Source organism: Primulina huaijiensis, chromosome 18 (assembly GCF_012295235.1).
Source record: "Primulina huaijiensis isolate GDHJ02 chromosome 18, ASM1229523v2, whole genome shotgun sequence".
NCBI lineage: Eukaryota > Viridiplantae > Streptophyta > Magnoliopsida > Lamiales > Gesneriaceae > Primulina > Primulina huaijiensis.
The window spans coordinates 9518098-9580712 of NC_133323.1; the positions used below are offsets into that span (position 1 = coordinate 9518098).

Here is a 62615-nt window from a genome sequence, read left to right on the forward strand (position 1 = left end):
TGGAGTAGAAATAGATAATGTAGATGATAATGGCATAGAATGCAGTGAATGCAATGAGACAAAGTGCTCAGCTATGAAAGTATGTGATGCACCAGTATCCATCAAAACATAAGCAGGATAACCTGAGAGAAAACAATTACCTGCAATGACATTATCTGGAGCATTATGTGCCTCATCCTCCGTGAGTGCAAAAACTCGACCCTGTTGTCTAGGTGGCTGTCCTACCCTGTGGCTACCACTCTGTTTGTTCTGATCTGATCGGTTTGACTGCTGATAGGAATGAACTGTAGGGTTCTGACGATTCTGGTGAGGTGTCTGTCTCGATGATCCCCCACTCTGAGACATATCACTGCCACGGTTAGGACACACTCGAGCATAGTGTCCCACCTGGTTACACAAGTGGCAAGCTCCCGAGATTCCTCTACACTGATCGGTATAATGTCTACCACCACACTGACCACAAGTCGGACTTGAATAACCAGTGCTCTGAACTGAACCAGACTGTCTCGATCCACTAAAACTCAAAAAATTACTGCCATGCCTCTTAAATTGCTTGCCTCTAGCCCGAAACTGCTCTCTTATGTTTCCACTGTTACCGCCATTATTACCCTGTCTGAATTGCTGTCTATACTGTGGCTATTGGGGTCGTTGCATCTGAGAACCTCTCTGCCTAATGATTCCGGTTTCAGCTCCCTTTGCTGGATCAAGAGCCTCAGCAAAAGTGTTAGGCCTTCCGGTATTAACCAAGGTAAAGATATCAGGGTTAAGATCATTTATGAAGTGATCGGCCTTAGCTTCTTCATCGGATGCTACATGAGGAGCAAATCTCAGTAAATTCGAGAACTTAGCAACATAGTCCTCAATATTCAAATTTCCCTGCTTTAAATTTGCAAACTCGGCTCCCCTATCTTTCCTGTAAGAGGTAGGAAAGAAACGCTAAAAATTCAGATTTAAAAATATCCCAGGTAACAATCGTATCTCAACCCTCTAAAGCTTTCTTGGTCATGAGCCACCAGCTCTTAGAAACATCCAATAACTGATGGAAAACTAATTTGATTCTACGGTCATCTGGATACTCAAGAGATTCAAATAACTGATCCATATTCTCCAACCAGTTCTCACACTCTAATGTATTCTATGTACCCTTCAACATTGGTGGGTGCAAAGACTGAAATCTTGCTAACAGTATCTCCATCGGAGTCGGAGTTATATCCATCTGAGTATGAGTAGCACTACCCTGATCTTGTGCCATTAATATGTTCTGCCTAGGTCTACCACGACCTCTACCTCGAGTAGCCATTTCTGATATAAAATAGATCAAACACAGATAAAATCACAATATCATAATCATCTCAATCTCGTATCAATCATCTTTGGCTCTCGAGACTCAACAATCTCAAAATCTCGAATAAAGCTCAACAATATAATATCTCAATTATAATCATGCATTTCACATTATGGCACAATGAAAATGCTAGCAAATATATCACATGATCAAGCAATTCGAACTGACTCAATCTACCCTGTTCCCAAATATCTTACGCTCTGATACCACCTAATGTGGGGCCCCGAGTCCGATATCTAATACTAATAATTATAATAGTAACAAACCAAATGATCGAGTAAAATACATAATTTGTGGTTCACAAATCCACATAAACATCGTAAAAATAATTTAATTGTCTCAAATGTTTGAAATATAATTTTCAACATGCCAAAATAAAGAAATCCAAACATCATAAAATAGCTCCTAAGACCCGAGAATCCCACTCTAACTCGTATCTCCTCGCCTTGAGCTGGACTTTGGCATCCCAAGCCTCGCCTCACCTACTGTCAAGCACATGAAAACAAGAGGTACCGGACATGCCGATGAGTATAAACCCAGTATGATACAATCAATAACATATGAGAATTAAAGTGACAAATATTTCATATTAAATTCATAAAGATGCAATATAATGCAATGCATGATCAGAAGCTGTTGGCTATCAATAAATCTCAAGATCAAGTGAATCATCTGGTCATAGGGTACCCAAGTAAAGAGAATCCCCCAGCAACATCCACCGACTCATCCGCTCGAGGTGGGGTGCTGTGTTCTATAATCCCATGACTATGGTGCGCATATAGAGAGTGTTCAGGCCATAGCAGCGACCTCCGCATACACTATGCCAACTCAACTATAGCCCCATACGTCCAACAAATCAATAAATCAAGGCGACCTCCGCCATATCAAATCTGAATCAACAAGTGGCTCAATATACAATGTAATGATGCAAATCAATATCATCATTTCGATATTATAATAAACTCATCTCAAGGCCACAATCATCATCAAATCACAAGTAATTCATCGAGCCATAGAATTTTCAATTTAAAATAAAAATGATACTTTTACCTCGTATGTTACCGACCGTAACATGCCTTTTAAATATTACCAAAAGAAGATTGAAATGTGTAGGTGAGAAGTCTTGAACCTTCGAAGTTCACTTTAACTCAAGAACTCGGATCATTTATCAAAACAGAGCAATTTCTGTACAAAATTCATAATTAATTCAATAATGCTTCGAATCAAGATCCGCAATTTTGATATTCAAGAAAACTCAAATCCCAACAATTGTGTAAAGAAGGAATCCATATCATTTCTTAACCGTAATATGACATAAAAACATTCATTGAATCATTTTGTCAAACACGTGACGTGCGTGCTAAAGAGTTAGCTCCTCTACAATTCCATTTCTTTTCCAAAATATCAATACATACAATACCATCAATCATTATATTAACAACTTTACCTCAACACTCAAACCAAACAACCCATTGTTTTCCCTTCAATCACTAACCCAAGGAAATAAGCTTTCTTACCTTGCTTCTAAACTCTTGAGGAGAAGAACTTCTAATCTCCAAGCAAAGATTAAGGCTTCAATAAAAGATTAATGTCTTGGAAGAAATTGGATTGAAGGAGAAATGAGGAACCCTAGCTCTAAACAGACGGAGAGAAATGAGGATGAGAAGAAATGATACAAAAATCATTCCCCAATCTATTATATACCATCCAAACCTCAAAACACGTTTTTTGTATAAGTGCTGGGCGCCATGGCGCGTGTTTTGGCGCAGGGGCGCGCACCATACTGCCCAACACCCAAAATTCCAGCAACCCGCGCGCTAGGGCGCCGGATCCTGCGCAATGGCGCGCAGTATTCTGCCCAAAATGTATTTTTAACTTCCGAATTTGTGAAAGTGGTAAACTACAAAGTTGTTGCTCTATGTCTTGGCTTGCATCTCCAATTAGCCTCATATCATTTGGAGGTATGAGTAAAAAGTTATACTCAATCTCCCAACATGTGTCATTGTAGGAACGAAGATACGCACGACACACTTCGGGGCGCTTTTGGCTTGTCTTCCCTAATGATTTGACCAAAACTCAAAATAAAAAAGTTATAGCCTTATGTCTTATCTTTCTAATAAAAGTGGCCTCACATCAATTGGATCAATATACAAAACATTATGCTAAAAAACACAACTACTGCCACATTTTTCATACCGTTTCTGCACTTCCATTATCTATTTAGCTCAAATTCAACATTTGATTCTACCCATCCATTATCTATTCTATTCTATAACATTCATTACCATTCATACCATAACGTAAATCCATAAACCATTACAACTGCTGCCACAATTTTATTTTTTTCAATATTCGGGCATTACATCTTTAAACATATATTCATCATGAATGAAGCAATTATCATATCCAACCATCAATATCTCAAAACCATCCCCACACAAATATAAATCATGCAAATAGAACACATGTAATCATTTAACTCATCACAAAAGTTTAATTCTAATGCATATAATTCACTGTCACGACAAATTCTCATCAATTTGAAAACTTTTGAAAATTCAAAATCAATAACATTTGAACTTAAATCAGGCAATGTTTCACCCTTCTCAACTCTGTGACTCCTCGACAAAAATATTAATTCACTGTTAAACCCTGTGGACATCAAACTTTCAACACTCACTCCAAATTCTTGAATACAACACAACAATGAATTAATATAACGACGAAAGTCATACCTTATAGTTGTTGCGTTGGCAACTAACTTTACCTCACCTTGATTGCCTCCAACGTCATGTTGATCAATACATGGCCTTCCTCCACCATCAGTTCTTGCTTGTCTCCTCATCATGACATCTCCATAATCCTGCAAGGGTGGAATAACAATGCTCGGGATTGAACCGGCGATATCATCACAGTGATAATAAACCTCTTTGTACAAAGGTACTTTAAGGGATTTATACAAAAGTAAATAACACTCAACCTCAATTTTTTGGGCCTTCAAATTATTTTTCTTTTTCTTTTCTTTGACCTCTTTTTCTTTTTCTTTTTCTCTCATCTCTATGTCCACCTCACTTTTTTGTTCACTATTTCTTTCGACCATATCACATTTTTTTCCACTCATTTCAATTAATTTCAATTGATAAAAAGAAATATGTTTTTTCTCAAATGATGTGAGCAACAAAGTTTCTTCTTGCCTACTCTCCTCCTCCATAGTAGACAAATTAGGCACTTCTTCCCCACCTAATGATTCATTCTCCGTTGTATATCGTTCAACAACATCCAACTCACCAACTAGCGGAATACCATCATCATCAACTCTATTGACCACAACCTCAAATTCAGGTTCCACTACAACCTCAACTTCATGTTCAAGTTCAACAACAACCTCAACCTCCACTTGAGATTCAAGCTCAAACGCAACATCAACCTCCATTTGAGATTTAAGCTCAACCGCAACATCAACCTCCATTTGAGATTTAAGCTCAACTGGCGATTTTATTACTGTCATCTCACCACGTGTACATTGGCTAATACTATGACCAACTTCTAGACACTGACAACATTTAATATCAACAGTATGAGGACTAGAAGTTTTAGATGTACCTCGATGTTCATGCCTCGACTCAACCATTGGCCTTTCCACGATTTTCTCGTTTCTGTTAGACCACGAGGTGGATGCCAATGAATCATCATACAAGCCATGCTCATCACATTGCTTATCATCATATCGATCCATGTGCAATGCTCTATCCCCTTAAAATCTACTACCTCGCCTTTTCTCATCATCATTTCTATTATATGTCTCCTTTTCTTTACACTGCCTATACCTTTGACGTAAGGGCTTAAACTCCTTCTTCACATTCTATCCAACTCCTCTAACATTGTTTGAAATTGGCGGTCGTTAGACATTATACCTGCAAGAAAAGGTTAGTAGAAAATAATAAAGAATAAAGTTTCTTCACCACAAATCCTCACCAGTCACTCCAATGAAAATTCACTCGACTCTCTTTTTTTTTTCTTTTTTTTTTCCCTCACTACAAATACCTTGCACGTCACTCCAAGAAATAAACGCTCACCTTAAAGTATTGCACTCGATTTTTGAGAGTTCTCTCGTAGGGTACACTTAAGGCTTTGTAGCTTGTGTGCATCAAACTCACAAGTTCAAACTTCACAACATTTGCAAACTGACTTACACGGACAGCGTTAAACAAGAAATTTGAATTTTTTTTTGGATTGTGAGAGTCACTTGAATATGACTCACAAAAGATAGTGGAATAAAATACCCAAACAAATTTATTGCAAATTTTCGGAATTTTTGTATTTTTTTTGGATTGCACAAGGATTCTTTGTGCACTTAGGAAAAAAAGAAAAAAAATCACAACTCAAAAATTTCGAGAATCGCAAGATTCACGAAAGACGAAGAAAAATAGGATAAAACAGATCTGATAACAAACGAAGGATTAACTTAGATCTGCTAATAAAAGCGATAATATTACTTGAATCAAAGGAAACCAAAATCTCTGATACCAAATGATGAAATTCTTCGACTTCGAAAAGCAAACGCACTCAAAAACGAAGTCACGCCCTCGATTCAATGAAACAAATAAAAGGCTTTGTTGTCCCATTCTTTTTGAAACAAGTAATTGTTGTAATATTCACCTCTAAGCTACAAAAATCATATCAACAAATATTCATGAAGATAACAATCGATCTCAAGGGAATCTTCAAAGAACTCGTATTTGACAATCTGATCGAAAAACATTCAACAAACGCCACAAAGTGTTAAAATTTGATAAGTTTGACTTGAGAAACACACAAATGTGTATATAAAGCCAAGTTTTGAAATTGGGAAAAAACTCACAAGTTTATTTCATTCAAAAAGTTAATTCAAAAGTTCTTTAGAATGATCAATTTTCGTGTATATATTGTTTACAAAACTAAAAGATACTCAAAATAAGTTACCAAATAATCTAGGATTCTTAATTAGGTCAAAGTCTAAATTTCTCGAATGGCGACGCACTCAGGCGCGAGATTCTGCCGCTCGGGCGCGAAGGATTTTGGACTGGGCGCGCTCGAGCATTAAGATGTTACCGCTCGAGCGCGGAGTGTTCTGGAAATCATCGCCTTGGACAGTAAGTATGGCGCTCGGCCGGTAGGATTTGACCGCTCGGACGCGGAGGCTTCTGTCTTCATCTTCGTTTTACACTTGCACTTCCTCTTTTGCCTAATCAAAATCTATTCTAAAATTACGGCTTTGATATTGATTCTTGCTTTGGTCGAAGGGTCCACCATGCTTAGAGTGTAGCCTCACTCTAGATCACACTGCAATTGACATGTTCGAAAGCAGAGGATTTAACCGAGTGAAAATTTGAAAAAAATTGCAAGAAAGAAACTAAAAAAAGGCAACAACTTCATCGCAAAAGGCTACAGAAACTTTCTCTGCAACTTTTGAGAATTTCTAGCGACCATTTTGTTTTAGTTTTATTTATTTCAAAATATGTTCAGTAGTTTTTCACTTTTTCGTAAATTCCGACCACTTTAGTATTCGTCAATTTTTGTTTTTTCATTTTCATTTTTTAAATGTGTTATTGTTGTTAAAAGTGACTTAATTAAATTTCATTTTGTCTGTGCTTTAAACTGTTAGTTTACAACATCTAAATCTAAAGAGGCTAAAACCAACAGTCGAGTCCAGGATTCGCATCGTTTGGATTATGAGTTAGATATTTTTTCCTTGTTATTTGCAAATTGGTGTTGTTTTTTCTTGTAAGACGGTATCGATGATCTATTTTCGTGATACAGGTCAACCTGATTTATACTTAAAGTGAAAAATAATACATTTAGCATAAAAAATAATATTTTTCATGAATCATATCGAGTTGGAGTCCGTCTCACATAAATTTTTGTGATCTGTGTATAATGATTTGTCATTCTTATATCATACATTTTAAATTTACGGAAAAAACTCATATGAGTTCGTTTCACGAGTCAATTTTGTGAGACAGATATCCAATTCGACCATATCCATTAAAAAGTATTACTTTTTTCAAATATGAATTTTTCCAATCCGTGTCATAGATTTATGTCTCACAATAAACTTACTTAATTATCTTATATTTGTGAGACATATTACAAGAAACTTACTTAAATTATCTTGTTTCACGAGTAAAACAGATTTTTATAGTTTTAGTGTTCTATCTATTATTAATACGAAGTATAACTTCTAAAAAAATTTCTTATATTTTGATTTAATTGTTATAAATAAATGCAAAACACTAATAAGAGATAATACCAAGCAAAAACACTAATAAGAGATAATACCAAGCAAAATCAAGCAAAACAAGCCAATTCAATATATCAAATGAGTTACATGAATGACATATTTATAGGTACAAGAAATCCTTAGATAAGGTAACTATAATATCAAAAGGAATTAATATGATTACGATTCTCTACCATCCTCAAAAGATATGATTAATCAATCTTTGATTATCTTGACATCCATAATATTGCAACACTCCCCCTTGGATGTCCTTCGATGAATGCGTCTAGTTAAAACCTTACCAGAAAAACCCAATGAGATAAAACCAGGTGAAAGAAAAAGAGTACAACAGTCTCCGTGGGTGTTAACTGTCTCGTTAAAAATCTTGTCATGAAAAACCACGTGGGAAAAATCACGGGCAAAGAAAAATAGTACAATTTGGATTAACTCCCCCCGTTGAAAATATCACTTGACATCTTTAAGCTGCCACATCCCAATCTTGTATACTAGTTTCTCAAAAGTTGATGTGGGCAATGATTTTGTAAAAAGATCGGCCATATTATCTTTCGAACGAATTTGTTGAATTTTGATATCACCTCTTTTCCGCAATCATGAGTGGAAAAAAAAACTTTGGGGATATTTGCGTTGTTCTATCACCTTTGATGTATCCATCCTTTAGTTGCGCGATACATGCCCCGTTTTTTTCGTAGATAGTTGTCACTGCTTGTTCACTTGAAGACAAGCCACGTTGCTCTTTTATGTGATGAATCACAGATCTCAACCAGAAACATTCTCGACTAGCTTCATGAATTGCAATAATTTCCGCATGATTAGATGAAGTGGCAGTAAGAGTTTGTTTTGTAGATTTCCAAGATATAACTGATCCACCATAAGTAAATAGATACCTCGTTTGTGATCTTTCTTTGTACGGGTCAGATAAGTATCCAGCATCTGCATAACCAATCAATTGCAAATCACAATCATTAGAGTAAAATAAACCCAAATCCTTGGTGCCTCGAAGATATGTAAATATATGTTTAACTTCATTCCAATGCCTTCGTGTTGGATAAGAACTGTATCTTGCAAATAAATTTACAGCAAATGCTATGTCTGGTCTTGTGCTATTTGTGAGGTACATCAATGCACCAATGGCACTAAGATATGGTATTTTTGGACCAAGCAATTCTTCTTGCTCCTCACGAGGTCGAAAAATTTCTTTTACCACATCAAGAGATCGAACAACCATGGGTGAACTTAATGGATGAGCTTTATCCATATAAAATCGTTTTAATACTTTTTCTGTATAAATCTATTGATGGAAAAAAAATTCCATTTACAAGATGCTCAATTTGGAAGCCAAGACAAAATTTTGTTTTGCCTAAATATTTCATCTCAAATTTCCTTTTCAAGATATCAACGACCTTTTCAAGTTCTTCGGAACTTCCAATGATAATTAAATCATCAACATATACAACAATAATAACAAATTTTGATCCATTCCTTTGAATAAAAACACATGAACATATTGGATAATTTTGTAGCCTTCTTCAACAAATAATCGCTAAGTCCCTTATACCACATGCGTCCAGATTGTTTTAACCCATACAATTATCTTTGCAGTTCAATGGAGTAAATATTTTTACAATTTGAATCAAATGCTTCTGGCATCTTAAATCATTCAGGGATTTTCATGTAAATATCATTATCAAGTTTCCGTATAAGTATGCTGTAACAACATCCATAAGACGCATTTCAAGTTTTTCTTGTACATCCATTCAAATAATATACCGGAACGTAATTGCATCCATCACTGGAAAGTATGTTTCTTCATAATCAATACTGGGTCTTTGAGAAAAACTTTGTGTTACCAATCGAGCTTTATATCGAGTCACTTCATTTTTCTCATTTGTTTTTCATACAAATACCCATTTGTCACCAAGAGGAATTATTAATCTTGGTGTTTGGACCACAGGTCCCAACACCTCACGTTTTGCTAATGAGTTTAACTCTTCTAGTATTGCGCTTTTCAACTTGGTCAATCATGTCTATTGCGACATTTATTAATAGATTTAGGATCTAGATCATCATTTTCATTAACAACATCAAATGATGCATTATAGGCAAACTTATTGTCGACGATAATTTCTGTTCGATTTAATGTTTTCTCTGTTTTGACATAATTTATCGAGATCTCTTTATTGTCAAGTACTTGAACCTCTCCGGGGGTTTGATCAACATTTTTCGAGTCAACAATCAATGAACCAGATATCTCAATATCTGTATTATTTGCTCTTTTTCTTCTCCGTGGATTTTTGTCCTTGGACCCAATTGGTCTGTCACGTTTGAGTCGGGCCGTTGACTCATTATTTGGCGGTTCTTTGGGAACATCAATATGTGTTGGAGCATTTAGCAGCCGGTAGGTATGATTTAGTTACCCTTTTCACATCATTAAATGCATCAGGTAATTTATTTGCAATATTTTGCAAATGGATTATTCTTTGGACTTCAAGTTCACATTCATTTGTTCGACGATCAAATTGATGTAGTGATGCATTCCAAGTCAATTCCCTTGATGGGTTTAAATTTTCTCCCCCTAATGTTGGAAATCTAGTTTCATCTAAATGACAATCGGAAAATCGTGCCATGAAAACATCTCATGTAGTTGGTTCTAAATATTTGATAATTGAAGTAGAATTATATTCAGCATATATTCTCAATCTCTTTTGTGGACCCATTTTAGTGCATTGTGGTGGACTAATTGGATCATACACTGCACATCCAAAAATTATTATATGGAAAATATTAGGCTCTTAGCCGAAAGCTAATTGTAAAATGGAGAATTCATGTTAACTAGTCGGTCTGATGCGTATAAGTGATGTTGCATGCAAAATAGCATGTCCCCAAACAGATATGGGAGTTTTATTCATAATTAATGGTCTAGCTGTTAATTATAGACACTTAATCAAAGACTCCGCTAAACCATTTTGTGTATGAATATGAGCAACATAATGTTCAACAATTATCCCAATTGACATACAATATTCATTAAAATCTTATTTTTATTGACTCGAGCCTATCCCAAATCATCATATAAGCTTAAATTTGACTTCTCACATTTTTCTTAGACGTAAACTTGAGCATTTCAATTTATTGACTTATTAACTAAACCGTGAAGCGTTTTAATCCTGAATTAATTTCAAACTTAACATTTTCTTCACAAACTTTAAACATAAACTTTTCATACCTAAACTATCTCCGTGAGCCACGAACCACACCCCGTCAACCATGGTTCTATCCACCTCCTTTATTCCTAGCAATTTCGAACCCTAACCCTTCCTAGTCCACGTTTTCCCCAAACACTCGAGCCACGCTCGAGCCATCACGGACCAGACCATTTATAGACCCTCCTAGACCACCATGGACTCGCCCTGACCAATGCACCTATCCCCTAGTTCCTGCAGCTAGCCGCGCACCTTTATCCATCACCCTAAAATCTTGGCTTCTCTATTCCTCCGATCCATCTTGTTCCAGCCGCCTAGGAACCTACCTAGGACTCTACTAGACCCTATTGGACCAGCCCTAACCGAGCCACGCCTCCCCTTTCAGGATCAAGCCGCGCGCGAGCCCTAGGTTATCCTAGGGTTTGCGCATGGCTTCTCCTCACCAAGCCACGAGTCTGTCCTTCCATGGACTCCTCCTAGCATATAAATCCAGCCGCACTCGGGGCCTGAACCAAGCCCTGAGTGCTGTCTCCCCTAGCCGAGCCATCATAGCCCCAAACTCCATGGGTAGCCCTAGAAAACCCTAGGTTCATCCTCCCTTAGCCATGAACGTTACAGCCTATGTTCCAACCTTAAACGATCATTTTTCCATCCCTTAAACATCTTATATTGGCAGCATACCAGTTGGAAATCATCACATGTTCATTTACGCATAGAATCATCAAAACTTTGAAAATAATCATCAAAACGTTAAGCGATTTGTAGTCAAATATTTTTCATGCTAAAAACATAAATCATGCATAATATGATTTGAATGGTGCCAAAGAAAGATTAGTAGCGTGTCTTTGCGTTAAAAACGCTCGAATATTCGATCGTTGACGTGCGTTGCGAAAAAGGACGAACGAGCGACGAAAAATCCTTGAATTTTGCTCTTGAAATTTTCGAAAATTTAGTGTGTGGTGTGTGCAAGATTTCGGCTGAGTGGAAACCTTAGGACCCTAGGTTTCTTTTTATTTTTTTTTTGAAAATTATGTGTTAATGGGTTAGGGTGTGGGCTTTTAAGTTTTGGAGTAATTAGACCCACTAATCTTATGTAAATTAGACCCATTAAGACCTATTTAATTGTAAAATTAAAGTTTACAAAAATTTGTTCTCAAAAATAATACTTTTTGTGCCTTTAAAAGTCCTTCGTTTGACTAAAACCGGCTTCCCAAATAAAATCGAGCTCGTCTCGTAAAATAATTTGGACTCCAACATTTTTAGAAATTTTAATCATATTTGATCATATTATCGAGCCTCAAAAACATTTATTGAAAATTATTTTTATCTTGGTAGTCGGTATCTTTCCCCAGCCTATTATCGAATGTTCAGATAAAATCTTTAATTTTCATGAAATCATGCAATTAAATCTTCACTCATATAATATGTATCATTTAAGCATTTAAAATCAATTAAATAAAGCAATTTAAATAATTTGCATGCACGTGGTTTACGAGAACTGATTTTTTGGACGTTAAAAATATCCTTTTCGACGAATATCTTGAAAACTTAATAAATTTATTTGAGACTTAGGAGAGAATAATGCATTATTGATTATAAAATTTGTCCCTCCATGTAATTTAATATTTGTCATTCCAAAGCCTTCAATAATACTTGTACTACCAGAAATTGTGTTGACATTACATTTCCAAATATGAGAAATATTGATTCCTTTTAAATATGGAATGCGTTGTCACGCTATCAACAAGACATAAATCTTTATTATTGACTTCATGTCCAAAATCCATATTCTATTAACAATAATAAAATTAATAAGAAAGAAATGATTTTATTCATAACAAAACGAAATAACAACTTTTATTCATCATAATTAAAGGTAAATCAAATCAAAAGAGCATGAAAATTTGAATAAAATCGCGTCCTAAACAAATAATCTAAATAACACATAAATATGATACTACCAAATAAATATTCAATAATTTTGCTTGCTTCCATCTCCAATCAAATTATAGATTTTCCCTTCCGGATCTTCAAAGAAATCAGAAATATCAAAATGTGCTGAAAGAGGTGGGACTTGATTTGAATCTTCACCTTGATGAATAAAATTAGTCTCAACATTCTTTGTTTTCTCTTTTGATAGATCAACAAGGTGTTTGGGCGTACCACAAGTATGATACCAGTGCCTTTTTACTCCACACCTATAACACTCATTTTCTGATATCATTGGATTATTATTTCGACCACTTTCAACTTTCTTCTCTTGGTCATTACCCCACTTTTGGTAGTTTGTATTCTTTCGATCGCTTTGATTATAACTATCATTGTAGCTATGAGGTTTTCCACGTCCACGACCATATAGATGAAAATTCCTCCACGGCGCCCATGACCATGTCCACGACCATGACCATATTCGGTCTTATTTTTTTTCCCTTTTCATCATGCATTGTCACATTCACTTCAGGGAAAGGCTTGGCACCAGTGGGACGGATTTCATGATTTTTCATCAATAACTCATTATTTTTCTCAGCCACAAGCAAACATGAAATCAATTCAGTATATTTTTTGAAACCTCTTTCTCGATATTGCTGCTGAAGAAGCACATTAGAGGCATGAAAAGTGGAGTATGTTTTTTCCAACAAATCATCATCAATTATTTTTTCTCCACACAGTTTCAATTGTGAACTGATACAAAATTATATTCACTTACAGATTTAAAGTCTTGTAAGCGCAAGTGTATCCAATCATAACGTGCTTTTGGGAGAATCGCCGTCTTTTGATGGCTATATATTTCTTTCAAGTTTTGCCAAAGATCGATGGGATATTTTATCGTCAAATACTCATTCTTCAAACTATCATGAAGACGGTGACGAAGGAATATCATAGCCTTCGAGCTATTTTGCGGTGATTCACTATTTTCCTCTTTGATGGTATTTCCAATTTCCATAACATCTAGATGTATTTCAGCATCTACTATCCAAAAAGAGATAATTGTTTCCAGATATATCAAGAGCGGCAAATTCAAGCTTTGAGATATTTGACATGATCAAATCTATATAAAACAATCCATGTTAACAATTATATAAAATCCATCAATAAACGTTTAAACATAATTACAATATTTCATATCAACTTGTATTCATCAAATAACAAACAAACATGTCATAATTAAAATAAAAATATTGAAGAGTTGAACATGAATGATGTATATACGTGAAATCTCGATCTTCTTGTAAACATTAATTATGTGTTCGAAAAGCGATATCGATATTCTGTTTTGATTTTAAATATTCCGAAAAGTAATGCATATTAATTAAACAAAATAAATATGCATCGGATTAGATACAAAAAAATCTTTTTAAATCTGTGATGGTGAGAGACGTAACGTTTTCAATAAAAACAAAAGAAAAATAGTGCTAATACCATATTATAAATAAATGCAAAATACTAACCAGAGAGAATACAAAGCAAAAGCAAGCAAAACAAGCCAATTCAATATATCAAGAATAGGTCTCTTGTGAGACGATTTCACGAATCTTTATCTGTGAGACGGGTCAACCCTACCGATATTTACAATAAAAAGTAATACTCTTAACATAAAAATTAATATTTTGTCATGGATGACCCAAATTAGAGATATGTCTCACAAAATACGACCCGTCAGACCGTCTCACACAAGTTTTTGTCATATATCAAATGAATTACATGATGACATATTTATAGGTACAAGAAATCCTTAGATAAGATAATTATAATATCAAAAGAAATTGATATGATTACGATTCTCTGCCATCTTCAAAAATATGATTACTCAATCTTTAATTATCTTGACATCCATAATATTGCAACATTAATAATGGATTTTTATTAAAATAGGAGAATTTCAATGATTTAGGTAAAACAAAATTATTTATTTTATTAATTAATTATATAAATTGTAATCATAGTGAAAAAGAGCCAATTAAAAAAATGGGATTAAAACATAAAGGATTTAAAAAAAGGACTCTGACCTTTTTTTTAAAAAAAAGACTCTGACTTTTTTTTAAAAAAAAGAAGGAGTTGATTCTTGATTATTACATTAAACCTTAATTAAACTTCTAACTTAATAAATTAATTGTTATCTTCTCTTTCTTCTCACACATCTTCCCCAATTAAAAAATGGATTGGGTTACCACTTCCCAAATTTAAAGACCTCATCTACCACATATACTGCTTGGACATTACATTAAATCGAAATTGACCACCTGTTGTTGCTATGCTCACCTTTGCTCATTCCTCAGATCTAGATCTACTCCTGCTCGTCTGTATTTGAAGAAAAATCACAGTAAGTTTTCTCAATTTTCATTTTCATTGAACCCCATTCGTTCATTGTTTTGTTCATGCAGCGATCGACCAAAATTAATAATAAAGAATTTGTTTTGACCAAAACTATCGATCAAGAAGAATTCTTCTTGGTCTACCAAACTTTTATTGGTCGACCACGTTTGATTGATCAAGAAGATTTCTCGGTCGACCGAAATTAAGTCGGTCGACCGAGATGTATTCTTTTTGGTCGACCGACTTAATTTTGGTCGATCAAGAAATTTTTCTTGGTCGACCAGTAAATGTTTGGTCGACCTTGTGTGGCCACGCTTTTTTTTATTATTAAAAAATTTTGCCCATTCTAATTATCATATTTTGTATATTTTGGTGAATTTTGTAGATATGCCAACAGTTATTGTTGTTCATTTCGATGGAAAATGGGACGTGACGGAGCAACTGGTATATAAATGGAATCCAGGGTCCAATGCAAAGTTTGTTGAAAATTTAAAAAGTGAAGTATATAGAGCTGGGAAAGTAGAAGATACTGCCAACTTGAGGTTGAGTTATCTTCTAGATTTTCCGTGCAATATTCAACCGATTTATATAGAGAATGACCATGATTTGAAAGCATATTTGTATCTTGGTTGTCCGAGAAGTAGGCCAGTGCTTTAAGTTGAAATAGAACGTGTTGCTTCTTTTGATGTTTTTGATAATGTGCACAGATATGGTATTGATGAAAACAATTGCAATTATAACGAACAGAGACATTTTGATGATTATTTTCACTTGAATATTGTTTCTGTGGATCGTAATAATAGCAGTGACTTTTTCGACGAAGCACATAATGTGGATGCCATGCATGTTGATCTTGGTAACACAGACGAGTTATATGATGAAGCACGTAATGACGCAAATGAGGTCGAGGCAAATGTGGTTGCAAGTAATGACACAAATTTGTTTGTGGATGTGGATATTGATAATGACACATTTTCAGTCACGGATAGTTCAAACTTGTTTGTTGGTCAAGAGTTTCCAAACCGAGAAGCGGTGAAAAAAGAGCTGATTAGAATAAGTTTGGAAGCTCGCTTTGAATTTGAAACGAGACGGTTAAAAGTAGCCAAAAAGTGTACGCCGCAAAATGTGTAGTGTCTGATTGTAAGTGGCGAATCTGGACCTCCAAGATTAAGAATGATTCACGTGCATTCTCCGTTCGAACATATTTCAATACACACACATGTGGTTTGACTGGGAGACGAAAGAGAATTCGTGGAGCGAGTTCTGCTGTTGTTTGTAATATGTTGGTGGATAATTTCCAAGGTCATCCAGTGCCAATTGTACCAAAAGCGGTGATGGCGATGATGCACAATAGTATGAATGCTGATATATCATACTACAAGGCTTGGAAAGGGAAAGAACTAGCAGACAATATGTTGAAAGGTGATCCTACGAAGAGTTTTACTAAATTGACTTGTTATTTTCACATGGTTGAGCAGATGAATCGAGGAAGCATAACAGACATATTTGTTGACGAGGAAAATCGATTCAAGTATACGTTTCTTGCCTTTGGTGCATGTGTCAGAGGATATCGAAGCATGCGGAAAGTTGTATCAATTGATGGTACGCAGTTGAAAGGCAAATATAATGGTGTTTTACTGGTGGCATCGGCACAAGATGGAAATTATCACCAATATCCTTTGGCATGGGAAATCGTAGATGTCGAGTGTACTTCTTCGCGGAGTTGGTTTTTAACGAAGTTGTTAGAAGCAGTACCAGACGAGGATGAATTGGTGATAATTTCAGACAGGCATTAAGGAATCATTAATGCGGTTACTATTTTCTATAGATATGCGCATCATGGTCATTGTACGTGGCATTTATCCCAAAACATGAAAACTAGAAGCAAAAAAAAGGGTGCAACCGAAATGTTTTTGCACATTGCAAAAATTTATAAGCCTTTAGAGTTTGATATTGCATACAATGAATTTAGGAATAGATATCCTGAGGCAGCGCAATATTTGGATGAAAGAGACTCACTTGATAGATGGACTCGAGCATATTGTCTGAAGACCCGTTACAATATCATGACGACAAACGGANGAATATAAGATTTGTTTTAAGGTTATCTAAGTTGTGTAGATAATTTTATCGTGTACAGAATTATAAAGCTCGAGATTAAGATAATATTATCTATTTTAAACTTGAAAATTTGGTAGTNGCAAGTAACACTAATCTGACCCCTACCATTGAGGGGCTTCTTCGTATCAGGTTCACTGATGCCCAAGGAATGAAAGTTTTTGAATTAAGACGTTTGGAGTTTGATGTTAGGAGCCGTGGACATTCAGCCATAGTGGACCAGGAATAAAAAAGATGCACATGTCGAGTTTTTGATATTGATAGAATCCCATGTGCTCATGCCATCGCAGCCAGTTGGTTAGCCAAGATTGATTTATATGATATGTGTTCAGAGTACTATTCTACAATGTCATGGTGCATGACTTACTCAGANTAGATTTGATTCACAGTTCAAACGCACTATCACGATAGCAGCCAATNAATTTTCCATTGGTGTTGCCTCCTTTGTTGGAGAAGAGAGTTGGCATAAGAAAACAAAACAGAATTCCTTCAATCGGTGAATTTAGCAAAAGATAGATAGGCTGGAAGTTATGGTCGACTTGTAACATTATTTTGAAATTACGGCCCAAATTGCAAGTTTGCTCAAGTTAAATATATGTTTTTTTTTAAAATTGATATTATTAATTGTCGAAAAAATGTAACATTATTTTGAAATTACGATTAAAATTTTTTAAAATGTAACATAATTATGAGATTGTGATAAATGTCAAACAAAAGATATAACATAATTATGAAACTAATCCCTAAACCCAAAGCAACATTGGTCGACCAAAAAGCTCATTGATCGACCAAAAAGCACAGTGGTCGACCAAAAAACACAATGGTCGACCAAAAAAGCATAGGAGTCAACCATAAAGCACAATGGTCGACCAAAAAACTTAGTGGTCGACCATAAATTACAATGGTCGAAAAAATTTTAACATAATTTTAAAATCACGATTAATATTTTTTAAAATGTTCATACTTAAATTAAACATATAACATAAAGGTGAAATTACGATTCATATTTTTTGAAATATAACATAATTGTGATTCTATGATTCAAATGTAATTATGACATATAACGTAAATGTGAAATTACGATTCACATTTTTTTAAATGTAACATAATTGTGAGATTGTGACACATGTCAAATAAAACATATAACATAATTGTGAAATTACGATTCATATTTTTTTAAAACGTAACATAATTGTGATTCTATGATTTGAATGTAAATTATAACATATAACATAAATGTGAAATTACGATTCATATTTTTTAAAATATAACAGAATTGTGATTCTATGATTCAAATGTAATTATGACATAGAACGTAAATGTGAAATTACGATTCACATTTTTTTAAATGTAACATAATTGTGAGATTGTGACACATGTCAAATAAAACATATAACATAATTGTGAAATTATTATTCATATTTTTTAAAATATAACAAATTTGTGAGATTATGATTCTTTGATTCAAATGTTAAAACATATAACATAATTGTGAAATTACGATTCATATTTTTTTAAAACGTAACATAATTGTGATTCTATGATTTGAATGTAAATTATAACATATAACATAAATGTGAAATTATGATTCATATTTTTTTAAATGTAACATAATTGTGATTCTATGATTCAAATGTAAATTATAACATATAACATAAATATGAAATTACGATTCATATCTTTTTAAATGTAACATAATTTTGAGATTGCGACACATGTCAAATAAAACATATAACATAATTTTGAAATTAAACCCTATACCCTAAACCCCTAACCCCAAAGCAACATTGGTCGACCAAAAAGCACATTGGTCGACCAAAGCAAAGTGGTCGACCAAAAAACACATCGATCGACCAAAAAAGCGTAGGGGTCGACCATAAAGCACAATGGTCGATCATAAAGCACAATTGTCGACCAAAAAACTACTTCGGAATTACATAAAAAATAATGTCCAATAATTACATCAAATTGTCCGATACATCACAATGACCAATCATTAAAGAACATATTACAAGCTAAAAAATATCTAAACTCAGATACTAATATGTCATCTAAAGTTAGTCAAATTTCTCACTCTTCCTAGACAAAGCATATCCAGCAACAGCTAACACAAATGCTCCGGAATCTTCACTGTGAAAAAAAAAAAGACTGTGTAATTAAAAAAAAAAGAATAATGAAGTTATTATATTTTAAATAGAAAGATGACAACTTACTGTTTAATCTTGGCATGGAATTCATCATGTAGCTTTATATTCCATGGCCTCTCGAGGTGTGGGTTGTTCCCAACAATGGATAGCAGACGAGCAACATTTATAAGTATAGGCTCTATTTCCTCATTCAGATCTTTGAAGTTGGGATCGTGCCTTCGCTGCAAGTCAAATATAATGCACTTATTCACCTGTGTAACGAGTTTTAGCAAAAATCAGCGCCTACCTCTGTAGACAGGGATGAGAATTCTTCGTGCCTTTTCCCACGAGAGACACGGCCATTCTGGATCACTGCTTTTCACTATCCCTACCAGATTTGTGTTGACAACTTTATCTTTATCATCGTCCAATACTGACATCGAAGTGTAGAAATGTCTGTCCATCAACGACACATCTGGGGACATCACCTCAGGATGTCGGATATGCATCTCAAGCAATCCACGGAGAACTTCGCCGATGTGCTGAATTCAACATAAAAAAATGTTTTCAATGCTTTAAAATAAGTGCTCTACAAATTTACACGCTTTGTAAATGTTTACAGAGATCTCGACACACGAGTTTACGATTGCCATGGGCCCGTAGAACGACTTCTCATATTCGCCATAAAAACCTCGAATCCTACTTGGCGAACGGTCGAGCATCAATGCCCGAACTCGCGCCAGCGAGTTGTTTACCTTCAGTGTCACGGTCTCCGCAAGTGGCCTCACACCGTCATCTATAATTGCCCCAAACTGACGGTTCGCTACGTAAATTGATCAATTATAACAACTTTAATGCAACTATGAATAGACAAGGTACAGTGTAATAACCTCTCGACGTGGTCGCCTCGCCACTTAACATACGGGCATCCGTAGTCACTTGAATATCTAAAAATAAAAAGTTTATTGTTTAATATACTATACATAAATATAGAATCAAAAAAAGTGCATTACCTCACCTTCTGAGGACTCCTCTGTAATGACTGGAAGGTTCGGCTCAAATATCTGTTGGGTTTGGCTACTACTGCCAATTTCACTACCAAGATTATCATCCACACCTAACAGCGTACATTAAACAAATTAAAATAATAACAACTTTAATGAAAATATGAATAGACAAGGTGTAGTGTAATAACCTCTCGACGTGGTTGCCTCGCCACCTGACATACGCGAATCCGGAGTCACTTGAATATCTAAAAACAAAAAGTTTATTGTTTAATATACTATACATAAATATAGAATCAAAAAAGTGCATTACCTCACCTTCTGAGGACTCCTCTGTAATGACTGGAAGGTTAGACTCATATATATGTTGTGTTTGGCTACTACTGTCAATTTCCCTAGCCAGATTATCATCCACACCTAACAACGTATATTAAACAAATTAAAATAATAATGACAATTCTACAAAATCATTCAATGACATAAACATAAATTTAATTAATAAAATTAACTCACCAAAATCTGCCTCGGATGGAAGATTATAGGATATGTTATAATCTTTTTCCTGATGCACTGTCATGTTAAACCTCATCTCAGCAAAACCAGCTCTAATCTGTTCAGTCAAACTCGATCTCAACTCATCGAGACCAAGATTAAAACTCGCTTTCAAGTCATCTAAAGCCATATTTATATTCCGGATACACGCCCTGGTCTCAATAAATCCTGCTGACATCTTAGCATGCATAGACGTAACGGAATCCTCCAACGTAGTCAACCGCCTCTCGAAACGATGCTCCAAGGGTGATGGGTGGCGAGAAAGATTGAGTCCAAAGTGGACTCTAGGACCCGTATGCGTAGAAGAACTGGTGCTAGAGCTGGATCTATTGAGATCACCAAAACGGGTGCCGGAAACGTCCGGATATGCATGTGCAGAAACGTGTGCTGGACTGATCTACTGATATCACCAAAAACGGTGCCGAAAACATTGGGATTTGAATGTGCAGAAGGCGTGTGCTGGACTGAGGGAGACTCCAGAAGGTGCTCGCTACATATGACTGTTTGACCTTGCCTCTAGAGCTCGAGCACCCGAGTGATGACCGCATCAGGCACAGAATCAACAAAAACCCCGGTCGTGTAATAAGGTGAAACTAGCTCCTCAGGAGTAGGAGTCAAAAAACCAAGACAATCCTGCATATAATTAATAACAGATCAGATTAATTAAAATTAATGTCCACAGTTATTATATCAAATCAATTCATATTACTTACATCTATAGCAGAAGCACCAAAGGCTGCAGCGATATCAACACCAGTTGGGGCACGGTTTGACGGCCACGTGTTAGTCACCCACTGAAACATCCTGGGCAACATCAAACCATCCACATCTCTTCTCCTTGCTAACTTTTGTGTCACGCTCGGAAAACATTCGTAAGCGAGGATCTGTAACATAAATTTCAAACAATGTTACTAGTAGAAATAAAGATAACAAATCCACTTTAACATTCAAAAAATAATATACCTGCAGAGGCAGAACAAAACCACCGACAAGGAAGCTGCCGTCAACTTCTTTCCGACCCTGTGTCTCGGTGAGGTAATTATATCGCCCTAAGATGTCCTTTTTCAAACATCGGACCGCATCCCGATAGGCTACTCTATCCCAGGGATAATGGTTGAACTTATCCAAATCATCTACAAGCCTCAAGTATTTAGGGTCGATCTTCGTCGTCTTTTTCCTAGTCGCCTCACCGAATACGGCACAACAAAAGTATAGACTAGCCATCTTTATCTTCTCCACCTCTATACCAGTATCATTCTGCTCTTGGACAATAATCTTTCCCTCCAAATCACTCAAAACTATTTAAGACTTACCGACAAAGTGTGTGGTGTCAAATACACATCTATCTGGTAAATCTTCGGGCTCTATATCGCAATCGAGTCCCGTTATTAAGCAATACTCTAATAAAAAAAAATCTAAGTGGCCTTTTGCGTACCACCATCCACAAATCATCACTACTACTATCAACTATCTGATTACTCATTAAATACAATAGAATTTGACTGGAAATGTTAAAATCTCTATAATACCTAACCAAATTACCAAAAGGCGACTGCTCGAAAAAATGGGTTCTCTCATCGTTGTTCAAATAAAGATGAATCTTCTCAGCAATCTCTTTATATCTCGATTGAATTGTCAATTTGCATCGAAATATTGCATCCCTGCCCAGTTTTCTCGGCAAATAGACATGTGACAAAAAATCAATACGTTAGTAAAGTTAGGAAAGATTGGTCGACTAAAAACATTGGTCGACCACACATGCTCGACCAACTTTTTTGGTCGAGAACAAAAGTTGGTCGACCAAAAAAATGGACGACCAAAAAAATTGGTCGTCCACACGTCGACCAACTTTTGTGGTCGACCAAAGAGATCATGCCACTAGGTCGACCATAAAAGCACAGTCGATCTCTTCAACACGACGCACACCGCACGCAGCAAAGTTTAAATCGACAAAAACGCAGAAGCAAAAAATCGAAATAAACGTGAAAATTACCACATTTTCGTTTCCCATTCCTATGATTGAGTTTGCGTCGACTCGAGTGAAGGGTTTTTCTGGGAACGGAAGGTTTAAGGTGGGAGGTTCTCTGTTATTTTACAAATATTTGTTTTCTGTTGATTTAATCGTGTGTTTAAAGAATTTAAATTTAAAACATAAGTTCATAAAAATAAATATACTTATGAATCTTTTTTTTAAAAAAATTTATAATAGAGTCCCTTTCCCCTAATTCCCTACCACTTTTCTCTGCTAAAACTGGGGGTTGGAAAAATTCTAGTTTTTGAAAATGTGTTCTTCGGAGGCATCGTTTTCACTCTCTTTGTATTCGAATTCTCGCGTCCTATGTCAGCGCCGTTTGAAATCTTGTTTTCCTGCTAACCCTTTTTTCATCAAGCCCAGAAACTCTAGCTCTTTTTATGTCGCAGCTTCAATTGCTCCGAAGAACTCAACTCGTGAATTTTCTTGGATTTCTTGGGATAGAGTTGGGTTTAATGAGTATAATGGATGGGAGGTTGAAGAATCTGCTCAGAAACCGGTGATTAAAAAGAGTAAACGTGTTATCTTTATCGTTTCTGTGAACGTTTATTTTAGATATATTATGTAAAAGTTGGAATAATCGAGGCTACTTGTGAAATGGATTTTGCAGGCTTGTCTAGATTTGTGGCAGTCGGAATTGGAGCTTCAGCTGTTGGGTTGCTCGCCTATTTCTGTGTCTCAAGTAAATATAGTACCCTAGACTCAAATGTTTAAATCGTTGCTAATTATTTATTAATACTTTTGTTTAAGATTGCTTTACATATTTGTGATCGCGTCTCCTTACCCTACAGACAACAGAAAAAAAAATTCAATTTCAAGTGTTATGATTCAGACTTCGAATTTGGAGTAATTCCTCTGCGTTTTTAAGTTGTATGAAACTATGACGCCTTGTTTTTAACTACGGATTGATGTGTAGGATGCAAATTTAACTGGGGAAAATTCATGTAGTTTGTACTTTGCTTCATCAGGTTATGGGTTTCGAATCACAAGTCCATTTCGTATTTTGCATGCCTTTAAGTTGGCTTTTTTAACTAGTACGGTTGATACCACAAATGAAGACGTTAGTTCTGACGAGAAAATGGGAGATGCTGACATAGCTGAGGATCAAGTGGGTCGTGCGTCAGATTCATTCACGGAGATAGGTGATCTAGATTTCATGATTTTTGAAGTTGAATGGGTCTATTGATGCATGTGAATTGATATTATTTCTTGATGGTCTCTCTCTTCATGAGTAAACCCGCCTTTGTAATAATCTTCCATAGCTTGATTTTCTGATTTAGCTGTTCTCGATTGCTATAGAAACAGCACCGGTTTCAATAAAAGACAGAAAACTAGATCGAATTCTTGTTCCATTTACTGTGGATTCAGTTCAGCAGGAAGCTCTTGGTGCATTAAAGATACTAAAGGTATATTTGGTGGCATATCTCACATTGTTGAAAATATATCTTTCAAGTGCCTTCATTTAGTAACAAACTTGGAAATGATATTATCAACTGACTATTTTCTTATTGATGTTTGGAAATCATCTTGTCTATACTAGTTTGCTAGTAAAGCTTAGATTTTTAAACCAAATGGGATTCAGAATGCTTGAATTTCAGATTTTGTCACAAGAGCTGTAAATATGGAAGCTCATTTTGTCCAATATAAAGGATGGACATTATTGTTTTTAATTGGTGCTATGTCTTGTATGGTTTTGCAAACTCAACCTTAGTATGACTATGATTGTTGTCATCTTTCAGTTTTTCAATATATGTTTAATGAGTTTTGCTGAACTAAGGCTGTAAAATAGATATTTCTTGAGTAGAATGTGTGACAAATACATGATTTCTCTGCATGACCATCGCAGATTCATTTATTCTCATGGTGAGACTACAAAATTTCTTGAGGGAAATTTTGATTTCATGCTTCTGCAATTAGGTCAATGCATTTCAGCTCACTTTATTTTTTCTTGCTATTATTACCATGCCATGCAGATTATTGAAGATGATGCCAGGGCAGATGAATTATGTACAAGACGGGAATATGCGAGATGGTTAGTTCGGGCAAATTCACAGCTAGAGAGGTAGTGGTAGATTCACCTAGATCTGTCTTTTATAAAATATATTCGTTTGCTCTTAGCCAATGCTCAACACTCGAGTCATATTTCATATGCAGAAGTAGGAAGCATCAGGTAATTCCGTCTGCTGCACTTTCTGGCTCTATGTCCATTGCCTTTGATGATGTCAGCATTCAAGATCCAGATTTTGAATACATCCAATGTACGTTTTGGTTAAAACAACTTTTTGAGATAAAATGTTTGTTGTGGAATTAAGTGGATATCGAAGTTGTACTACAGCTTTAGCTGAAACTGGTATTGTTAGAAGCAAACTACCAGGTGGAAGTTACAGTTCAAATCTGAATAGCAATGTAGAAAGTGAAGCCTGCGACAGTTTTTTCCCTGAGAGGTACTTTAATTGTTTCTCTTTCCCCTTCAGCAACTACAGCCCAGACAGGGAAAAATGGAAAAAAAAAACAGAAAAAAAACCGCCTGCCACAGATCTCCTGTACCTCACCCCAAGTTTGTATATCTAAATTTTTTATTTGGTTTCATGATAGGTTTATAACTCGCCAAGATTTGGTTAGTTGGAAAGCAAAAACAGAGTATAAAGTGATGCCAGGAATTAGTCAAGAGGTGAAGAAATTCAATCTCAATACTTGTAGCTGTTTTTATGTATCTTAGACATGGCAATATCAAAGTTTTCTTAAATTATGACTTTTCTTACAGTTCAGATGTCAAGGAAGAACATTGGATTTCTTGATGTGAAGGCAATCTCTTCAGATTTATTGTCGGATATTTTTGTGGATTTTCTTGCTAATGAAAAGAGCATACTAAGAGGAGTTTTTGGTAATGGCTAATTCTCCACTTTTCATTCTTCTCTCTCCCTTTGCACAGGAATGTTGCACATTCGTTGTATGGAAAAGAATAGGCAATTTTGAGGCTGCTGCTGTACATCACATAAACAGTTTCCCTCATTAAAGACAGTGGCACTTACGGTTGTTGCACATATTGTTAAACACATCCTTTTCTTACCCACTCTCTATCTGTATGGATATGGAATATATATGAATAATTCCATATTCACGTGAGTGAATAATTCCATCTAAGTGCACAACATGCACACCGAAAGCGAAGCGCAACATAGCTAAGACTCAGGGAATGAAGCGAGCGCCTAAACCATGAAGTGTCTGCCTTTTTGCACTTCTTACGATTTGCAGTTTCTTGTTTTGAAACTTTTTCCACATATTAAAAGTTTAGATTACTATGCATTAATGATCCTTGTATTGTGCGTTTCACCTAGGCTCTATAGTATCCATGCGACTTGGTGAACCTTGGGCCATTGAGAACCATGATCTTTTGTATATATCTTACTAATTTTAAGGTTTGAACCGATGACTGAACTACATTTTTTTAAATCACAGGGCAGTACCGGCGATTACAACCTAATAAACCCTGCACAAAGGGACAAGCAGCAGTAGCACTGACATGTGGACGATTGTCAGAATTTATACGTGCTGAAATATCAAGACTTGAATTAGAAAATATTACAAGACAACGTGAAATGAAAGAAGCAATGTCGGAGCTTCTAGAGAGAGGTGAAATAAAGGATCTTTGGGTGAGAAAGATGGAAGAAGAAAGAAGCCGAGGCATGGAAGTGGAACAGGATTATCATACATCAGTTACTGATTTGGAACAGGAGAAAACTTTTCATGAAAATTCTTTGGCTGAATTGTTAAAGCAGCAGGCGGCTTTGGATTGTCAGAAACAGTTGCTTTCTACATTAAATTCAGAAGTTGTCGAAATGTCAGAAAGATTTGATTCTGAGAGGGTGAAGCTCACCGATGAGCAGATTAATGTGAAGAAAACGCGACATGACTTAGAGATGAATTATGAAGCATTGCTTGATACAAAATCGGTACTGGAAGCTGAATTAGAAGCCCTTCGAATTCTGAGGTAAAAACATTGTTGGGATTTGATACTGGTTCCGTCGAACAATTTTGTTTTCTATGTTATACATCAATCTTTTAGCCAACTAGTTTGTAACTATGAGAAATTACCGTGCAGATCTTGGGTTGAGAATGAAGCAAGAAAAAGCCAAGGGCGTGCAAAGGTTCTCGAAGAGGCTGGCCGAAGGTGGAAATGGGACAATTAGTCTTAAATCTTGATGTTTTTTAAATCCCTGGATTGAAATTGTCCCATTTTTGTTTTTGTTTTTATTTTAAGGCTTTTTGGCAGACAGGTTTCTGGCAATAAAAAAAAATCAAGAATCTCACTAAACATATGAGTAACATATGTATCATACGATTTAATCAAAACCGTATACTCGAGTTATTATCCAAAGGGTTAAGATCCAACGGCTGCACATGGATTACACGAATTTTTACAGGAATATAATCGGTCCCGAAATCTAAAATTGTAGCCATGTCTCTAACTTAATTTCAGTTCAATTGATTCAAATAAATCGGGACAGAAACTCTATATAAGCAGTTTGGTTCCGACTCTACCAAATATTAACTGGAATTGTCCGTTTTTAAAACTATGAAGTCAAATATTAACCAAATATCAACTTTCTAGCTTGTTTCATCATCATTTTCTGAACAAAGGCAGAATGATAAAGTGCATGAATTAACATAGGAAATCAATTCTTCAACCAAGCAGGGTCTGCTGATGCAGCTATTGCTCAAATCTTGGAGGCCTTACACTTAAAAAGTTGCTTTATTATGTCAGATTTTAAGCAAATCTCGTCTGGTTTTACACAGGCCTTTCCCACACATTTACAAAACAATCGAAAGCCAGGAGACGGGCATATTATCTTTAAAGACGAAAAACTTGATCTCTGTAGGATAGCTAAGTTAACGCATTGTGATTACCAGATTTCGATCTATAAACTTGGCACCTCCTACCTTGCCCTGATTCTGAGGAGGAAGACGAATGACACGCCTTTGATCACCTGCTTCCACCAATAATAACTCTGATCCACCACGAAACTTCAAGTTCAGAATTAAACTGCATATTACTTCAAGAATTTGATACCATTTACTTTAGGCCAAATCACCAAAATATCTCTCCCTGGAAAATAGGCATGCTTAACAGTTCTCTGGTGCCAGTTCCAATCCGTTTCCTATCTTTTCCGTTGCCGGATGTCCGGGAACAAGACGAAACCGGTCGAAAACGGGTTTGGTTTTGTTGGATCTCGGTTTTCTACACGCCCAAACGCAGCGAAAGTTTTAAAATTTTATTTATTTTGACAATCAAAATATATATGATAGGGCGTTCGTATGGTTTTCATAAACATACATAGGATGTTAGAAAGTTTATACCTTTGTGAATTAATTCACTTGGCTCCAACTAATCCGGTATAAACGGATTAGCTCTTGATGAATCCCTACGAACTTTCTTCAAGAGACTCCTTTCGTTTCGTCTAATCAGGTCCATGACTGAATTGTTTGATCATCTTCCAAATTGCACTATAAATATTAGAAGAGATTTAACGTAGGAGAAGATTATTTGAGAGACGGCTCAAAAACCTTTCTTAAAAGAAGGTGGCCGATTTTTCCTTTCTTTGGAGGAGTGGTTTTTCGAAAACAATGGTTGTAGTAGGCTAGGGTTATGACTTGCAACCCCTATTTATAATTAAGTCATAGCCTAATTACATAATTAACATTAATGGGCTTGATTTAATTAATTGTGCTAGTCCAACTAATTTAATTAATTTAATCAAGGTCCATTAAAACTTTAATTAATTATTATGTTGGACTTGTACTCCTACAAGTCCATTAAACATATTACCCACCATATTTAATTTATTAATTAATCAACTCAACTTTTGAGCTTAATAAATTAAATACATTATAAATTCAACATTTGAATTTATTGTTTAAATTATAAATTCAACTACTTGAATTTTCATCACCTCCAAAATTTAATATTTAATAAACCCAACATTTGAGTTTAATAAATTAAATTCTCAAATTTTATAAATTCAACTCCTTGAATTTATTCTCTCAAAATTTAATTATCATAAATTCAACTCCATGAATTTACTATATAATATAAATTCAACTTCTTGAATTTATTCTCTCAACGAGAACAAACGATCCAGTGCTTGTGTGACCCTCAATGGTTCAGAGATACAACTAGCTGTGGGTTCACAACTCTTTGTGATTCTAGACATAATCCTTTATTCGGGCTTACCCTAGTTAGCCCCATTCTTTTCATCAACACTTTGATCAAGAATGTTAGAACTCATTTCTGATTGCACCCATCGGATCATGGTAAGAGCGTCTAGTAGCATCGTCCCATGATCCCCTAGGTATCACTGATAGTGCCTGCAAAACCAGTCGATTATGATTAACGTACATTACGGTCCTTTCATCTCATATATCTCGATCGAATATGCAAACATTGGTTTATCGAGGGTTGCATATTAATCGATAACTATGTGACAACTATAAATAGTGGCATCGCATGTACCGTTCGAGAACTCCTTCTCTAACGTACATCTCATATTCTGGCCACAAATTCCATGCACTATAATTTCATCAGATCACATAGGATATCCACACCCGCAGGTGAGCGGTGAATCCCCGACTACAATGCACTGGCTCCTATATGTTTCGCAATTGTACCCAACCTCGCCACCTGATGACTCTCCTGGAGCCAGTAAACGAGTCAAAGCACAGCCCTAGCATATAGAGCCTCAGTGTTGTCCCGGGTCGTAAGGACTAATGGTGTACAATCATAACCACGGACTTATCCTCTCGATGAATGATAACCACTTGGAAAGTCCGAGGGAGGGTTGTTCCGTATAATCATCATATGACTACCCATCTGCATGTTTGGACATCTCTATGCCCTTACCAAGAAACGCAGTACATAACATCACAGATGCTAGTCTCGAGCTCAAGCGACCTTTATCCATATTTCAGGCGGCTGAATCGACTAAGAACGAATTTAGATCATACAGTGTTTACAAACGAGTTTCAACATCGAATTACGAATCATTTGTATTAAAGTATAATCAAGGTCTTTATCTATGTTTGATAACATGGGTATACAGATAAAGAAATAACAAACCATGAAATAATGAATTATATTAAAATAAAGATTGTTAATTACAACTGAGTCAATAAAATCCCTAGCCAACAGTTGGCTTGCAGAGCATCTACTCTAACAGGTTCCAGTTCCAATTCGTATAGGAATCTCAATTCGATAGTTCCGGACCGGTTCCGAGCTCACTGTAGGTGGTTTTTATAGTGAATGCTTGGCTTAGGCACTGAAGCACCGATGAGAGATGTTGAGGCGCCTATGCTTAGAATTTAAATTTTTTTTTTTTATAGATTTTTCGGATATTAAATAATACTATATTAAAAATTGCAAACAATATCAAAAAAATAAATATTTATTTATTGAAATTTCAACTTTAGAATAACATTTCAATTTTTAGCTAAAACAATTACAGTGAATGTGGTTCTGCTGCATAGATTTCTTCGTATTGATGATCCAGATGTTTTAGTTAAGTTCAATAATCTTTGTTTGTTGATCATGTTTTGCGCATACATAATTACCATCTTGGTTAATTAACCATCAAATTAACAATTCATTATAAAATTTCAAATGTGACGTTTAGGAAAATTACAATAAAATAACATAGAGAAAATTACAAATATTATATAAAAAAATGTTTCAATTATACTACTGAAAATAATAATATTGTTTCGATTATACTACTATAAAAAAATTAAAACAATTTTTAAAAATTTCGGTTTTTATGATCATCAGATCGTCTTCTTCCGGAACTGAACATGTCGTTATAAAATTTTAAGTTGTTAATTATGTATATAATATTTAACAAAGAGAAAAGTTTGTATTATAAATGAATATTGAAAGATAGGTAATAAAAACATATTCCAACAAAGTGAATGAAAAAAGGCCAATATATAGAGGACCGGAATCGGTCCCGTTCCCGCGAAAGTTGTTTTGGGCCAATTTCGGTTCCGGTTCCTCCAAACCGATTCCGAAGCAATTCTTAACGGGATGGTTCCAGGTTGAAACCCCCCGTTAAGCATCCCTACATAAAATCATGGTTAACTACACACTCCTTTAATTGTTTAGATAATGATACTTAATCATGTTTAAACCATACTTTATTAATAACCGAACTCGAGTTATTACAAAAATTCAAAATAATATTTTACGAATTCAAAAATAATCTAATGAATTTCGCAAAAATTAAGCATAAATTACATCGCAAACCCTCATAAATATTATAATAATTTTTGTTGGAACACAAATTCTTATGTTTTGACGTTAACAAATAATAAAGGTAAAACTGATCTTAGCTAAACTGATCTACACTCGAATCCTAAACTGAAATATCTCTTATCAGTTTATCAGTTTTTCTCATTCAGTTTTCAACAGAATCAGTTTACAACATAATCAGTTTACACCAGAAGACAAAATTGATGATTACTATTCGTACAATACTGATCGCAACAATGTACTATTGACAAAAAATGTTAACATAGACAAAAGACAAGTCAACAGACACTTTTTGTTTGGAACATATCTTTTTTTTTTTTTTTGAGATATCTATATATAGAGAATTGATTCAGTTTAGGAGAAGTACGATTTCCACATAAATTCAAGGACTCAAGCTTTCAAGTATTGAATCAAATTTAGTCAGTCGAACACATCTTACCAAGAACTGTATTTGATCATTAAAGATCATTAAGTGATAATATATAACAATATTGTAGTTCATTGCATTTGAACAACATTCTGTTTACTGTTCATCATCAGTTAAGATGTACTAGGAGTTTCAGTTTGACAGTGTTTATGTCCAAACTGAACCGATATTTTGCAAATTACTTGTACTATCCAAAGTTTTCTAGTTTGAGCCTTCAAAAAGGAAAAATGAGTGACGTAAGAGTTTTGACTCTCTGAACATCTAGAAACATACTTGCACATTTTCCACGTTTAGTTTACTTTTAAGCTTACTTAGTCAACCTTGTTTGTGATTTGCTCTTATATGTCAGTTTGAGTTCTTTCCGCATTTATTTGTTAGTCAAGTGACATCGACACTCGAGAATATATAATTTAGTTGTCAATCTAGCTAAATTAACAAGAAGAAATAAAATTGTATCAAGTGTTTATTCAACTCATTTCTAAATTGAAACGTCCCTTACTCATTTTTTAAAAAATATACTATAATTTTTTTTACCCTTGGCCTATATATACATATACTTTTACTATTTTCACCAATAAAATAAACTCACCATCTATTTTACTCAAAACTCCGTAACTGCAGTAAAAGTCGTAAAATTGTAAACGTTTAAACCAACCTAAAACTAACATTTTTCAAAAGTAGCATTAACGTCATAAAACCTCTAAAAAACCACTCCTTCGCATAAAAGTCATAAAATATTTAAAACATTGTAAAATCAATAACTGTGCGGAAAACTAGCAAGGTCTTCGGGTTTCAGTGCATCATCAGTCCAGCCAGTTCACTCATCCAACCCTCCTGTCTCAACAGAAATATCCTCACCTGCATCATTTACACCTAATGAGTCTAATGACTCAACAAGCCTTAACTATAATATAATACGTATACATTCACATGCAACAGTTAAAAATACTTTTAATGAAATAACTTTATCATGAACATGCATAAATTTAAACGTTTTCTTTTATCATATACTTTTCCTTTCATCATATCCATATACATTTCCTTTGGGGTGAAATCAGTTCATTAATTGTGACCATCCTTTCATCCTTCGATCGATTGATCAATCTCAGCTGTAACTATGGTACAAGGCGGTGAGGCAACAATAACCACTTTTCCGTTCTGTGCCTTAGCCTATAGTTGACGGAGACACTAACAACAACTTTTCCGTTACTAGGCCTTGGCCTATGGAAATTCAGTGTTGGGTTCCCACGGGCCTTTGTCCCGTAAACGGATTCCACTGGAGCTTTGTCTCTCACGAATCTCTATTTCCTTACCTTCAGAATCAAGTCACTTCATTCAAAACATTTTCAATATTTCCATCACTTTAAAAAATACATGCATAAATATCATTTTCCTTTTAAATCAAGCATGCAACACATCTTTTAGTATTTATCATTTTTCTTCATGAAATTCCATAACCTTTCAAAATAAACATTTTAACATTCTAGACACTGCCAGGACTCGTAATATTTTTCAAGTGTAAAATGACCGTTTTGCCCCTGAAACTCTAATTTTCCCATTTTACCCCTGTGCTTTAAAACTTCGACTCCATTCAATCCAAACTTACCATAACACCTTAAAACACACCCACAAAACATTTTTTAGATGTAACTTAAGAACCTGGACTAGATTTCGTAATTCGTTTTAAAACTTGGACCGAAGCCCCGGTTTTGAATCGAATCATTCCGAACCTTAATCAAACTTTACCAAACTCGAACCAAGACTCCACCAGCATCTTTTGCATCAACCTAGCCTCGGTCCAGACCTTCCCAACAGCCCCTAAACCTGCTATATCCTCCAGATCGCGGACAACCCCTTAAAATCGAAGAAAACCCATCAGATGTGAGGGCACGTACCAATCAGAATCTAGCCAAGGACCAGCCCTTACTAACCTACGACTAGACCACCCCAAGACCTCTCTGGACCATCACAACTCAGCCTAAACCTGCGCATAGCCCCTGCCCGAACCATGCATGAAAGCAATTCTCCACTCCCGCACGCATGGATGATCGCGCGACCAAGGTGCTTGGCTCCGGCCTTCACCCACGAACCAGGTACGACGCCAACCCTCTAGGACCACGAAACAACCCTCTTAGGACCTCTGGAAGCGAACCAAATGCAGCTCACAGCCTGCACCCACCAAGGGCTCAAAACCGAAACCCTAACCCATGGAAACCATAGGTTCATTGAGCCCCCTTCCCTTCTTTTCCAGCCCTTCACAACACCATATAGGACTCCTAAACAGGCCCGGCCTAAATAAAGCCCATATCATCCCTAACCTGGTAGCACCTTGTGCAACATCAATATCATGAGTTTCATGTCAAGAAATTCAAGTTTTCCCATGAATATAAAACAAAAACAAAAATAATAAAAAGGATATCATGTTTTTCATGCAAACATGTATGTTCACATGTATTATGGCGTGAATGATGAGAAAAAAAGGAATAAGGCGTGCCTTTGCATGATTCATGCACAAATATTTGAGTCTTGATGTGAGGGCACGTTGCCGGAGCGACGGGGAAGACCTTTGCAGCGTTTTTTCCTTCAAAATCCAACATGAAAGTTCTTGGGAACATGTAGGTGTGTGCGTGTGTTGCTAGGGAGGAGAAAACCCGAGGTTTCTATATCTTATGCGTGAGTTGTGTAGGAGATTTTAGGGGTTGGGAGTCAAGTTTTCAAATAGATACTATGGTAGCCAATTAGGCCCAAAAACCTTAATATAATAGGCCCATTAGATATATTAGAATGTAGGAAAAATATATCGTTTAGGAAATTTTTCGAAAATATTAATCGAGTCTTCAAAAAAATGATTGTTTTCGTAAAAAATCGTTTACCGGTTTAAAATACGACTCGACATGTAAAAATACCTCAAAAGGCACCATTTTCAAAAATTTCATATTAATTATACCATATATTAAATAATTAAAAATAATCATTTAATATAAATATTTTTCCTTTACAGTCTACGGTCTCTGTTCTTCGGTCGCGTCTCAAATAACCTTAGAAATACTGATATATGCATTCTAGCATAAATTAATATTTATAACATATAAACATGCCTACCACATTTAATTAATACAATTAAAATAATTTAATTAGGCTTTTTCTAGTTTTCTTTGATTTGCATGCAGTTGTATTACATTATCTCATTTTGGACCCTACATAAACACTTCAACCGATCTTATCAATTTTAAATTTGAAAACAATGCATAAATATATTTTTTGGTAAATTGCTTAAAAATTCCTAAAAGAAAACAAAAAATTGCTTTTAGTCCCCGTCTCATAAAACATATGTTTAAATTTTTGAGCCCATATGTCTTTTCTTGGATGAAAATCGGTACATAACATTAAAAATATGATACTAATATATGATATTTGAGTACTCATTATTTCAGATCTAGTACTAATATATTATTTTTAAGTACTAAAACATGTAAAAAAAAATATTGGTATTAAATACACATTTGTTTTTCCGGATGAAAATTGATATAAAATATTGAAAATATGATACTTATATACGATATATGAGAACTAACTGTTTTAGATATGGTACAAAAGGTAAGATTTTGAGTATAAAATTGGATAAACTTTGACCACTTGAAGGCTACTTGGAGTATCATCCTTGGACATTTGGAAGGGAAAATTCGGTTGAATGGGGGGAAGACCTACCTTTTTTTCCCCGACAAATACCTCATCATGTGATGAGAAGTGACAAACCAAAAACTCTCACAAAAATTCTCTAAATTTCGTCCACTCTTAGGCAAGGAAGGAGCTGTTGTGTTAGTCCATTTCAAGCAGCAATTAAGCGATACCCAAGGCTTTATTATTCTCGAGAATTACATCCAAAATCTACTCGATATAGTACCCAAATCACGCCCAAGTTTTGTCCAGGATCGGCCAAGTCTTCATTCAAGATTCAAGCGAACCACATCTTTGAATTACTGTAAGTGGGCTTATATTTGTTTTAAAAGCTTATGTATGTGTTAAAATTCGATCGTATACTGTATGTTTTGCAATAAATCGTTTTTTTTCGCATTTGCATCTTTTTCTAAGTTCTCTTCCGATCTGATTCGTTTTGTCTATTTAGTTTCGATTTGATCCGTTTGATCCGTCTGTTACGTCTGAATGTGATAAGTTTGTTTGATATGATTCACATGATGACGCATCAGAAAAGTCTGTGTGGAAAAGGTCCTAGAGGGAGCTTATCTATGGGAAAAGGCCCCAGAGATAGCCCAGATGCGGTAAAATTCCTTAGACGGAGCCCATTTACAGATGAAGGCCACAGATGGAGCCCAAGATCAAGGATAGCTCTTGATCATTATTATAAAATCTGTGTTCAGTATGTGATTCTGATTTGATAAGACTTTGTTCTGTTAAGATTTTGTTCTATTTGATATGATCTAATCGATATAAGTTCTGAACTATGTCTGTTTCGTATTCTACTTCTTTGAAAAATGGTCACTTTAAAGATATGTATATGTATAACTTGTTATTCTGGTATTAGATCAGCCCTTACTTGATGATTGTTTCCCAAATGCCCACCCCCTTGCGTCCCTCCCCAAATAATAATGAAGAACATGTGAAAGTGAGAAAACAAGATCAATTTTGGGGCTGATGAAGAAATCAAGAGTTATGAAGACCAAGTCCATGACTTCATGATTATAATTTATTAGCTTCCGTATTTTGCACTTTTCTTTGTAAGAACAACTTCCGCATTATTCGTATTTCATAGGTAAGATCCAAAAATAAGATGACGTAATTTAACTGCGTACAAATCTAGGAAAAATAGAAAATGACTAATTAAATAGTTTTAATGACACAAATTAATTATGATATACATGTTACATGTTTAAAAATAAGGTTTATTTTTATTATGCATAAAACTGTATTTTTAAAAAGTTATTCGAGACGTGATCGAGGAACGGAGACCGAGAGCTGAAAAAGTGAAAAATATTTTTATTAAATAATTATTTTTAATTATTTAAAATAAGGTTTATGCTACATGATAGTTTTGAGAATAAGGTGTTTTGAGGTGATTTTATACGCCGAGTTTTAATTTTTAACGGTGTTCGATTTTTGATGAAAATATGAATTTTTTGAGAACTCGGCTAATATTTTCATAAATTTTCTTAAATAAAATATTTTAAATATTAATTAATGGGCTTAATAGGCCTATTATATCATGTTAATGGGCCTAAGCTTGTTCACATGATTTATTAAGCAAATAAAAGCCCCAAACCCTCACAACTCCACGCCTACCACACACTGAAATTCTCCTAGCAGCAACAACACGACACACACATCACTTTGAGAAGAAAATCACGTGGCTTTGAAGAGAAAAATTAGCAGGTCCTCCATTCGTCGACGTTTTTTGCATCTCAACTTGTTTGTCGTGCGTAAAATACGCAAAGACACGCCTTAATTCTCTCGTTCTCATCTATCACAATATATTACATGATTGATGTATGTTTTCATGGAAAACATGTGAGTCTTGTGTTTATTTTCGTTTTTATGCCATAGAATGTCAATAACTCATGTTTTTGTGGACCAAAACTTATGTTAACTTTACACTAAGGGGATGCCATGGTATCCTAGGGGACGATTTCCAGTAGGTTTAATGGACACCAGAGACATGGTTAAAGGCTGGACAGGAGCTAGGGAAAGCTTGCACGAAAATTATGAATTTGCATGAGTTAGGGTTCGAGCATGGCTTCTGATAAGTGCAATTTATTGCACTTTTATTACTTGTATTTAACTTAGAATTTTGTGATTATTGAGCAGGTTTTATGTGATTTGTTGTTGTTTTTGTTGATGTAGTTTGGAAGCTTAGGATGAACGAGAGTTTGGAGTATTAAGTGCAAAAGAAAAAAAATACAGAAGCTACAACGCACCTGCGCTTATACTTACACTGCACCCATGGTAATGCACCGCACCCGCGCTGGAAAACGTACCGCACCTGCGCTCACACACTAGTAGCTGCACCGCACCCGCGATGAATTCTTGACCGCACCCGCGGTCCTTGCACGACAGAATCCGAAAAATTTGTATTTTGGTATGCTGCGCATGGAAGTCCAAGATTTTGGTGTGCTGCGAATTGAGGCTTGTTTGGGACTATAAAATACATCATTTATTTACCATCTAGGGTATTGGGGAGCCAAGGGAAGAGTGGAGGCTGCTGCTAGAAGATTGAAGACCCAAGTTCATCAAGATTTTGGGAAATATTTTGCACAACTCCGAGGACGGAATCAACACTTCAAACTCTTATTCTAAGTTCTTCTTTCATTTGTTTTTCATTTGATATGTCTTGTTTTATAACCATGTTTTGTTGTTTTGCTTGTGTTATTATGAACTAATTTTTATTTCTAGAGGAAAGATGGAACAAAACTAGAAACCCTGTGTTGGAATTTATGAACTAAGCTATTTAAGTTCTTCTTATTGTTCATTTGTATTATTCTAATCTTAATTCCTTCAATTTATTGGCCATAATTTGAATATATTATATGTTTACAATTTATCGCTCGGAAGAGGAAATTATAAACAAGAAAAGGAAAAAATACGTCAATGATATTTATAGAGTTCGGGAGGGCCTATAATGCTATTGAAGCCCATAGAGAATCCAATGCTTGATGTGTTATTTAATTGTAGATTGTTGATGGGGACGTCGCAATCCATTTTTAGATAACAAATATCTACTTAACACTCGGGAGAGGGAGTAGATAATTATAGGATTCTTGGCTAATGAATAAGAAGGATTTTTATAACATAGATACAAGAAATTACACATGGTGGACGGTTGCATGAAATCGGACCTCTAGATATTTTATTCCATTGTTATTTGCTACAATTTGGTGTTGCCTTTAAATCCATTTTCAATTTAGTTATTCTTGCAAACAAATCTTTTAATTGATTATTTTAAATAAAGTCGAAACTATTTTAATCACAAGCACTGATACGTTTATATACACACTTCATGTGGGATCGACACTTGTACTCAAAAAATACATTTTACTATAACTTGACGTCGTGCGCTTGCGAGCAATCAAGAAAACACACAACAAGTTTTTGGCGCCGTTGCCGGGGAGTGTTATTTTAAATTTATATTAGTATTGTTATCAATTAGTCTAGATTTTAATTTAGATCTGTTTTTATTGTATTACATTAAACATTGATTTGTTTCTTTACTTTGTTTGACAATGCATGCGAAGATCGCAAAATCTTGACTTGCTTACCTTTGATCCTGAGATTGAAAGAACCGCAAGAAGATTAAGAAAGGCGAGAAGAGAAGAGATTCAAGAAATGGTTGACAACAGAGATAATGAAAATCCACCCCCTGCAATACCCATCAGAGATCATTTCAGGCTGGTATTAAATGCTCATTATTCGGGCATAGCACGAGGGACTATTAATGCAAACAACTTTGAGCTCAAGCCCGCATTGATAAACATGGTTCAACAGAACCAGTTTGGGGGAGCCGCTACTGCAGATCCTCATCTACATCTCAGAACAATCCTTGAAATCACTGACACGGTAAAAATAAATGGCGTTTCTGATGATATAATTCGATTGCTCTTGTTTCCTTTTTCTCTTAGGGACCAAGAAAGAGGATGGGTCCAATCGCTTCCTTTGGGGAGTATCACTACATGGCAGGAGTTAGCAACCATGTTCCTTGCTAAATATTTTCCACCTGCGAAGTCTGCATAATTGAAGATTGAGATAAGTACTTTTAGGCAGATTGACTTTGAGCAATTATATGAGGCATGGCAACGGTATAAGGAGTTGTTGAGGAGGTGTCCAAACCATGGTTTTGAAGAATGGGTACAGATTGAATTTTTTTACAATGGTTTGAATGGACAAACAAGAGGCACTGTGGATGCAACAGCTGGTGGCACGATATTCGCCAAATCACCTGATCAAGTATATGATTTTCTTGAACAACTGACCATTAACAATTATCAGTGGCCGTCTGAGACGTCAGGAGTAAAGAAGACAGCTGGAGTTTATGCCATAGATCCTATTACATCACTCACAGCACAAGTTTCTGCTTTAACAACTCAAATTGCAGCTATGAATAAGGCTAGTACAACAGAGGTTGAAAATGCATCAGTTGTTATTGAAGAATCACATATTCCTGATAAGGCTCATTGTATCAACAATAGGAATTTTGGTAGTACAGAGGATATCGAAGTAACCCTCCCACTAACACTTATCATCCTGATTTGAGAAATCATGATAATTTTTCATATGCTAATAATAAGAATGTTTTTAATCCTCCACCTGGGTTCAATACATCGAAGGGGGAAGGAAAAACTTCACTTGAGGATTTAGTTGGGACATTTGTTGCTGAATCTAGTAAAAGGATGGCTAGGACTGAATTCATCTTGATGGCATGGAAACTCACATGAGAAATATGGGTGCCACAATGAAATCATTGGTGACACAGATTGGACAATTGGCTAATGCATTGAGAGATCAAAATAGAGGTCAATTCCCAAGTAATACTGAAGTGAATCCAAAGGAGCAATGCAAAGCTGTAACTTTGAGAAGCGGAAGAGAACTTGAGGTTGAAAAATCCAAAGAAAACTAGGAAAATGAGAAGAGAGTTGAAGAGGATGAGTGTGAAAATGGAAAAGAGAACAATGTTGAAGAGTCTCGGATTGAAACTGAAGTTGAACGGATTCCTATACTGAAACCGACTCTTCCATACCCTCAGAGATTTAGAAAGAAGATTATTGATGATCAATTTGCAAAATTTTTGGAGATTTTCAAGAAGATTCACATCAACATTCCATTTGCTGATGCTTTAGAGCAAATGCCAAAGTATGCTAAGTTCATCAAAGATGTGATGTCAAAGAAGAGGAAGTTGCAGGAGTTCGAGACGGTGAAGTTGACCGAAGAGTGTAGCGCCATTCTCCAAAAGAAGCTACCACAAAAACTAAAAGATTCAGGGAGTTTTACTCTTCCTTTCATTATGGGTGGTACTCATGTTAATAAAGTTTTATGTGATCTTGGAGCGATTACTAATCTTATGCCATTTTCTATTTATATGGACTTGAAGCTTGGGGAGGTAAAACCAGCTACTATAACTTTGCAACTTGCAAATAGGTCACCCACCTATCCTCGTTGAATTGTTGAAGATGTTTTGGTAAAGGTTGACAAGTTTATCTTCCCTGCTGATTTTGTAATACTTGATATGGAGGAAGATCAAGACGCTCCATTGATTTTTGGGCGACCCTTCTTAGCCACTGAAAAAACATTGATAGATGTACACAAAGGAAAACTCACCTTGAGAGTTGGTGGGGAAGCTGTGATATTCAACATCTATAAGGCTATTAAAGGTAACAACGAGGTGAGTACTTGTAAAAGCATTGATATAATTGACTCTTGTGTTGCTGAGATTAGTATAGGTCATATAGTAGAAGATCCATTAGAAAGATGCCTTTCTAGTACTGTCGGTAGAGTTGATGATGATGATTGGGAATTGAGAGAGCAACTTTTAGCTCTTGAGGAGTTGCCAGAGGTGAAGGAAGCCGCACAGGAGAAGTTGGAGGAAGAAAAGTGTTCAGAGATAATACCTTCATCACCTGTTTTGAAGGAATTGCCAAGCCATCTTTGCTATGCCTTCTTGGGTGAGAAGTCGACATATCCGGTAATTATCTCTTCCTCTCTTACTTTAGATAAAAAAGACAAATTGTTGAGAGTTTTGAGGAAATTTAAAACTGCATTTGGGTGGTCGATTTCTGATATCAAGGGCATTAGTCCAACCATATGCATGCAAAGGATTTTAATGGAGGAGTTATACGCTCCTTATGTCTATCATCAGAGGAGGTTAAATCTAGCCATGAAGGAGTTAGTGAAAAATGAAGTGCTGAAATTGTTAAATGCTGGAGTTATATATGCTATTTCTGACAGCAGTTGGGTGTCTCCTGTGCAAGTAGTGCCTAAAAAGGGTGGAATAGGTGTGGTAAAAAATGAAAATGATGAACTAATATCTACTCATACCATGACTGGATGGCGAGTATGTATTGATTATAGGAAGTTGAACAATGCCACATGTAAAGATCATTTTCCATTACCTTTTATTGATCAAATGCTTGATAGACTTGCTGGTTATTGTCACTACTGCTTTTTAGATGGTTATTCAGGTTATAAACAGATTGTTATAGCACCGGAGGATCAAGAAAAGACAACATTCACGTGCCCCTATGGCACGTTTGCTTTTAGGAGGATGCCTTTTGGGCTATGCAATGCCCTGCTACCTTTCAGAGGTGTACGATGGCCATATTTGCAGACATGGTGGAATACATCATGGAAGTATTCATGGATGATTTCTCGGTATTTGGCTCTTCATTTGATCTCTATTTACATAACCTTTCCATTGTTTTGTAGAGATGTCAAGAAAAGAACTTAGTTCTTAATTGGGAGAAGTGTCATTTTATGGTCCAAGAGGGTATTGTTCTTTAGACATAAAGTATCTTCTAAGGGATTAGAGATAGAAAGAGCCAAAAAGGTTGCAATTGAAAAGCTTCCACCACCAAAGAATATCAAAGGGATAAGGAGTTTCTTAGGACACGCCAGGTTTCATCGTAGATTTATTAAAGATTTTTATAAGATTACTAAACCTTTGTGTAATTTGCTTGAAAAAGAATCCACTTTTATTTTTTATGATGATTGTCTGCAGGCATTTGAGAAGATTATGAAGGCATTGGTGATAGCACCAATCATGATAGTGCCAGATTGGAAGGAGCCCTTCGAGTTGATGTGCGATGCTAGTGATTATGCAGTAGGTGTGGTGTTGGGCCAAAGGCATGATAAATTTTTTAGATCAATCTACTATGCAAGTCGAACCATGGACGATGCACAGCAAAATTACACAACTACTGAAAAGGAGATGCTAGCAATAGTGTTTGCATTTGAAAAGTTTAGACCCGACTTGGTTGGCACAAAGGTAATTGTATTCACGGACCATGCAGCTATTCGATACCTATTTGCCAAGAAGAATGCAAAACCACGCTTGATAAGTTGGATTTTATTGCTCCAAAAGTTTGATTTTGAAGTGAAGGATAGGAAGGTGTGTGAAAAGCAAGTGGCCGACCACTTGTCACGGCTCGAACTTGAAGATAAAAAAGATGAAGGAACCATAAAATAAGCATTTCCAGATGAACAGCTGTTTGAGGTAAATTCCATACTCCCTTGGTTTGCTGATATAGCTAATTTCTTGTCTTGTGGTACTCTCCCTCCAGATTTGATTTATCATCAAAAGAAGAAATTTTTTCACGATGCAAAGTTTTACCTATGGGATGATCCATACGTCTTCAAGAGATGTGCTGATCAGATGACTAGAAGATGTGTAGCGGAGGAAGAAGTGAAAGTTATTCTTGAACAATGCCACTCTTCACTATATGGTGGCCACTTTGGAGCATCAAGAACAGCTGCAAAGGTATTACAGTCTGGTTTTTATTGGCCTACTTTGTTCAAAGATATTTATACCTTAGCCAAGTCATGTGATAGATGCCAAAGGGTTGGCAATATTTCTAGACGTCATGAGTTTCCATTGACCAATATTTTGGAAGTAGAACTTTTTAATGTTTGGGGTATTGACTTTATGGGACCATTCCCATCTTCTTTTGGTCAATCTTTTATTTTGCTTGCTGTGGATTATGTGTCAAAATGGGTGGAAGCAATTGCCAACAATACTAATGATGCTCGAGTGGCTGCTAAGTTTGTTCACAGGAACATCTTCACAAGATTTGGGACACCAAGAGCCATAATTATGATGAAAGTACACATTTTTGTAATAAAATCTTTAACAAACTTTTGGCTAAATATGATGTGAAGCATAAGGTGACCTTGGCATACCATTAGACTTGTCAAATTGGGTCAGGCCCTTTGGGCCAGCCCGCCTCGCTATAAAAATTGTGCGGGTTGGGCTGATAAAATAGCAGCCCGTTTGGAGGCGGGCCAAACGGGGCGGGCCTACACGGGGCGGGCTGGCCCGTCAAATTAGGGTAGAATCTGAATTTCTTATGTAATTTCTTCCCTTGGGCCTCCATTAGACCATAACTTTCTTGCGCCTCCATCGGACCATCACTCTCTTCTGTAATTTCGTCCTCATTTTTCTGCTGCCGCTCGCCTCCATCACTCTGGTGAAATCTGAATTTTTGTGCTTCTTCTTTTTTTTTTTTGAAGATGTTATGCTCTCCTCCCTTGAATCCAGACATTTATGAAACAATTTGACTGGATTTATTTTCTTTTATTATTTATTTGGAAACTTTATAAAAATCTATGTGAATTTTTTGAAATGATTAAGATTATTGATGAAAAGTTAATGAGTTGATCTGCGTAATTTTAAAACTATTAGCTAAACTCACGAGATGCATAAATATTTTAGAAAGTAGTAACTATTGGTTCCCGTGGACATTAATTGTTTTAGAACAAAATGTTATTTTGAATGTTAATAGATTGATATCTATTTTATCCTTTGAGGTGAGTATATATACATATAGCAAGATGCCAAGAATGAACGTTTGGATATGCAACTAATCTTAGTTTCTTTGACAAATTGTATTGGATAAAATTATATTGCCTCTCTTATGCTATCGACATCTGCTTCCGAATCTGGCTGGTTGCTCCTACATTAGTTGATCGTGTCCAGCAAGGATTCATTCGGACATCCGTATTATTACAATTTGTTAGCTGTACATTGTTTTCTAAGACCCAATATTTCGATGCATAACTCTTAATATGAAAGTTTAAATGAGAGTTTAAAAGGATGAAAGAAGCCAATATTTCGACAGATTAATACATTTCTCCTTTCTCTGAAGTGTGTGTATCGCATCTCATTAATTAAATTTTACATTTGGTGAAAATAGAGTCTCGGTCTCATCCCAAACAAGAAGAGTCAAATATATAATAGGAAAGGCACTAGACTGGCTAGCTAGGAAATCTTTGATAGAACAAGTGAACAACGTGGTGTGCTGTCTGCAAAAACTGGCCTTGTCTTTATTGAAAGATGCTAAAGAAGAATATATATAATTCATGTAAACTAAATAACATCACATTGTGTAGCATAATAGCAGTATCCCCTTTTACTAAACACCCAAATTACCACTTGAGAATAAAATATACAAAAGTTGTGTGCACTATCCAATCCTTATATTTCTGATCTCTTATTTGTCGCAGTATCTCTTCCGTGTCTCAATCTTGTCTCACATTATAATTGCATCAATAATTTTAATGTGAATTTTTTTATCAAACAATTTGATAATCACTTATTTGAAGAGCTTTGAAGGACTAAAGTCGAATAATGTGCACCACATGAATTATTTGGGTCTATGCTAATGACACTTCCCTTACACTGTCCTCTTTTTTTTTCTTTTTAAAACCATATTGGTTAAATTATTTCTAAGTATGAAGAGTAGTTGGTCAGACACCCACAAATGTGCACATTGTGATATTGTATTATTGCTATGGAAATGTATTTGAGATTGAAGATTCGGTATATGGACTATTTATATTTTTCACTATTGTATTTGTAGATTATGGATTCTACCATAAACCAAAGTATTAACATAGATGAACATGAAGAAATTGGAAAAAACAAGCTTGGTCAGGAGGAAGCTACATCAAAAAAGTCTAAAGAATATTCTGATGTCTGGAATTATTTTACGAAAAAAGAGATTGGCCAAGATGGTATACAAAGAGCCGAATGTAAGGCATACAAGAAAGAGTATAAATGTGGGGGAAAACAATACGGGACTTCTACATTAAGACGTCATTTTCAAAATTGCAAAATGGTAAAATTTCATGATGTTGGACAAATGATTATTGATCATGATGGGACCATGAGGTCGAAAAAAATAGATCGAAAAATTTCACGTGAGTTATTAGCTGCTGCCGTTATCAAGCATGATTTGCCATTTTCTTTTATCGAGTATGATGGTATTAGAACTTGGGTTAAATATATAAATCCAGACGTGTCTTGTATTTCCAGAAATACTCTTGTTTCCAACATTTTNTGTATTTCCAGAAATACTCTTGTTTCCGACATTTCAAGAATCTACATGAGAGAGAAAGACAAACTTAGGCAAACTTTGGCTAACATAAAAAATAGAATTTGTTTAACTTCAGATGTATGGACTGCATGCACTAGTGAGGGCTACATTTGCTTGAGTGCCCACTTTGTTGATGATGATTGGAAATTGAATAGTAAAATACTCAGCTTTGCTCATATGCCTCCTCCACACTCAGGAGTCGAATTGGCATCAAAATTGTTTGAATTTTTGAAGGAATGGCGGATTGAGGAAAAAATTTTCTCTTTGATGGTGGATAATGCATCAAGTAATGATAATATGCAAGCCATTTTGAAAGAACGACTCTCGTTGCATGATAGCTTGTTGTGTGATGGTGAATTTTTTCATGTTCGTTGTTCTGCTCATATATTAAATCTCGTTGTCCAAGAAGGTCTCAAAATAGCTAGTGTAGCTTTGAATGAAATTAGAGAATCTGTCAAGTATGTGAAAGGCTCAGAGGGTAGGATGAGAAAATTTGAAGAATGTGTGAGAGCAGTTTGTAACATTGACAGTGGTATTGGCTTGAGATTGGATGTGCCTACTCGTTGGAATTCAACATATTTGATGTTAGATAGTGCCATCAAACATAAAAAGGCATTTTCTTCTCTTCAATTGAATCATAATAATTATAAATATTGTCCTTCAATTGAAGAGCGGAAAAGAGGAGAAAAAATATGTGAATTTCTTGAGCCATTTTATGAAACTACTAATTTGATCTCGGGTTCTTCTTATCCTACATCAAATTTGTACTTCATGCAAGTTTGGAAGATCGAGGTTTTGTTAAATGAGAACTTGTCAAATGAAGATTCNCTTTGAATAAAATTAGAGAATCTGTCAAGTATGTGAAAGGCTCAGAAGGTAGGATGAGAAAATTTGAAGAATGTGTGAGAGCTGTTGGTAACATTGACAGTGGTATTGGCTTGAGATTGGATGTGCCTACTCGTTGGAATTCAACATATTTGATGTTAGATAGTGCCATCAAACATAAAAAGGCATTTTCTTCTCTTCAATTGAATGATAATAATTATAAATATTGTCCTTCAATTGAAGAGTGAAAAAGAGGAGAAAAAATATGTGAATTTCTTGAGCCATTTTATGAAACTACTAATTTGATCTCGGGTTCTTCTTATCCTACATCAAATTTGTACTTCATGCAAGTTTGGAAGTCGAGGTTTTGTTAAATGAGAACTTGTCAAATGAAGATTTGGTGATAAGTGATATGTGTAAAAGGATGAAAGAGAAGTTTGATAAGTATTGGAATCAATATAGCGTGGTGCTTGCATTTGGGGCTATTCTTGACCCACGAATAAAGCTTTCTATGTTAGAGTTTTTTTATTCGAAACTTGATGATGATCCTATCAAATGCCAAGAGAAGATGTTGATTGTGAAGACAAAGTTGTATAAGCTTTTTGAGCAGTATTCTAACACCAATCAGACAAGTTCTTCACAACCAAGATCATCTTCTATTACAATTTCACATACTCAAAGTGGATGAGAAATTAAAAATAAAGGCAAAAGAATCTACGATGTAAGTATTAAAATGATTTATTTCTTTTCTATTTCTTATATTCACTCTTTGGTTTGTTTTTATAAATATATATTGCTTTACCATAAGTTAATTGATGTCGGAAATCATGGCATATGAGAGTCAAACCATTAGAAGTGCAGGAAAATCTGAATTAGATCTTTATTTGGAGGAGCCAAAGCTTGGATTTGTATATTATCAAAATTTAGATGTTTTGGAGCATTGGAAGAATCATAAGCATCGATACCCTTCACTTTCATTGATGGCATGTGATATTTTGTCTATCCCCATAACTACGGTTGCATCAGAGTCAACTTTTTCCATTGGTGCTCATGTGCTCACCAAGTATAGAAGTCGGATCCTTCCTGAAAAAGTGCAAGCTCTTATTTGCACGCGTAACTGGTTGCGTGGTTATGTTTATGGTAATTTCAATTATATATATATATATATATATATATGTGTGTGTGTGTAACTTTTCTTAAATTGATATATTGGTTTACTTCGTGTCTTTTAGATGCAGATGATGATGATTGTGCAAATTTCAAAACAACTTCATCCCGAGAAGGATCCAATGTTGTTGAAATTTTTGATGAAGAAACAGTAGAGGGAGCTATTGTAAAAGATGAAGATTGAATGGAGTTTAATGAGAATAGACTTTATAGTATTTGTTTAGTTTCTTCATGTTTGGTTTAAGCACTTTACTTTTTATGGATTATGTTGTATGCTTTCTGACTTTCTTATTTTAATGTTTGTAAATATTTTATGATACTGTTTGACCGAAGTATATTTTTCTTATATGTTTACTATAAAAATGTTTAATATTTTTTCTTAAAAAAACAAACGGGTCGGCCCGCATAACCCGCGGCCCAAGGTGGGTTGGGCTGGGTTGGCCATTTAGAGGCCAGCCAAAACGGCGGGTTGGCCCGCCCCGCCTATTGGTGGGTTACGGCGGGTGGCGGGCTGGCTGTTTTGACAAGTCTACATACCACTCACAAGCAAATGGACAAGCCGAAGTATCCAATCGTGAGATTAAGCAAATATTGGAGAAAACGGTGAAGACAAACCGGAAGGATTTGGCACTGAAGCTGGATGATGCCTTATGGGCGTATAGAACTGCATACAAGACACCTATTGGGATGTCACCCTATAGGTTGGTCTTTGGTAATGCCTGTCACTTACCACTGGAATTGGAACACAGAGCACTTTGGGCTGTGAAAAATCTCAACTTTGACATGGAAGCATCTAGTGAGAAGCGGTTATTGCAATTGAATGAGATGGAGGAATTCCAAAATGAGGCTTATGAGAACGCAAAGATCTACAAGGAGAAGACCAAGAAGTGGCACGACAACCATATCTTGCACATGAATTTCGAGCCCGGACAACAAGTACTATTGTTCAATTCACTCAAACTATTTCCTGGTAAGCTAAAATCAAGATGGTCGGGGCCTTTTACAATAGAATCAGTCCAACCATATGGAGCCATTGAGCTAAAGTGCAATGACGGAAGAACGTTTAAAGTAATGGACAACGGATCAAGCATTATTATGGGACTGAATTATGGAATGTCGACAACATTCCTTTGGGCGGATCAACTTGATTTAGACTTGTGGCAGTCGGGCTGACGGCGTTCAACCAAGCGCTTATTGGGAGGCAACCCAAATTTTTGTCTTTATTGCATTTCGTTTTCGGTTTTGCTTTTATTCTTGTATTCTTATTTTTGGTTGTGTAATTTTGGTTTTGTGTGTTCTTGTATGTCCCCAAATCTTATGACTCCCAATTGTGTTTTGTAGGACTAAAAATTAGAAGAGAAAACAATTTCAAAGAGTGTACCTGCGTTGTAAACGTTACCGCTCCCGCACTGGGTTGACAGAAGGAGGATTGCACCCTCGGTAGGATTTTTCATCGCACCCGCGGTGTCTGATGTCTGAAAACTAAAAATTTCCAGAAGCTACAGCGCACCCGCGGTCTATTTTTTACCGCACTCGCGGTAATTGTCCAGAGAGTGCACCGCACCCGCGGTCAACAAATGCTAAGCCATAAAAAATTTTCCAGAGACTACACCGCACCCACGGTATATTCTTGACCGCGGCCGCGGTTGATGATTTTAAATAAAGAAATGGGCAGAAATTGGACATTACCGAAGAACATTTCTCCCACACTTTCTCCCTCACTTCAAGAATCCTTTCTCACAAAACACATTCCACATTCATTTTTATATCTAAGAAAATATTTCCCACTCCACACATACATATCTTCACTCATTTCATCCAATATCCATCTTCATTCCCAAAATCAACACCAATACTACCCAGGGTTTGAAAAGGGGCTCGAAAATTTTACACCATGGATTGATTGGAGCTTCGATTTTGTTCTTCCAAGACACATTTCAACACTCAAGGTGAGCAAATCCGTACTAAATTTGCCTTGAAATTCGAAATTATTGGTGGTGTTGGCTAAGGAAGAAAAATGAGATTAATATTCAATTTCTGTGGAATACATTCTTGACATTGTTGATTGGATTGGTGTGTATATTATTGAGGTGTAGTTATTGTGATTAATAAGTTTGGAGAGTGAAAGAATCATCAAGTTTATTGAATTGGATTGAAGGCGAAGTTGGTGCTTTGAAAGTGTTTGACAAAATGCCTCAAAGAAAAAAAACAATCAAAAGGTGCATCCTCATCTGCGAATTATGATGCACACAAGTTCTGGGACGAAAATGCGGAGGAAAATTATGTTAAAATGTTGAACAAGGGCATTGTGAAAGAGAGGGGATTTGACTTGAGCTTCCCCCGAACCGAGATCGAATTAATGATTACCTCTAGGCATTGGGAGGATTTTGGCAAGCAACCACATGATGCGGTCATTTCTTTAGTACGAGAATTTTATGCTAACCTTAAGGTTAAGCATGATCATTTGAAATTTTTGGTGAGAGGAAAGATGGTAGCTTTTGATGCTCATACCATCAATATGATATATGGTATCCCTCCAGTCATGCATGATGAATACGAAGAATATCGGACCGAGGAAGTTGATTATAATAATATTCTTCAGACTATATGCATTGAGGGAGCGGAGTGGCGAATGAGAGAAGATGTGCGTTTAAGCCTAGCCAAATCAGATCTGACAAATGTTGCCAAAGATTGGTATTCCTTCATTTCGGCTAGGATTAAGCCTACTGACCATACCACCACTGTCATCAAGGAGAGGGCAATCCTGACGTTTTGAATCATGAAGAGAAAGACAATTGACTTAGGTCAATTGCTTCAGAGCTCGATGTTAGATTATGCAAAGGGAAACTCTCCTAGTGGACTCCTCCACCCCTCTCTTATCACCTATCTATGCCAAAATGTGGGAGTGACTTGGGCAGCAAATGAAGAGTTGTTAAAATCAAAGTCTGCCATTGTGGTAATTCAACCACATAGGTCACTGTTAACTGAACAACATGTGGCACGTCGAGCTCAGAGAGAATTCAACAGAAGAGCTGCAGAAAGACGTGCACATGCTCCGGCCCCACAACCACAACCGCAACCAAGAAATGTGCGAGATCAATTAACTCATTTGGAAGAAGAGATGTGCCATCAACGCCAAGACATGGACGAGTTTCGCTTTAGGACCAATACGTTCATGGGCTATATGATGGATTTTACGTCCGTCTTGGCTCAACAATTTCCATCAGCTTCCGCATCAAGTAATCCATTTCCACAACCTCCACAATGGCCGCCCGCATACTACCCGCCGGAGTTCTACCCACCACCAGAAGGCGCAGATGATGAGGATGGCAATGACCACTGACGGTCGCTGCCCGAGGTATGTGTATTCCTCTGTCTTTCATGATCATTTACATCGAGGACGATGCACATATTTTAGTTTGGGGGGAGATGTTATTCATTTTATTTTGTGTGTTCATTTATTTAGTTTTATTAGCTTGTGAGTTTGTAGTGTCATAGTCATGAAAATTTTTGAAATGGCCAATGATGAACAAAATTTATGTGTTGAGAAGAAAGGTCACGCATTTCATTCATGTTCATCAATCAATTTGAAAATTTTAGAGAACAATCATGAGATTTGGTAAGTTTGAGACTTATAATTTCTAAAAAATTCTGTGATTTTCATTTGACATTGAAATGAATTTTTACAAACGCATATATGATTGAGGCAATCTTTGATTTTATTTGGGTCTATTTATATTGTTCATAAATATTCATTTGAAGCCCTCTTGAGCCTATATGAGAAAAGAATTGTGTTCTTGAAATTTCTTGGAAGCCAAGCACTTTTCTTTCGAATATATATGTATTTGGTTGATGCATTGAGACACTATTTTTCACGATGATTAGATTCTACTTTGCGTTGGTGAATTGAGATTTTGTCTAGAACTATCCAAACAACACTCGAGGCGAAATACGGACAAACTATGATTTAGGGATGATTTAGGTGATTTTTGGATCGGTTGAGCCTTTCGAGCCATCAAATAAAAATAAGTTATCATTTGTCACCTCTTTGTAGCTTATATGAATTCGAACGACACACGTGAATATGTGTAAAAGACTTCCATTCGATATCCTTTTAAATATCCCACATTTACCACCCCTTTGAATATCTTATACATTAATTTCCTACCTTCTCAAGGGAGTAAGAATTTAAAGGATCAAAGAAATTGAAATTCTCTTACAAAAGAAAAGAAAAATGAATGATGTTTGATTGAAGAAGTTGGAGAAAAAGGTGAGAAAAAGAGATGAAATGAATAAAAAATAGAGATAAAAGAAAAAGTGGAGTATGCAAAAGATATAAAAATTCAACTTACTCCCTTATTTGAATTCCTAATCTTCATTTGTAGCCATGAACCAAGGCCTAACATTACAAGCATTGCAAATCCTATTGACCAAGTCATAGTTGCCCAATGTACTAGTGAAGAGGGATTGGGAGGATCAAGCCTATGGACAATCGATAAACACTTACATTGAGTACGAATCTTGATAAACTTTACACACACTTCATTGTATCAAATATTTATTGGGTACTTCTTTCTTGAATGAATATTGCTTTGAACCGAATTTTTACAGAAAAAGACCTCTTGATTTGTGTTTGTAAAAATTGAAATCGATTGAGAATGTTTTGAAACATGAGTTGAAGAGATTAGAAGTTTAGAAAATTAACCGATTGCATGATTATGTCCAGATGAGAAATTGGTTGGATTGATTTGACTTGTCATATATTGAATAATGAATGCATGAAGAGTTAGTTAAATTATCTTGAGGCCAAGTTCTTTTAAAAAAAATATTTCATGACTAGTTTGTTTGTTTTGTTTTGATCGGGACTAGCAAAATCCTAAGTTTGAGGGAGTTTGATAAGTGCAATTTATTGCACTTTTATTACTTGTATTTAACTTGGAAATTTGTGATTATTGAGCAGGTTTTATGTGATTTTTTGTTGTTTTTGTTGTTGTAGTTTGGAAGCTTAGGATGAATGAGAGTTTGGAGTATTAAGTGCAAAAGTAAAAAAAATACAGAAGCTACAGCGCACCCGTGCTTATACTTACACCGCACCCGCGGTAATGCACCGCACCCGCGCTGGAAAACTTATCGCACCCGCGCTCACACACCAGTAGCTGCACCGTACCCGCGATGAATTCCTAACCGCACCCGCGGTCCTTGCACGACAGAATCCGAAAAATCTGTATTTTGGTGTGCTGCGCATGGTAGTCCAAGATTTTGGTGTGCTGCGAATTGAGGCTTGTCTGGGACTATAAAATACATCATTTACTTATCATCTAGGGTATTGGGGAGCCAAGTGAAGAGTGGAGGCTGCTCCTAGAAGATTGAAGACCCAAGTTCATCAAGTTTTTTGGAAATCTTATGCACAAATATGGGGACGGAATCAGCACTTCAAACTCTTGTTCTAAGTTCTTCTTTCTTTCGTTTTTCATTTGATATATCTTGTTTTAGAACAATGTTTTGTTGTTTTGCTTATGTTATTATGAACTATTTTTTATTTCTTGAGGAAAGATGGAACAAAATTAGAAACCATGTGTTAGAATTTATGAATTAAGCTATTTAAGTTCTTCTNGCACCGCACCCGCGCTGGAAAACGTACCGCACCTGCGCTCACACACTAGTAGCTGCACCGCACCCGCGATGAATTCTTGACCGCACCCGCGGTCCTTGCACGACAGAATCCGAAAAATTTGTATTTTGGTATGCTGCGCATGGAAGTCCAAGATTTTGGTGTGCTGCGAATTGAGGCTTGTTTGGGACTATAAAATACATCATTTATTTACCATCTAGGGTATTGGGGAGCCAAGGGAAGAGTGGAGGCTGCTGCTAGAAGATTGAAGACCCAAGTTCATCAAGATTTTGGGAAATATTTTGCACAACTCCGAGGACGGAATCAACACTTCAAACTCTTATTCTAAGTTCTTCTTTCATTTGTTTTTCATTTGATATGTCTTGTTTTATAACCATGTTTTGTTGTTTTGCTTGTGTTATTATGAACTAATTTTTATTTCTAGAGGAAAGATGGAACAAAACTAGAAACCCTGTGTTGGAATTTATGAACTAAGCTATTTAAGTTCTTCTTATTGTTCATTTGTATTATTCTAATCTTAATTCCTTCAATTTATTGGCCATAATTTGAATATATTATATGTTTACAATTTATCGCTCGGAAGAGGAAATTATAAACAAGAAAAGGAAAAAATACGTCAATGATATTTATAGAGTTCGGGAGGGCCTATAATGCTATTGAAGCCCATAGAAAATCCAATGCTTGATGTGTTATTTAATTGTAGATTGTTGATGGGGACGTCGCAATCCATTTTTAGATAACAAATATCAACTTAACACTCGGGAGAGGGAGTAGATAATTATAGGATTCTTGGCTAATGAATAAGAAGGATTTTTATAACATAGATACAAGAAATTACACATGGTGGACGGTTGCATGAAATCGGACCTCTAGATATTTTATTCCATTGTTATTTGCTACAATTTGGTGTTGCCTTTAAATCCATTTTCAATTTAGTTATTCTTGCAAAAAAAATTTTAATTAATTATTCTAAATAAAGTCGAAACTATTTTAATCACAAGCACTGATATACGTTTATATACACACTTCCCGTGGAATCGACACTTGTACTCAAAAACACATTTTACTATAACTTGTCGTCGTAAGCTTGCGAGAAATCAAGAAAACATGCAACAACTTCCTTGATGGCCACGGGTTCTAGTTGATATTAGGGTGCGACCAGGGCTCGTGCTGGTCGTGGCTTGGACTTAGGAAGAGTCTTAGCACGGTTAGGACTCTTGGACAGCAACCGAGAGAGAGCCCCGTAGAGGCAGGGCTCTTCCTATGGACGCGCGGCGCGGTGTCGGCGTTGATTTAGGCTGGAGGGCAAGTGTTGGAACATGGTCCAATGAGGGTCAGGAGTGTGAGGGCTCGGGCAAGGATTCCTAGTTGCGTTAGGAGTCCTAGGCGCTCAAAGAAGGAACTCGTGCATGCTCTTGTTTCGGGCAGGAGGCTGTATCATGGGATAGAAGCTGGTTCAAGGGGTCTGGGCTGGTCAGTTGGGTCCATAGGTGGTTTGGTCAGAGTTTGGCTCGAGGTGGCTCGGGCATGGGTCGATGAAATCCCGAGATGGCTCGAGGGATTCATGCTAGGGTTCGGTTGCTTGATTTTAAATGGCTAAGTGGTTGAACCATGGTCCACGGGGGTTCGATTCATGGTTCAAGAGGGTAATTTAGGTATAAAAAGTCTATGTTTAAAGTTTGGGATTAAAATATTAAAGTTTAAATTAATTCGGGAATAAAACGTCTTACGAATTAAAAAATATGAAATTAAATCGAGAGCCTAGAATTTGAGCTAAATAAAAGTATTAAAAATTTAATTTAAGCTGAAATAATTAATTGGGATGGGCTAGAGTCATTGAAAGTAAGAACAAGTCAAAATCGAGAAATTTTGTGTCCAAGGGTAAAACAAGAATTTTACACCGAACAATGATAGACGTCCTGACAGTGCCCTGAATGCTGTAAAATATGTTAATATGTTTATTTTAAATGTTTTTGGAATTTTATGATGAAACGATAATGCTAAAAGAGATGTTGCATGCTTGGTTTAAAAAGTAAAATGATATTTATATGCTTTAATTTTTATAAGTGATGAAAATATGAAAGTTGAAGGAGGTGAAGTGATTGTAACTAATGCGATTATACGATGATTATGATGATACGATGATATGTAAGGCCAAGGCTTAGTTGACAGGTGAGAGTATCGCTGATATCCCCGTCATCAAGTACTGTGGTTATATGTAGATGGATCCATCGACCTTCAGCTGATACGAAAGTCACGATTAACGATCCAAATTCAATAAAAGGAAAAGATATACGTATATGATGAAAAAAGAAATGTATATATGACGAAAGGAAAAATGTTTAAGTTTATGCATGTTCATGAAAAGTATTTTAAGTAAAAGTATTTTCAATGTTGCTTGTGATTGTATATTGATAGGATCGATTAACGTATCAAGAGTGTTTTGAAGGGGGGTTGAATAAACTGATTCTCGGAATCTTGTTGGTCAATGACAATCAGTTAAACTAAGAGTAGTTGCGGAAAATAACTGACTGAAAGATAGAATACAAAACTGAAATAAAGTGCGCAAGAATTGTTTCTGGATGTTCGGAGATTTCAATCACTCCTACATCACCCCTTCTATCTCAAGGATATGATTTCCACTAAAAGACTTTGATCGAATACAAGACTTGTACTGACCCACTTCAGTTTGGACTTAACATTGCCAAAACTGAAACTCTTAGCATACAACAGCTTTTATCAGTTCGTGACTGATCTTAGCACAACTGATATTTTCTTGAATAAATTACAAAGTGCTAACACGCTCAATGTGTAGCTTTAGATGCTACTGATATGTCTGATATACGTGAGATGTGAATTGTGATTTTGGCAGTGTAACAGCAAGCTTCAATAATGCGTTGATTGTTCTTGTTCTCAGCTGCTTTGTTCACTTATTTATATGCTTCCTTTCCAACGGTAACTTGAGATGAATTTGAATCTTTGTATCCGTTGATTTTTTACTTGATTATTCCTTGGATATTGTTTCCTTCATTTATTTTGATGCGGCGTCTTAACTGCTTTCGCCGAAATGCGTTGTTCTAAGCTGTAATGATTTAAGTGCGGCGTTGCAATCTTCTATGTCTCTTTGTCGGTTGATCGTTCTTTCCCGAGACATGTTCAGTTGAAGGAAGCATACGGCTGAATATATTAACTGATCGGTTTCCAACTGATCAGTCAGCTGTCTTTGTAGCGACCCATTACAGGCCCAGTGGACTGCCCATACAGCCCACTGCCCCGATCGACCCAAGGCTATTCGGATCTTGGGCTCCCTCAAGGGGCCTTTTTCCTCACGGGCTTTCCATAGGCGTCGTACGGGTTACTCATAGAACTCTCCAGCCCATGCACTGGAGCTTGTGCCTTCCCAGACTCGAACCTGAGATCACATGGATATATAGATACTCAGCACAAGTCTGGTACCCGTACGACGCCTATGGAAAGCCCGTGAGGGAAAAGGCCCCTTGATGGAGCCCAAAATCGGAATAGCCTCGGGTCGATCGGGGCAGTGGGCTGTATGGGCAGTCCACTGGGCCTGTAATGGGTCGTTACAATAAAAGGCACCTTTTATTGTAACGACCCATTACAGGCCCAGTGGACAGCTCATACGGCCCACTGTCCCGATCGACCCAAGGCTATCCCGATCTTGGGCTTAGATCCCCTCACGGGCTTTCCATAGACGTCGTACGGGTTACTCATAGGATCTCCACCTCCCTACCAAGGGGTTTCTTTCGCCTCCCAAGGACTCGATCCCATGACCTGTAGGATAAGTACATTGATATCAAGAGTATCTCAATTGGTACCAGACTTGTGCTGAGTATCTATATATCCATGTGATCTCAGGTTCGAGTCTGGGAAGGCACAAACTCCAGTGCATGGGCTGGAGAGTTCTATGAGTAACCCGTACGACGCCTATGGAAAGCCCATGAGGGAAAAGGCCCCTTCAGGGAGCCCAAGATGGGGATAGCCTTGGGTCGATCGGGGCAGTGGGCCGTATGGGCAGTCCACTGGGCCTGTAATGGGTCGTTACAGTCTTCGAGAATTCAATTAAGTTCAACTGATCAGTTTCCAACTGATCAGTTAGGTTTCTTCGAAAGTTCAGTTCAGCTGGGTTGGTTGCCTTAGATAATATGAGCGATACTCTTCAGTTAGGCAAGCTGTATAGATTGAATATTTGTTCAGTTAGTTCCAATAAATAATCGGTTTGTCAAACATTTGAAATTAAGTTTCCAACAATTTCCCCCTTTTTGGTGTTTGACAAAACTAAGCATCGAATAACTGATCAATGAAGCTTATATGATCTTCAAGTTCATTGTAGATAAAATAATCAACTGTTGTGTACAGATTCGTACAATGAAAGAATGAAATAATCTGAATGAAATAATCTGTAGCTACATTGTATCAAATCTATTGAGCTGATCTCCATTGAACTGCTGATCTGATGATCTATTCCCCCTTTTTGTCAAATGCCTCCATTCTGACAGATAATCTCTTAACATCGGTTGAAAGAATCTTGACAGAAGTGGCTGCGTCTGCGACTGCATTGAGCACAGTGGTTTGCATGAAGTCTATCTTTCTTGATACGAGTGTCTCCACCGCATCAACTCTTTTGCTGATAGTGTCTTGAGTCGCTGATAGACTTTTTGCTATACCTCTATTCTTTTTGATTTCAGCAGTTGCAAAGGAAAGAGAGGTCATGGTAGCCTGAACTGCCTTCAGTTTCTCTGAGTTAAATACTTCTGCATGTTCCAGTTTCAGCCGGACAATTCAGTTGCTACTCAGGATCTATCTTCTCCTCCTCCATATCAAATTGGAGTTGCTGAAATAATTGTTCCAGAACAGACCATTGCAGAGATAGTTATAACTGACAGGACCTTAGTGGTCTTTGATCCAGTCTCCGAAGGACAAGCACTGGAACTTCTGGACATTCACCACCTCATTCATCTAATGATCTTGAATTAGTTCATGAAGAAATTCAAGATATTCAGAATAATATGCATAAAATTCTCTCTGCCATCTCTAACATTCAGCATACTCAACTCGCCCATTTCAGAGCTGAATAGGCAAATTTGTTGCATCTTCAGTCGGAGCATCAAGAACTGGTGGTTCTGCTGGAGATTCAGTTGAAACGAGGACTGGCTCGTTAGTTGGAATATTTTCAGAATGTAGCAACTGAGCCTCCACATTTTCAGTAGTTTCTTGACCAGGTGACTGAGCTGGCATATCAGTAGGCTGAACAAGCTCTTCAGGTAAGACGGGATCCTCTAGAACTGCTCGATCAGTTGAGTGATCAACCGAGACAGAAACAAGTTCCTCTGTTTGAGATTCTTGAATCAATGACTGAATAATTTCATCAATATTGGCGAGTGTCAAGTCAGCTGCTGAGTACATTTGAGGATCAGCAACAGAGGATCGAGGCATATCCTGAGCTTGTTCTTTATTCGGTGATGTGTATTCGTCTACTTCTTCTTCGGAAGGCCCTCCATGAATGACCAATTCCTGATCTCTTTCCCAGAATTTTATCTCTAAGTGCAAAGAGGTAAGATCTGAATCCAATTGAGTAAGTACTGCTCGATCATTGTAGGCAGTTGGATTCATAAGAATGTAGTTGGTCTTCAGCTCTTCAACCAGTTGTGCCAACTTTTTGGCTCTCATTAGATCAAAGAAATAATTTTTTCTTTGCAAGGCCTGCACGATAGTGGCAGCTTTGACTATCCTCAAGACAATTTTTTCCAGCCTGATAAACTTCTTCAGCTGGGACTTTCTCTTTAATTGTTTTGCAAAAGTATGAGTTCTGTACATAGTCCAGACGTCATAAGTTTTCAGTTTGGTTGTGGCAAATGCATTTACCTGTTCCCAAATGAGGGCGATATGGGTTTGAACTGCATTTGTTGGCCTGGGCTCTTCAATCAACTTGCCCTTCCCTTTATTGTCGGTGAGAATGTGTGGAATGTTCAATCCTGAACGAGTAGTTTCCACTGTCTCCTGAATAGAGATTCCCTTTGGTCGAGAAGGAGCAAAGAAAATAGGACGATTAACTGTTTTCAGAGAGGACATGATCCTAACTGACTCCTTCTTTGATGGGTCAGTTGTTCGAGGCAACTGATCTTTTGCTGAGGCTTCAGCTGAAACGGTTGTTAATGGAATAGCCTGAATAGGTTGTCGAGCGTCCGATGACTTCAACCTTTCAGTAGGAATAGATTCCAGGGAAGCTATTGGTTTTGTCTTCTTAGTTCTAGGCTTCTTGACAACATGGGGAGACAAAGTTTTCTCCGATTCTGATTCACTTATAATCAACTTTCTCTTTGTAGTCTTCAGTTGAGTCAGCGCTTTTGCCCTTTTTAAAGACTTGGGAGCAGCCTGTTGAGCTCCAATTTCTTTTTTGATCTTAATGAACTGATCAGGATAGAGATCCAGTTTGGCCTTGGGTGGCAACACATTTTTGGCATTGAAAATTTTTAATTTGGATGATCTCTCCGAATCATCAGCCACCAATCCTTTAACTTTCATCAGATAGCTTAACTGAACAGCGAATCCCTTGGACTGCTTGTTGGATTGAAACATGTTCTTCAAAGTGTTGAAGATGAGGTGCTTCCAGTTGAGTCATCGGTTGGCCATAATAACAGCAAGGGCCTGAAATTTTTCCGAGGTTAAAGCAGCATAGGATCCTGCCTTTGCCAATAGCCCTTTGGCTACAATATCAGTCAGTAACTGAACTTCATGTTTCAGTTCTTTTTTTGGATCAGAAACCTTGATTTTCCGTCCATCAGTAAAAAGAAGAGTTTGCATAGCTTCAACATCTGATGCTTTGACTTCAGCAAGGTGTGCCAATCCATCAGACGGCAACAAAAATGTTTCTCCGAAAGAGTCTTTAGATAAGGTCAACAATTGACCATTAACAGTAGAGGTGATGATACCATCGGGATTGACAGAACCATTGGAGTAGAAATCAAGAAGTTCCTTCGGATAGATCTCCTGAGAAGATTGTCCCAAAAACATTCTGAGACCAGCTGATTCAATCTTCAAAAAAACGTTCTTAACATCAACTTCCTGAACTGATAAAACTGAGTCAAAATCAATGGCCATAGCATTCAACATATGAGCTGGGATCTGGTTTGCCATTTGAACTGAATGATTTCCTACGAAAGAGAATGCTTGAATTTGTTTTTGCTCTGAGAAATTTGGATAAGCGTAAAGAAGAAGAACTGAAATGAGGCGGGTAAAGTACTTATGTTCGTGACTGTTCGAATTATAGGACACGTGTCAGTCCAAAAAAAAATTGAATAAAAATATGTGTACGTGTGCTATAAGTGTGTGTGCAAAAAGTGAGTGACTTTAAAANTTAAGGAATTTATTGTTTGCTGGAACGTGCACGGCCCTTCAGCTTCCATAACTCTCGGCTATAAATAGAAGTAACACAGTTAGTTTCAGTCATATTAGTGAAATATTTAAGATAAAAGAAATGGCTGGTGCGAGTAGCTCGAGTGCTTCGCCGTTTTCTCTGGAGGCCAGGAAGGCTGAGATAGAAGATGAAGTCTTCTATGAGAATCTTCAGTACTGGGAGAAGTTACAAGAACTTGAGTTCTTGTATTACACTGGAGAGGCTACCACTCCTGAATGGGTGGCAGAGCTGAGGAGTGTGCGGGAGCACTTGGACATAGCTGAGTGGATTGACGTCTTTAAGGATGGTCATAGTCATCAGCTGATGCTCCGGAAGGAATTGAAGATCCTGAGGCGCATAGCTTATTCACACAGCTTTGCCAAGACGTCCACTCCACCTTTATCCACTTGGTTGAAGATGTGGATAATTGATGTAGAGGAAAAATATTATGCTGTAATGCGAGCTAATGTTTATGCTTGAATAAAATATTTATCTGAGGTAATTTTGTCTTTTTCTTTCCTGCAAATTGGCAGTTTTATTAGTTGTTGTAAATGAATTACTAACTGAACAAATGAACTGTTAAAAAAATAATATTAGTTGACTGTAAACTGAAATCAGTTAAGATTTAAAAACCAAACTGATATCAGTTGAAAAAATGAATCAACTGGTAATTAACAAACTGATATCAAATAAGGAACTGATAGATAAGAAGCCTGGGTAATTGAGAAAACGCTTTGTTGGCTTGAGACTTTTCAACTTCTTTGACATTAAATATCACATGTCTATAAAAAGGACGATAGAGATAAAATGTTATATCATAACAGTTCAATATGTCAGATTCAAGTAATTCTGATGCATGCAGCAGTACGCATATTCAAGTTACCGAACAATTAAGTCCTTATTTGGAAGAGTTGAAGAACACGATGGAGGAATATGTCTTGACAAAAGTGATGTCAACATGGTTCAAAATTCATGATTTGGAGAGGATAAGTAATAGTGGTGCTGCTTCTTCTCGTGCTCAAGCAGCAACAGCAAGAAAATACATTGATCGTTTTGAAGTCAGGCATGTTACAGACCTGGTTGATGACAATGTTCTGTTACATGCAATGTTATGGAAGGAATGGCATGTAATTGAGAAGATTTTTACAACTGAATCATTTTCTAGAATCCGAATTTATGATTTTAATAATTGGATTACAGAATGGCAAGATTCATTTGGTTCTAAGTTATCTTCTGTAATGTGGAATCGATTTTATTCTTAATAAAGTATCATTTCCAATTTGTTGTTGTATTCTTATTTTCTGCAAATAGTTTTATTAGTAAAATAGCATCAACAACAATTTTAAGACAAGTCAATTAAACCAAGAATATTGCGAAATTAAGAAAACTTAGTCTCGGATAATGGTTTGGTGAAGATGTCAGCTGCTTGTTGCTCAGTTGATATATAATCCAGTCGAATGTCCTTCTTCAAAGCATGATCTCTAATGAAGTGGTGTCTGACATCTATATGCTTTGTCCTTGAGTGAAGAACTAGATTATAGGTAATAGCAATTGTGCTCGTATTGTCACAAAATATGGGCGATTCATTTGTAATTACTCCATAATCTCTCAGTTGTTGCTGGATCCAGATCAGTTGTGCACAACAACTACCAGCAGCTAGATATTCTGCTTCAGTTGTTGAGGTAGTTATAGATGTCTGCTTCTTGCTGAACCAAGAGATCAGTCTGTCACCTAGAAACTGACAAGATCCACTTGTACTTTTGCGATCAAGCTTACATCCTGCATAATCT

General features: G+C 36.3%; 3 protein-coding genes and 1 long non-coding RNA gene across 6 annotated transcripts; 3 read left to right on the plus strand and 1 right to left on the minus strand.

Annotated features, from left to right (window-relative positions):
• Nucleotides 1-16419: 16419 nt before the first annotated feature.
• Nucleotides 16420-16935, plus strand: LOC140963909 (uncharacterized). The gene has a single exon (XM_073423395.1). The coding sequence runs from the start codon at nucleotides 16420-16422 to the stop codon at nucleotides 16933-16935; it is 516 nt and encodes a 171-aa protein (XP_073279496.1).
• Nucleotides 16936-20947: 4012 nt separating this feature from the next.
• LOC140963750 (uncharacterized) lies at nucleotides 20948-22658 on the minus strand. Its single transcript, XM_073423136.1, has 3 exons — nucleotides 21903-22658; nucleotides 21653-21823; nucleotides 20948-21572 (listed from the first exon to the last, which is right to left on the minus strand). Exons 1-3 carry the CDS (start codon nucleotides 22161-22163, stop codon nucleotides 21456-21458), a joined length of 549 nt encoding a protein of 182 aa, XP_073279237.1. The 5' UTR covers nucleotides 22164-22658; the 3' UTR covers nucleotides 20948-21455.
• Nucleotides 22659-23164: 506 nt separating this feature from the next.
• Nucleotides 23165-27287, plus strand: LOC140963748 (uncharacterized). Of its 3 annotated transcripts, none has more exons than XM_073423132.1 (11): nucleotides 23165-23489; nucleotides 23582-23653; nucleotides 23940-24113; nucleotides 24271-24377; nucleotides 24945-25033; nucleotides 25126-25229; nucleotides 25307-25415; nucleotides 25567-25642; nucleotides 25741-25855; nucleotides 26431-26962; nucleotides 27074-27287. In XM_073423132.1, the coding sequence occupies exons 1-11, from the start codon at nucleotides 23222-23224 to the stop codon at nucleotides 27159-27161; spliced, it is 1734 nt and encodes a 577-aa protein (XP_073279233.1). In that variant the 5' UTR covers nucleotides 23165-23221; the 3' UTR covers nucleotides 27162-27287. The 3 variants fall into 3 exon arrangements, with proteins under 3 accessions (XP_073279233.1, XP_073279235.1, XP_073279234.1); XM_073423134.1 differs by having other exon boundaries at nucleotides 24277-24377; XM_073423133.1 differs by having other exon boundaries at nucleotides 23165-23483.
• Nucleotides 27288-52856: 25569 nt separating this feature from the next.
• On the plus strand, nucleotides 52857-53911 carry LOC140963751 (uncharacterized). Its single transcript, XR_012172749.1, has 2 exons — nucleotides 52857-53229; nucleotides 53741-53911. It is a non-coding gene; the product is annotated as an uncharacterized lncRNA (long non-coding RNA).
• Nucleotides 53912-62615: the final 8704 nt, after the last annotated feature.

Bases quoted from the DNA above. Each gene is read 5' to 3' on its own strand.
- LOC140963909 (XM_073423395.1), top strand. From the start codon at position 16,420: ATGTTGGTGGATAATTTCCAAGGTCATCCAGTGCCAATTGTACCAAAA.
- LOC140963750 (XM_073423136.1), bottom strand. From the start codon at position 22,163: ATGGCTAGTCTATACTTTTGTTGTGCCGTATTCGGTGAGGCGACTAGG. The intron at 21,824-21,902 runs GTATATTATTTT...TTTATGTTACAG, and splicing joins GTTTTGTTCTGCCTCTGCAG to ATCCTCGCTTACGAATGTTT. The intron at 21,573-21,652 runs GTAAGTAATATG...AATTATATGCAG, and splicing joins TTGGTGCTTCTGCTATAGAT to GATTGTCTTGGTTTTTTGAC.
- LOC140963748 (XM_073423132.1), top strand. From the start codon at position 23,222: ATGTGTTCTTCGGAGGCATCGTTTTCACTCTCTTTGTATTCGAATTCT. The intron at 25,230-25,306 runs GTACGTTTTGGT...GTTGTACTACAG, and splicing joins AGATTTTGAATACATCCAAT to CTTTAGCTGAAACTGGTATT. The intron at 25,856-26,430 runs GTAATGGCTAAT...TTTAAATCACAG, and splicing joins CATACTAAGAGGAGTTTTTG to GGCAGTACCGGCGATTACAA.